Source organism: Ostrea edulis, chromosome 1, assembly GCF_947568905.1.
Source record: "Ostrea edulis chromosome 1, xbOstEdul1.1, whole genome shotgun sequence".
In the NCBI taxonomy this organism is placed as follows: Eukaryota; Metazoa; Mollusca; class Bivalvia; order Ostreida; family Ostreidae; genus Ostrea; species Ostrea edulis.
The window spans coordinates 20,435,782-20,507,346 of record NC_079164.1 but is presented as its reverse complement, the minus strand read 5'-3'; the positions used below and the strand labels follow the sequence as shown (position 1 = coordinate 20,507,346).

Genomic DNA, 71,565 nt, shown 5'->3' with positions numbered 1-71,565 from the left:
CTCTCTAAATTACCTTACTATTAGAATTAAGTGAATAGCTGACCCTGGGTCAGGAGACCAGGTTAATCAATTCAACAATTATCTGCCGTGTAACAGATGGTATTAATATTTCATTCATACGTTATGAAAACTTTGTGCAGTGTAGCGAGAAAAGTCAATAATATTGAAGGTAAAAAGGGAAGAAAGATGGTTTTTTAAATCCCCAAAGAGATTAAACAACGATGTTTTTGGTTGGTTTATCGATTTCGAGCGGATTGATCGCGTTTGTTCCCGTTTCTGCACTGTTGGTATCCTGAATAAGGACCGCTTTATGTGACTCGTGTCCACTGTTATCTTTCTCATTATCTCAGAAGGTGGGACAGATTTTATACCTGTAGTTTGTGACTTACCTGGCTGAGGTACAAGTAATATACATCTTCATCAGCCCTCAGGGAACAAACGATTTATTTGTTTTCTATTGCGTGTCTGACCCCAAAGGAGCTGGTGGTTTTATGCTGTGCGTTGGAAGAAGGAAAACAGAGAGGTGCAAATGTGCTTTCATATCTGTGCCTGTTTGATAAATTTTGCGTCGACGCCCGCGGCTATATAAGAACTAAATCATTTGTTATAAGATAAAAGGTAAATTCAGTGTGTATATCGTAAATAAAGCGCGCTCGAATGAAACTTATTTTAGCCAGAAGTAAAAAGAATTGTGCATCTCCGCTATGATCCCCGAGTCAGTGAGTGAATCTGTTACAAATGTCCCTGTGCCCAATTATCGGGAAGACTCGGACATTAGTGTGCTTTTGTTTAAAGTCATGAAAAGATTCCATGAAGAGGTCGACTTCAAACCAGTGCTGAAACCTGTCCACCACAAGGACACAATCGTGTGTTTCAAAGACTGCACAAAGAGGCGTTTTGTTAGCAAGACTTACTATGAACCAAGGGTGAAGCCAAAGGTATTTTCAGAAACCATGGTAATATATCCAAAAAGCCCCGAGCGGACGTTTGTGACATTGCTGGATTATCACATTGATGAGTGCAGAAAGTGGTTCAAAACTACCTTGGAATTCAAGGCCCGGACTTACACAAGCAGTAAAATTATGAAGGACAGTGGATATGGGTCAGATTTGGATTCGTCGAGCGAGGAAGAGGTGGAGATAAAACAAATAGAGACTGGACCAGGAGCCTCACAGGTGTACATCCCACGATTCGAAAAACAGCAAGCCAAAAGTGACGATTTCAGGGCAATAGAAGAACAGATTCTAGTCAATGGATTTATGGATTATGAATGTTAGCTTTAATTGTTGATATTGTTTTTACAACAAATGTCTTGTTTGAAATTCTGTTTGCAATAGGTGTTATTTTAGTATTCCTAATTTTTAAAAAAAGTTTTCAAGTTCGATAAAGGTTCCATGTTAGAGTAAATCATGCGTAGGTGTTAGTAAGATTAATTGAACATTAATGGGAAGTCGGATTTATTAAGTTAGACAGGAATGTATGGTATGCTATTCATAAACCTGTTACTTGTCGCATAATACACATTTTTCAGATTATTCGGAGTTCATGTCGTGTTTGTTGTTCAGTGTAGAGAAACTGATACTTTACAAGATAAATTCTTCACATACATTTCAATGCACAGATATATTTGTGGAGACTAGTATTTTCTTATCTTGACAAGTAAAATTGAATGTCTTCCTTCCTAAAGCAGCGAGTAAACTAAATTTTCTTGGTGGTTCTTTGGAACACTAAACAAGAAAATAACTAAAGATTTCTAATTCAAAATCTTCCTTCTGTTGAAGTAAAAAAATCAAATGTTTTCTTCTGTCCAAGGTAACAGGGAAATAAAATGTTTAAACTATTTTCTAAAAACGTATCACGCCTATTTATTATCCTGCTTTTGTAGTTGCATAATTTACAGGTGAAATTTACATTCAAAATCGATCTACACGCCCTCACTGCAGACAATACGTCATAATCGGTGGTGCATTTCATTATATCGTGATAAGTTGGGAACACTTCTTAAAATAAGATTGTGATCAATAGAAACTCCAAAAGTTGATTAAAAATTTGTTTTTACGTAAGTAGGAAATTGCGTGTATTAGATATCGTATACCGAAGGCCTTAATCGAGCAATAGATTTGGAATTCGTGACCTGTCTTGCATGGTGACACTATCCAGACCTTCATGCAAAAAGGATGATGTTTATAAAAAACACACAATTGCATAAAAACTATTCCCAGACAAGTGAATCCAAATGATTTAACATGATGTTAATGGTGATTAATTAAAGAATAAATTAACGTGTAATGAAATCTTGCTAATTATATAAAAGTGATATGGTTATGTTAATAATACATGAACAGGATTGATATGTGAATACGAATATGTTAGTAATATAGGTATACATTCTTTCATATCCAGGATAGCGCTTCCATATCTACATCTTGAAGGTCATCTTCTGACCATCTCTGTCCAAGTTTCAATTAATAATTAAATTATTTTATCTACAACTGTACAGTCTCTGACCTATTTGAAGTTTATGATGTCCAACTGGCATGAATAATTTAAAATTTATATTGATATATTAGACATCCATGATGAAAATCAATAAACTCTCTCTATAACTCTAATGGCATAGATTATAAGAATTGAATTCATCAGGTACATTTCAATTGAATGTGTATATATGCACTGGAATCATGTGGTAGTAAGCAATGAAGTGTGGTTTTCTCTGGATTTATCTACTTTCATTAGGTAATGAATGCCTTTTTAAAACTTTAGATTCTCACTATTCAGTTCTTTGTTGCGTTTGAATATTTGTCTACTTTCTGTCATAATTTTTCTCAAAGTCATATCTGTTTTTAAATAGTTAAAATCTTAGAAATAGAGGGTCTGGGGCCGCTTTTAGGCCTCCAGTGGGTCGGCCATGGCAAATTCATGATGGGGTCAGGGGGTCTTAGAAGTTTTGTATATGTAAAACTAATAAATGTAGTGTTTTTGTATACGCAAGTATCAATAATTGTTTTAAACTCGCCTAGTTCAAAGTACATTATATAGTCACTTGCAGTGATATATCATAAGCAAGAAAATATAACATGTACCTCTATTAAGTAATTATATAAGTCACTCGCGGAGTAAAGTGCTGTGAACAGACAGTAGATGAGTGTTTACGGAGCTGGACCACGGAGATTCCTGTTTAGGTCACTTGAGTTGCTTGGGTAACCTATTGAAATTTTTAACTTCTTGATAACTATTATTCCAATTCTTTTCAAATTTGGTATGAAGCATCTTTGTGACAAGGCTGGCATGAATTGTAGATTTCAGGTCTCCTGCACCCCTGGGACCTTTGTGGTGGGAAAACAAACTGCCAAAATTGACCAATTTTCAAAAAATCTTTTTCTTTAGAACCACATGTGTAAGAAAAACTAAATGCATGGTGATGTAGAGCAGGAAGATCTCTACCAAAATTGTTAATTTCATGATCCCCGGGGTAGAGGTTAGACCCCAGGGCGAGGTCAAACCTGGTTTATAGTGTTTGTGTAAAATACTTAAATAGCATCTTCTTTAGTGCTGTTGATACTATATTGAAACTAAATGGATAATTAGAAAGAACAGGTAATCCTTTACTTAAATTTGATGATCCCAGGGGTAGGGGTTTTGGCATCAGGGTAGGACCAAAATAGTCAGTTATCAAATGTGTGAACAATAGAACGTTTTTAACTTCTTGATAACTACTATTCCAATTCCTTTCAAATTTGGTATGAAGCATCTTTGGGACAAGAGGGATATGAATTGTAAATCTCTGGACTCCTGGGGCCTTAGGGGCAGAGCAAAAACAGCCAAAAATTTATCAATTTTCAAACATCTTCTCTACAACTGTATATCTTTAAGAAAAACTAAATGCAGAGTGATATAGATCAGGAAGACATCTACCAAAAATTGTAAATTTCATGATCCCCGGGATAGATTTTCTGACTCCATGGTGGGGTCAAACTTGGTATATATAGTGTATATGTGCAAAACATTTAAATGATATTTGCTTTAATTGATCCTAGATTGAACTAAATGAATATTTAGAAGGAGTAGGTAGTCCTTGACCAAAGTTGCAAATTTCATGGTCCTAGGTGGTAAGGGTTTGGTTTCAGGGTGGAGCCAAAATAATTATAAAGCAGAAAAGATCATGTACAAAAATGGTGAATTTCGCAACCTCGGGGTTTTCACTTTAGGGCATTGTCGCAAGCCACGCCTATTGTCTCTGTGTACACTACATCAAAAACCGTGGCTGTATGATATAAAAAAAAATCCTCGACTTCATGAATATTTATGTTCATTAATCAACCAATCGGTGGGCTTCCATAAAAAAAAATTTTTGGTGGAAAGAAAATCATTCGGAGTTTATTGCGTGCTCATACCGGAATAATCCGAGGATTGCCGATTGAGAACAAACTGGACACTTTTTTTTTTTACATGTAGCTGTTGTAACAAATGGACGCTTCTTTGTTGACTTCATCGGTGTAATAAATTTTCAGTATAATATGCGTAACCACGCCGCGCTCTCTAGATAATTGTCCGATCAACTCTAGTCTTTCAGATTTCAGCACAGTCACTTTACCCCGAATTTCCTCATAAAGTTTGCGAAAACGATTAAGTTTATTAACACAGAATTTACAAGCGTAACCACTGCTGTTCATGCGAATTTCACTTAATAAATACTTACACACTTTACTTGCTTCTTCTATAAACAGGGACCTGTAGCCTTTTTTTTTTTTTTTTTGTCCGTTATTTCTTGTAAACAATTACTGCATGTTTTAGTTGTGGGCACACCTGTTATTGTGACTGTGATTGGTCAAAAAAAATTATCATGTCATTTCATAAATATTCATGAAAATCGAGGGTTTCGCTGATCATGCAGCCATGGTTTCAGGTAGAGTAGGTACTACCGGACTATTAGAATTAGCTTATATATTCAGAACAGGATTTTTCTAGATTTTTAGCCCTTAGGACTAGTGATACTTGAACTATTACCCAGGAGACCGATAAGGCCTGTGGGCCTCTTGTTTTAAATACCAATCGACACACGAGTTTTTCTACATTTTACATATATCTATTATGCTTATCTTTCTTCAGTATTAATGTTTTCTTTTAACTTTGTGATATTTTAAGATCTTTTAAGACTGATCTGCTACATGTACATGTACTTTTTAAATATCTTTATCTTCTGCTTATCACGAAAGCCTATCCGTGTCATGTAAAAAATAAATTCCATTCCACCATCTCATAATTACGAGAAATCGTAATCAGGAGAAATTTATCTCTTTATATAAATATTAGTTACGTGTTATCTCTATATTAAACCTCTTTTTATACGCCCGTCATTAGACTGCGTTATGGGACAGCGATGTCTGCGTCTGTCCGTTCGGGGTTTTCTGTTTCTAATTTCATTTCTTTGTCACATATCAAGCTGAAATTTGCTATGTAGCTTTTTTGCTAATCACTCTAGATCATGTTGCAATTTTGATCCATTTTGACCTCTTCTAGGAGTTATACCCCTTTCTTTTAAAATTATTGTTATATGGAGGGTACATAATTTGTCCGGTTAACTCCTCCCACAATTTTCAAGTGAGGGCCATCTTGTTTTACAAAGTATTTATATGGGTATTGCAAATGTGCATGTAGCAAAGATTTTTACTTTCTTCAATTTTTGAGAAAATTAGACTAAAATATCGCTGTGTGGCTCATCTAAAGTGGAGCATAGTAAAATAGAGCATGTGTTTGATATACTGAGTTTTGACTACAGATTACTCTGTTTACTTGATCAAAATATAGATATAGGGCACACAACGGGTGTGACGGGTCAGCTGGGGACGTTTATTCTTTCTAGGCGTCTGATCCTACCTCTGTTGTATACAGGGTACAGGGGTCCGTGTGCGCTTACTCATAATTTTGTATTCATTAGAATATTTATGAGACTGATCACTGATTGTTATCTACTCTTGTTATGACTCCGTAATAGTAGACTATCAGAGGCATATAATTCTGCCTCTTTGTCCGCCAAAACTTTTACCCTGACCGTAACTTTTGAATGGATGTCGTTCATATTCCACACGTGTATTAATTTTGACAAGAACTTTTCATAGGTAGCGAACGGTTTGACTTACTTTTGAAAAACTTTAATCTTGAACATCATCAACTTTGCTGCCGTATAGCAAGTGCAGTGTTTTACAAACAGATCTTGTTCATTCATACTTGTAAACGAATTTCAGATTTATGGACAAGATTTACCTTGACGCATCAAGCGATTAAAAAATTCTATCGAAAAGATTTTTTCCGTTTGAGCATTTTGGGAATAACTGAAGTTGTTGCTCTTTAAACAAATGATTTATAAGATATTCCATGTTATATACGTGACTACGACAACAAAATCAGATTTTTGCAACCTGTTCCGTTAGATTGGTACAATTCAGTGTCCAAACGGGTAAATTTATTCAAATGTCTGAACATTTCGAAAACTGCAATGTACTACAGTGTAAGTCAGCGTTTAACGTTTTATGTTCCTCGAAAAAGGTTAGCACCTGTCCAAATTGTTGTCCCCTGATCAAAATCTTAAGAACCCTTTGCTTGACAGACCCCTATTGATTTTGATGTCACAGGGTCAATATACAGATATTGCCCGCAAAATGTCTTGAGAACCTACATTACACTTGGTTTCCCTTAAGACGTATAATATTATGTTCCCAATGATTTTCCATTCACAAGATTAAAGGTCAAACTGGACTCTGTGATGTAGTCTGCTCAATATACACATACATCAAACTTTATACTAAGAATATATGACTCTATTCATGTTGAAATCACAAGGTCAAGGGTCAAACTACTCTGGAGGTAGAGAAATTTTGTCCTTTGTCATCTTGAAAACCCATTGCTTGATATGGTATTGCGACTCCTTTTCATTTTATAATTCACAGAGTCATAACTGTTCACTCTGGGTATAAAACGAATACTTCTTTTCATCTTAAGAATCCTTTGCATGACAGATTGCAAACTTAGTATTATGGTTGACCCTGACTAGTAGATAACCATATTTTTCACTACCATTGCAGACATTCTAAACCTTTTTAATATTACTACATGAGGGGCATACATGTTTCTAACGTATTTCTTGTTTTCATGTTCACTTTATTATATAAAGATATTTGTTTCGGTGACCTGGGCGTACCAAGCTTCATCAGTGGATGGCAATCCATAACGGCGGAGGATGACAGAAATTCCGAGGTAAAATTCACATTACCAAAGCACATGCAGAGCAGTGAGTTTCCTGTCAAGGTCATTGCAGAGATCAAGATCACTGACCAGAAGAAGAGCTATATCTTCAATGCCTTTGGGTCAGGTCCGAGGGACGACGTGAGACTTATTAAGTATGGCGGGGTTGTCTGTCTATACAGCAAGACAGAAGTTCGAGTTTATGCCCCTAACAATCGACAAAATCTTCAGGAGGGTTTTGGATACGTGCTCTATCTAGGTATGGACAAAACAATTTATGAAAATGTGGTTTAAAGTCATTTTTATTTCAGTCGTCATGCGAGTAATGAGCTAGTATCATTTCTCTCTTTATTCTTCCTTCCTTTCTCCCTCTCTAACATCTATGGTCAATGAAGAGGCTATTTTGCCCATTTATTTCAAGTCGTTCAAATTATGATTAATTTTCGTTTTTATGTATTTTTGGTGAGAGATGTACAAGCTTTCGATAGTCCTTCGTCTGTTGACCTCATTAGCTTTATGACAAATGTAACATCTTTACAATAGAGTACTGTAATTTGATGGTCGTTTTTAACAGTTATACATATGATTCTAAGGCCTCATAGAAACTGCCATAAATTGTCGGGAGAATAAAGATGAAAAATGATGATTCTGGTCAATATTTAATAATTGACATTTAGCTATATGAGAAGCACAATATTTGTAACAGGGTTTCTGTCGAGTTGAACAACAAAGTCCTGTATGGGTTCTTAGATGTCGATCACCTCCATTGTATTGCCAGAATCTAAGCTTTAGATATATATGTATGACACTCTGAAACATATCAAACAAATAATTACATTTACAATCATATACATCAAAGTATTACTTATTTACACAAATTACTTCTTTAAAATATATTTTACAATGATATTATAAAAGCTTAAAACACTGATACTATATGATATTTCTATAATGACTATACAGAAATTATTCATTAATCACAGAATATATCATGAACACCATCATACCATTCTATGGGAATAAGTGATGTGGCAACAATCCCTCATTAACAATACATGTTCATGGAGATTGACTGTAAATTATGAAGTTTTACATAAATAAACTTGCATCATGTATTTAAAAATATACCAAATCTGTGAAACACATAAATTTAACTTTATTTCAAGCTAACTAATTTATGCCTCACAAAATATCATTCTCACTGTGCAAGTGCTATGGAATTAAATCTACCAAATTATTAAGTTTACTGCTAATTAGAAATAATATTAAAGTTAGAAAATAAGCTTACCTTGTTAAAGAAATGATCAGTCAACATTCAAATATTTGTCATATATTTTCACCAACTTCTCTATAAACCAACTAGACAAAGAATGACTGAACACCACCAAGAACTCTTGGAGGGAAAAAGAAGTGACCAATAAAACACCAATAGGAACTTCGAACACTTTCAAACCTATATACAAAAGTTATATTCATGACCTGAGGCAAAATTCAATAAATCAGAACAGGTACTGCCTGTTCTACTTGGATGAGCATAAAACACATCTCAATGTAGTGGTTATTCAGATAATGTTTAATTTTAAATCTATATACACATTTGTATAGATTTATTAATTTAAATCAAGTAATAAACACTATTGTACTTTGAGGGTAGCTAAAACATCGTGTTGACCGAGAAAATGTCAATAATTGTTTTATTATATGATTTAATATACAAAACATCTAAACTGGCTTCTAGTGCCTCCGAAACTTGGTCAGCCATCTTTGGATAAAGCTAGTGAGAAGACGTAGTCAAAAGTGATTAGAGTCGCGAGTAGGCCCTTGTATCAAAAAATACTTTATTCCGATTTCATCGATATTAATCTTGTTCATGATTTGTTGTTTGTTTTCCGTCTCCTCGAGAATTTTTACGCACATTAAGATGTCACTAGAGCTCTGTAGAGGGAGTACCACAAATGTTGACCTATACATAGTGCCCGGGGCGGTAGTGCCAACTGCCAGCCGTCACACGGTATCTCGGTTTTCTAGGTCTCAATCAAAAGACCTGCAACTGTTACTTTTACATACCGAGCGTTTGGCAATGGAACAATCCCTAGCTATTTTTAGGTTTGACGCGGCAAAGGCACGAACGAGGTTCGAACTCACGACATCTAGGTCACGAAGTGAACGTTCTATCCACTGGACCACCGCTACCAGTGCCTAGTTAACGACTACCATGGGAGTTATTATATGAGGAAAAATAGATATATGTGTATGTCTGTCTACAGACGGCACTGGCCATGAGAGAGAAAGATCATTCGTCCCATTTAACTAATATTGAGACAATTAAAATGAACTGAGCAACGAAATGAAAGATATCGGATTGCTTTCTCTCGTACCATTTTAAATCTGTATTGCACTAATGCAAGTAAAATGGCGTCTTCTCATTTTCAACATGATTACCCAATGATTCTACGCTGACCAATTTCTTTATACAACAGTTATTGTTCACTATTATTCAAACTTTACATGCTAATTACAAATTTTACATGCCTGTTACAAACTTCACATGCTAATTACAAACTTTGCATGCTAATTACAAACTTTACATGCTAATTAATATGTTTAAAACCGATATATTCGGGTCCAATTTACAATTGCATTTGTATGATTGACCTAGAATATAAAAGTATGATACTAGTAGTCTGGCTAATAAAATAAATATTTTCTTACCTTTAATAAAACATCAGTGGTCATAACCTTTTTTAATGTGCGAAAATATACCCCACCGAGGATAAAAAAACCCAAAGAAATGAGATATTATTTTGACGAGGACTCGATCACAACATAAATACCGTATATGCAATTTGATTTTCCCTCAATGTTTTAGGGGTAGATCAATGGATCGGTGGACCACCATTTTCAGAGCGGCTATACCGAACAGGAAATGTTAGGGTAAAAGTGTGGAGCGAAGTCGACATGAAACCCAGCATAGATACAGATTTTAGATATGAAATCAGGGCCGTAACTGCCGATGAGGCAGACGAGGCAACTGCCTCGTCTGATTTTTTGGCAAAAAAGAAAATAAAAGTCAGAGTAAAAGAGGAAATGAAGAGGGAAAATTGAGTAGGAATAGTTAAACTTATAATGACAGGTGTTTACTTCAACTTGATGTGACACTGTCTACATCAATATTGACATCGATCTTTTTGTCGGATTTTTTTCGTCAGTAAACCGGCATTAGTTCTTGAATTATTTATTTCCCGCGAAATCGTGACAGTTCACAGTCCTGAGACCGTGGCTAAATTCAACGGTAAGTGTCAAAACTATAATCATAATTTATTTTCGAGGGGTTCGTCATATCGGACTCTTTCAGTACATAGTGATGCATTAAACTACGCTCTGATAAAATTGACCAGTTACCTGCCAAAGGTCGGTGGCATGTAAAGTAAAATTGGAGTGGTACCCTCCGGGTAATCTGGCTTCCTCTACCGACTAAATGGTATGGCTGAAATACTGCTGAAAGTGACTTAAATCCCATTCAACCAGTCAAACAATCAAATACACCAACGAACGAAGTTCAGAGGTATTCAGTCACGTTGACTGCGCTGTCCGTCTTTCTGTGCTAATTCGCAATCCCCCATTGAATCATGAAAGTTCTGCTGTTATTAATTAAGCTATCGCTTTATGAAAAAAAATCATTGTTTGTATGTCTAATGGTTAGGTCGTATTCGGAAAAAAAAATTGTCGAATGTCCAGATGAAATTTACGGGTAAATGCCACATTATATACTCTTGAAAATCGGTCTGATATTAGTAGCAAATCCTCGGGACCCGATATGATAATAGTGAAATGACCAATATTGTTTTTTATTCTGGTATTGATACACAAAAAAAAGTTAATAATCTGTCGACGACGCCAATTGTTTTCTGGTCTGTTTGTCGTTATTTCATGTGTATTGAACATTTGTATAAAAAAGGAACGGATGTTGTGTTGATTGACATCTAGTAATGACTTCTGCTCAAACCGGTGCTTATTGTTGATGGGATCATTGCGACTTAAATATGAAGAACAACAATAAAAACGTTGTTCCATTGCGATTTTACCATGTATTTTATTGGGTCAGGGACTTTGTCTCATGTACATTTACCCCTTATCCTTCATGTTTTATGCTTCTGTAGTGTTTAATATTTATTTATTTACTGCAATATCGGTATTTTTTTTGGTTTTACCTATGGTTTTATCCTGGGAGAATTTCAGAAATTTCTCACTACATGTATATATAGTATTGATTTATGATTTAATTGTTTGAAAGAGCACTTTGCGAACTGATGATATTGACACTCTAACCGTTATCACGAATTGCACATATTTTGATGCAGGTTATCTGACGCCGGTAGCCATGTCGTTTAAACAGTCAAAACTGGGGGCGTATTTCAGTAAACGCACACCCGAGGAAGATCCACAGGAGCCCCATGATCCATCTAGTTCAACTGATGTTCCGTCACAAGAACCAACTTCCGATATAGATATGCAGGAGCCCTCGAGATCTAGCTCAGAGAATGTTCCATCAACCACGAAAAGTCCGTCACCATCAGATAATCCACAAATGAATTTCACTCATCATGAGGATCCAATAAAATTCATCGATAGAAATCTCACAGAATACGAACGGCAACAATTATTGGAACATAAATGGGTACCAGACAGTAAATTTAGATATCCAGTCAACGAACAAGGCAGGCGGTACAACAATAGCTGGGAAGAAAAAAGACCATGGTTACGGTATTCACTTTCAAACGAAAGTGCATTTTGTGCCTACTGTATTGCATTTCCAGTAACAGTATCAGAAACAAATCCTGAATTTGTAAAGATTGGATTCAGGGATTGGAAAAACGCCATGGGAGATAAACGAGGCGCATTAGACAAACATTCAAAATCAGAAAGACATAAATTATCCCAAGAAAAATGTGAGATGTTTTTGATGACAATTAAAGGTGAGAAGGAACAAGTTACAGAAAGTATTAGTAAAGCACACCAGGAAAAGATCAAGAGAAACAGAGCATGCTTGATATCCATAATAGACGTTATAATAAGACTTGGACATAGAAACATTGCTTTTCGGGGCAACTGGATAAAGGAGGACGGTAAAGAAGACGGCAATTTTCAATATTTTATTGACTGGAAAGCCAAGTTCGATGATGTTCTGAGTTTGCATTTATCGACAGCACAATACAAATATTTGTCGCCAAAAGTTCAAAATGAATTTATTAATTTATGTGAACTGGAAATTCGTGAAGCAATAAGAGATCGTTGTACAGAGTCCGAATTTTTCAGTGTTATGGCTGACGAGACAACAGATGTTTCAGAGAAAGCACAGCTGTCTATTTGCGTAAGATATGTTAATATGGAGGAGGACGGTTACAAAGTCAACGAAGATTTCCTTGGATTTTTAGAAGTTGACCAAACTGACGCACAGACTATTAGTGACGTAATTTTGCATAATCTTGGACAGAATTGGAGTTTCGACCTGACAAAGCTGAGAGGACAAGGCTATGACGGTTGTGCTACAATGTCCGGTGCAATATCAGGAGTCCAGAAAAGAATTCAGGAAGCACACCCGGAAGCAAAGTATTTTGTTCACTGTAATTCACATCGTCTTAATCTGGTAATAGTCAATACATGTAATAAAGTGGTGGAAGCAAGAAATGCGCTTACAATACTTGGTAAAATAACATGGTTTATTTGTGGTGTCAGTAAAAGGAAGGCCATCTTGATGAAAGAGGTACAAGAAGCAAACAAAGACCTAGACTTCGACCTACTGTATGAAAATGAAGACGCCCTTTTTGAAGCTGCAATGAGACAAACCATGATGCCTAAACTGTCTGAAACGAGGTGGACGTCAAGGGTCGACACTCTTTCTTGGCTTTTGGCTCATTATAAGTCCCTTCTGAATGTTCTTGAAACTGTACAGTCAAAATCTAAAGGTCAGGCAGCAGCCGATGCTTCATCATATCATGCTGTATTACTGAAATTTGATTTTATCGTTGTTGTAGTTATGCTACAGTACACGCTTGGCTACATTAGACCATTGTCAATACTTCTCCAGTCTGAGAGTTGTGACCTGGTGAAGGCTCATCAAGAGGCGCGTGATCTTTTGTTGATTTTTCAAGGAATAAGGTCTGATTCAGATAGAAAGTTTCATGATCTGTATGAGAGAAGCGAATCGATCGGTGATGAAAATAATGTTGTGCCAACAAAGCCACGAATCGCACAACGGCAAAGACACAGAGCAAATGCACCAGTTGAGAGTATAGAAGATCATTATCGTGTTAACTACTTTCTTCCTTTTATTGACCACATCATTTCACATTTGAATTCCCGATTTCCAGAAGAACTGAAAGCCATTTTCTATGGCAATTACCTAGTTCCAGCCCTTTTGAATAAGATCAATCCGGAAATAGTAAATGCAATGAAAACAGAGTACATGAATGACTTACCACATCCAAATGATCTACAACAAGAAATTGACAGATGGGCAGCAACATGTGTCCGCGCAAACTTGCAGTCTGTAAAGACACTTACAGACTCGATTAAGTATGCCGATGTGGAATTGTATCCAAATATTCATGTAATATTAAAACTACTTCTGACATTACCGGTCGGTTCTTGTGCGTGCGAGAGATCGTTCTCAGCTTTGCGGCGTTTAAAAACATGGTGCAGGGCAACGATGACTGAGAATCGACTGTGTGGTTTAGCCATGTTGCATGTTCACCGTAATGACAATGCAGGGAAAGTGAGTCCAGAAGCTGTGTTAAAAAGATGGGATCTCAGTGGAACTAGAAAGATCGAACTTGCATTCACAGACACTGACTAATTAATAAAAATTATCAAACAAATCAAGATGTGTTAATATTTTTAGTGAAGCTTTGACAAGAGACATTTGTTCTGCTTGCTATCAAATGGCTAATCCTTAATTTAATATAAATGTTATATTATAGGATATATGTTTAAAATGAAGACAAGCACCTTTGTCTTTGACACCATATTACGATTCTTTACATAGTACAAATGAAACACAAACATGATAAATTGGGATTTAAAAAGTGTCATTTTCAGTCGTAAAGTCAATCGGCGGCCCCCAATCCCCTGCCTCCCCTGATTTAGAACCCTACTTACGGCCCTGGAAATAAGTACTGGTAAGTCGTTGAATTATCATGGTTGCATGTAACACAGTTTATAATTGGCCTGCGATGCTCCTACGGAACTTCGCTGTAACCTTTCCGTACGGCTAGTTGTACAATAGTACGCGCGTCAATCGTGGTCAATGTTTTCCAGTAGAATTTGCTATGGTAATAAACACTCAAATGAGCTTGATTTTCTTTACTTTTTAGCTTTATCGCTTGTTTGTTTGTTGTTGTTGTTTTAACGTAAACAGCTTACGCAAATATCGAGCCCAATCAAAGCTTTTTTCAAAGACAACAAAGTAATGATATCGTTTAGCTATCGCTATTATATATTTTGCCCTAAACTATTTATATTCATATGAGAATTCACAATTTTAGGTGCTAGGATATAACATATTCTCTTTAGAGAAGTCGAGAGGCATAGCCTTCATCGACTTCTCTTCGCAAGCATTCATGCTTTGATTCTGGAAAACGTGTAAATGCCGGAGTCGGTGACGGTTTATGCTTCGATCGACGTTTCGACTCAGATGTGCCTGGATTTACGCAATAGACAACTTGTTTTCAAACATTTAACAGCAATACACAAAACTGTCACAAGGAAATCAAAATTTACTTGCTTTTAATCCATTTTCAACATGTCCCTGTCCCGGGTTTAAATCACAACTCTGTTTACGTCAGCCTGCTTTCTCTTAACTGGTCCCCTATTGTGACAGCTCCCAAGACCAGTTAACGTAAACCCGGGACAGGGGACATGTTGAAAATGGATTAAAAGCAAGTAAGAGTTGATTTCCTTGTGACAGTTTTGTGCATAACTGCTAAATGTTTGAAAAAAAAGTTGTCTATTGCGTAAATCCAGGTACATCTGAGTCGAAACGTCGGTCGAAGCATAAACCATCACCGACTCCAGCATTTACACGTTTTCCAGAATCAAAATATGAATGCTTGCGAAGAGAAGTCGATGAAGGCTATGCCTCTCGACTTCTCTAAAGAGAATAGGATATAACACACAGTGGTTTCCACTTTTATGACAAATAATTATTTACATGTACTAAATAAATAAGAGTCCCTCCCCAGTGTCTAAATTTTAATCAGCCGTCAGACTTTTATCAATTGTTATGTACATAATTCCTATTCAAATTGTTAATATCATATTTTTCAATATATTTACCTCGCCTGGGCCCATCTGAAGCCAGAGTCCCCCCCCCCCCCCCCCCCCCCCCCCCCCACAATTTCTCCTAATACCATAGTAAACCGAAACCGCGCACATATAAGACCCTAACTGGTACTTGATATATTCGGAAGGGAGTGATAAGATTTAAGATAAACTGGTCAGTACTTGCATTATTTGTGAGAGTGGATTTAGTTTCTACATTGACGCACAGTTCTTTAGAATAGATCATTGTTTAATCACAGGCCTTCGGGTATGGATTACGCACCACCACCACCCCTTATTTTTTCTGATCTGGAATCAACACTTATTTTTCTTTTTATACTTATGTTTTGTAAATATGAATATATGCAAAGATTATAGAAATTTCTGTCACGTTTTAGTAAAAAAAAAAAATCGTTATCAGTGATTCTTACAATCGCTGAAAACGTGATTTATTACATTTTTAGGTGATAGTTAATGAATTGTGTATTTTTAGTTAATGAATTGTATATTTACAATGCATAAGTTAAAAAGGTTTGTAAAGGGTTAGAAGGGAGGGGGGGGGGGGGGTCGTGTTGTATCATCCAGTGCCTGTGTATATATTAAAACTACCCCTATTGTGACCTCACCACGTGCGACTTCTGGTGAAATATCGAGCCCGAAACGTACGATTAAAATTAATCGATTTTCTTTAGAAAAATTGTGACACACAGAATACAACTAGCCTTCCGTGCGGTGACAGGAAGCATATCACGGGCGCGTGTGCTCTACAATTTTGTGCTGTTGAAAGTTATACAAAAGATCAATTCAGAGTAACAAAAGAAAAGACCTATAGGAGAGAACAATTTTCCGGAAAAGTCACAATTTTCATTGGTTTTTAAAGGGTTATATGACGCTACTTTGCTTAAACACAGTTATTCACAATTTAAATCCTACCAATACCTTGGCTCCGAGTGTCATGGTGTAAATAATTTAATCTACACTACATCGGGATGCTTGCATAATAAATAGTGCATGTAGTTGAGGGTAACATTATATGAATATTGCACGTAGTTGAGGGTAACATTGAAATTTTTCACCCCTCAAGAAACCATTGTCAACCTCCGCGTAGTTCGAAGGGTGAAAATGTTCAATGTTACCCTCAACTACATGCAATATTTCGAGTTCGCCGATCTTCGTTGTTCGTTATCTTCGCCTTTTCATGACTAAATGCGCACTATAACATAGACTACATGTTTGACTGTGAGGCCAAGGTCAACTTTGTCAAAAATCAGATGGACATTCATGAAGGTCAAATTCGCCACAAAAAGCTATTATGCTCGGGGAACGTTCAGTATACATGTGCTCATTGCTTCGGCTTTGTATACAAGGTTTCAAATCCTGTGGGATCCGGGTTAGAATAGGTCCTTAATACCCATTGCTTGTCGTAAGAGGCGCCTAAATAGAGCGGTCCTTCGGTAAAGACCGAGGCCCCGTGTCACAGCAAGTGGGGCACGATAAAGATTCCTCCCTGCTCAATGTTTGCAAGCACCAAGAATAGGCTTAAATTCGAAGCCCTTCACCGGTATTGGTAATGTCTCCATATGACTGAAAAATTCGCGAGTGGGACATTTCAATCAAGATTTCAAGGTTATACATGAAAGGTCAAGGTCTTGTATTAGAAATTGGAAGTAGATGGTGGATCTCGCAAATAATGAAGCGTGAGATGCGGTGGTAGAATTATTGTCATGGTAACAAAATAAAGATTGAACATCAAAATCAGGTTTCTTTTCAATAAAACATTCAAATGATTCAGAAAATTTACTACAAGTTTGTGAAAATAAATCGAAAATTGTTGAATTTGTAACGTCCTATCCATGTGTTAAACATGTTATATTTTCTTGCGAATCCCGGAACTAGTAATCAAAGGGTTAAATAGAGAATTTTCTGACATGATTTTCATTTTAATATCACTTGACAGGAAATCCATTTCTGGAGATATCGTTGTTCAACGGCGTGGAGCCTGACATGGTGGTTGTACAGGCGACACCCGTGCCAGCCATCATTCCACATCCGACTACTTCAACAAATTTCTACGATGAAGTCATCTCTGAAGGATTTGGTTTGTGTACATCTACAAACATGTCCTGTACAATCAACATATATGATTTGAATACCTATATTCTAAAGCTCATTGGGAGAGAGTCTGCATAGGCTTTGCTTGTTGTCCCATCCTTTTCATTTGTTTAAATTAAATTATATATATGCACATTAAAGTCAACATATACCTACAAATTTTATGGTCGTTATAAAGATCTAGTTTGCCAATACAACCTATGATTGGGTCAAATGCTGTCTGACGTTTTTCATACTGATTGTCGGACCGTTTTTGTCATATTGATTTTGACAAACAACGAATAACCCCGTTTACCTAATCAAGATATAGGGCTCACGACGGGTGTGACTGGTCGACAGGGGATGCATACTCCTCCTAGGCACCTGATCCCACCTCTGATGTGTCAAGGGGTCCGTGTTTGCCCAACTATCTATTTTGTATTGTTTGTAGGAGTTATGAGATTGATCACTGTTCGTTATCGTCACATTTCATTACATTCTAAATATATGTACATTAGGGTACACATAACTGTATATTTTAGACATTTAGTACATTTGTAAATGTACATTTTTAGTTATCCGAGCAGTCGCGGAAGCTTGGTAAGGTCGGGGCCTTCTCATACAAAGGTAGCGGTTGCTAAGAATCGCGGGTCTTTAAAGAACCCTCAATTCAGTGGCGTATATTCCATGTAGGGTATAGGCTACACATCCGAGTAAACCTACCTATAATTCAAAGGGACATGGACACGATTTGAAATTTTATTTTCTACATTTTTAATGTTTACAATGCTCAGCTGAGGTATTTCTGATGGTCAGCCAAATTTCAATGTCAGTTGTCGAGTTACAAGAGATATATTACTCACAATTCATTGTAATATAAACAAGGCTCGTGCCATGTTTTTGTTTACATATAGATTGCTTAATAAAAAATGTCACGTTTAAAACAAAATGAGATAAGACAAACACTAGAACCTGTTTAATTGTGTTCAGAATTAAATTGTAAATTCAAAAATCTACTTTAAACGAAACTTTTACTTGTATATTTAACCTATACGTATGAAAACATGACACAAACCTTGTTTACATAACAAAGAATCGTGAGCTCTGTATCTCTCTTGTAACCCAACACTTGATTTTCAAATTGTTGCTGACCATTAGAAATACTGTAGTAAAGCAATGTAAACATTAAAAATGCACACGAAAAAAAATGAAAAAGATTTTTTAGCATTTTCAGCTCACGTCGTGTCTATAGCGGATTTTATACATTCTCAAACGAAGTTTCGGGGAAAATACTAGAATCACCTTGTCCGTCTGACCGTCCGTAGACCTGATTTATAGAGTATATTACAGAGTATATCTTTAACACCGGTGAATAGATTTGATTAAAACAGAGTATATTTAAGTAATATTTAAATGAGATATCATTTTTAGTGTTATTGGGATATCACATGAAGTTAGTCACGTGATCAAATCTTATAAGGCGTTACATAGATTTGATCACCTACCAACTTCTGAAATCGGGTTGTCCGTCCGTCCTTAGATGCAATGGCTCTAAAGCGTTACCTTTTCCACCAACAGTCACCATATCATACATATAGACTACTCATGGGACGAAGATGTTCCTATCGAATTTGGGATCAAAAGGTCAGGCGCACTGGACATGAAAGTAGCAATATGGTTTATTGGCCCCAAAGCGTTATCCTTTCCACCTACAGTCACCATAACATACATATGAACTACCCATGGGACGAAGATGTTTCCTATCGAATTTGGGGTCAAAAGGTCAAATGTCAAGCGATATGGTTTCCGGATTCTAAAGCGTTATCCTTTCCACCTACAGTCACCATATCATACATATTGACTATCCATGGGACGAAGACGTTTCCTATCGAATTTGGGGTCAAATGTCAAGTGCACTGGACATCGAAGTAGCAATATGGTTTCCGGACTCTAAAGCGTTATCCTTTCCACCTAAAATCACCATATCATACATATTGACTACACATGGAACGAAGATGTTTCCTATCGAATTTGGGGTCAAAGGTCAAATGTCAAGTGCACTGGACATCGAAGTAGCAATATGGTTTCCGGACTCTAAAGCGTTATCCTTTCCACCTAAAATCACCATATCATACATATTGACTACACATGGAACGAAGATGTTCCCTATCGATTTTGGGGTCTAAAGGTCAAGCGCATTGGACATGAAAGTAGCAATATGGTTTCCTTTTCATCAGCAGCCATCCCTTGGAAGCGGTTGATGTAAATTATACTAATTTGGTATGTAATCCTTCACTGAAATAAACTTCAACAAGTTTCCTATTTGTTAGTTGCGTACAAGTGTCTTATATCTTATTAACCTGTTCGCCTGCCATCCAATGGGATGTGTTACATATTTTTCAACAAAGGTCTCCCTTCAAAGCCAAGATCATAATAAAATGCACATTTAATTTCATTTCTTATCTATTTTTCCCTAGAGAAGAGACTACCCAAGGTTTTGTCATGCCCTTTTTTACACTCAGGAAAGAGGTAATTTATACCTATCAACAACACCCTTTGGGAGATTGTGGTAAGCGTGGGGTATTCTTAGTGAGCATTGCTCACAGTGCCTCTTGTTTTGTTTCTGTTATGATTCCATTGCAATGGCGGATCCAGGATTTTCGAGAGGGGGGGGGGCATGTGAAAGTAGAGTAATTAGCCAAAATACTCAGCCATTTTGAGTGCCAATCTGGACTTTTACTCGCACTATTTTTTAAAGTTGGTGCGAAAAGGGGGAGGGCCTCTAAATCCTCCACTGCACAGCATAAGCAAGAAGCCAGTTGAAAGTACCTGCCTTTTGAAGCGGTGATTGTATTCATACGCAAGCAAAGACTGATCATGTGACCCACTTCATGTTACAGGAGATTGAATGTCAATTTCATTAGTATTGTCATATAAGGAAGTGCATTGGAAAATATAAATATATCTTATATGAATAATGAAGTTGTGCATCTGCTAGTTTGATTGAGATTTTTTAACATTCAAGGAAGTTATGGATATTTTTCCATTAGGAGGTGTGTTATGTTGTCAATGTCCAGAGTGTATCTCAAAAACCATTTACAAATTCACCAATTCCCACCATCCAATGTGCCCTGTGTGAGGATAGTTCCGTTAGGACAGTTCTAGTTTCTGCGGGTGAAAAATTTAATGATTTTCTAGCTTGTATGTATTCAAATAATTTCAGCGGAATATATTTTGGTGGACATGGTGTTCCAAAACCTAAAAATTGATAAGCAGTGTCTGTAAAACGCTTTACTGTTTTCAGAAACAAGTGACCAAAAAACATCGCAGTAGTTTCTGTAGCTTTCAATCTGACGGGTACTATACTTACCTTCGACATAAAACAACTGACTTTCAGAGTTATCGTTCTTACAGAAATAGTATTATGATTGCAGATACATGTTACCAAACCGATAAAAAAAAAGCCAAGATTATCATCCCGCGGGGAAAAACTGTTACATGGTCAAATGTGCCACTGTCCGTTACAACCGCAAAGTGTAGGTCTGAATTTGTGGTACTTCACCAGGAGTGTAACTTCGTTTGGCTCGAGTAAGCACGTGCCTACACATTTATTTTTCCATTTATCAAAACACATTTTTGTCCATAAATGTTTGCAGAATATAAGATGTTCATATATATTTCTAGTTTTTAAAATCGGATATAAAATTATCATCCGTCGGACCTTTTCTTTTTATAATGTATTCTACTTAATGGTTATATATTTTGTCTAAACTTTGGTGATCACAATGACGCGCTCTCGAACATGACGCGCTCTCGAACTTAACAGTATAAACTTTTTCAAAGGTTGTACAATATCTAATGTCTATTGCAATCATTTTGATGCTCAGAGTAGTGTAACCCTTCACCGGCAGTGGAATATTCTCGAGAGGGACGTTAAACAATATTTAATCAATCAGAGTAGTGCAAATGAGTCCCAATATTTCAATTTTTTCTCCGGGGTGACCCCGATCCCCACCCCCCTTAGCGGGAGGGGACAACCCCCTCACGCACCTACCCCCTCGGCGCTTCGCGAAACCTTCAGTTTCATCTGTCGGGCCTACACATTGAAATAGTCCTAGCTACGCCCCTGTCACCGGCATTGTACACATGGTGACGTCTCAATATTCATGAGGGAAACTTCCTCAAAACATGTCTTACAAAAACATTTTCTTCTAGCAATGATTCTAGAAAGAGTCAGATAGGTAATTACACTTTCACATGTATATATTTACATTTCCAATGATTTTGCCTTTGATATCTCTACAAATTGTGATGATAGCCATTTTCTCAGGAATGTGTTGCAGTTACAAACAGTGGGCGTATGAATATTGATAAATATAGTAGGTATACGTCTATTTTAACGACTGGGAATTCCGACAGAAATGAAAGTAGAATGTAAAGATAAGAAATAAACTTCAATTTAAAAAAAAGCATAAGGGTATGAACTGCAACACGTCACCTCAGTCTGAAGCATCGCAGTTCATTGGCTAATGTCTACACCTGGAAAATATATCGCAACACCAACTCGTTTTCTTAATATGATGCTTAATTTCACACTACAATTAAAATGAATAAGTTTCATGTTTAACATATTTTAAAAAATAGCATCACCCTAAAAACACCATCAGTAAATGTATTTATTGTCATTCTTCTTCAAAGATTAGAAGACGTGATATTATAAGGAAAATTTACAGTAAATCTATATTGATTCTAATTTTTTATTATACATGGGAATGAAATAATTGGGTCAAATGCTGTTTGACGTATTTCATACCGATTGTTAGACCGTTCTTGTCACACTGATTTTGACTACGAATTTCTCCGTTTACCTGATCAAAACATAGGGTTCACGGCGGGTGTGACCGGTCGACAGGGGATGATTACTCCTCTTAGGCACCTGCTCCCACCTCTTGTTTGTCCAGGGGTCCGTGTTTGCCTAACTCTTTATTTTGTATTGGTCGTGGGATTTCTGAGATTGATCACTGTTCGTTGTTTTTGCCTTTTATAAAATTAAATAAGATTAACATGTTATAAACTTCAAATTAAACAGATTCTTTTTCGGTAGCTAGTGTGATTTCCGTTCACACGAATGACGGACTTTAGTCGTCTTCACAGGCCTCTGACCAAACGTTGTATTTGATGTTGTGGTAGAGCTTTTCTCTCCTGAAGCAGTACCTGTGTCCATCTAATGTTTGAGTTGGAGATGTCTTAACGAACTCGGCGACCAATCAAAAAGGATCAAATCTAAACTTCAAGCAGGTCATGGTGCAATCTCAGCGAGATTCGTAGAGGCAGGACATTTTGACCGACGCCTCTCCCAAATCTCAGATCAGTATCACATGAAGTGATTCGAGGAAGTTTGCCTGGACTTTGGCCGAATGTTGCGATTAAAATACATGTGTTAAAGTGAATTTCTCGCCCGCTTCATCTTTTCGCCTTAGGCATCCTATTAACTCCCTATCACTATGAAAATTGCATTTTCTTTTACCTTTACGTAATGTTAATCCCACAGTAAATCAAGTAGGTTATTTTCAATGCCGTTGCAAATGGCCACCATTTAATTTTATACCTTCTCGACACTGAAGAGTTCCTGTCGTCTATTTCATGATAGTCTGTACTATCATTTAGTACAGAAAACTGTCTGGAGATGCAGAATTTTCTAAAGACGCCTTCAAATAGATTTGTTAACCTTAAATCAGTTTTCATTTTAGTACTTTTAATATATTACATGCTTTGTGTAAAGTATTTGTCATTTAGAAAGTTCTGTATCTATATACCCTGCTCACGTACAGTGACGGAGTATGGCAACTTTAGAAATTATTATTTCAGGCCTCCCTGGTTGTTTTGACGAATGTGGTAGTGATGGAGGGGGTCTCGTGTTTGCCTACAATTCCTCCACAGTTCGCCTTTGGGCAAATTCATACGGTAATGTGAAGTTTCGTACAGAATATATTTCATCAGATACATGTATGTCATTTAAAAGTAAATGAATTCAATTTAATATTACAGGAAAAATTATCAGCATTTTAGGATGGGGCTGGCCGTTTTCTGACTTCAACTCAACCTTGGTCCGTGTGCGTATTCTGGCTTGGTATTTCGAACCCGACCCACAAAAATGTCTACAGAATTCTACATCAAAGACCAACTTATATTCAAACACAAATATTCATACTCCAAGTTTCGAGATTCTTGGTAGCGATTTGTTCTTAGTGCTAGCAAAGGTAAATATCTTTTTTTAATGGTATATTGCTGATATTCAGTGCTATCATATTGTTATGCATGCCAGAACTCAATAACTTTGAACAGTACTGTAATACTTATAGGTAAGAATACAAGATGGTGAAAACAAAGGATTTACCTTCTATGGGAGCGGATCAGTAGTTTTGTCAGGTAGACACGGAGGTGGGATAGTGTTTGGGTACAATGAACGCGGTGAGGTGTTCACATGGCGTCGATTGAACTCAACGGGTGATTCTATGTTAAAGATGGAGTCCCCATGGGGGGATGGGCAGAGGAATCAGATTTTCAAGCATGTCGAAGTAGAACTTACCGTATTTCCTCTTAATCGTAAGTTTAAAATAGCGCATGTTGTATCGATATGACAAAATGCACGAGTATCTTATGAATTGTATAAGTTTTAGAGACATTAAGTCTTCGTGAATTATACAAGGAATAAATGACATAATTGTATGCCCCTGAGATCAAAGATCGGGGGGGGGGGGGGTTTATTGTTTTTGTCCTGTCTGCCATTCTGTATGAAACTTTAACCTTGCAAATAACTTTTGAAAATTAAGTGCTAGAGCTTTGATATTTCACATCAGTATTTCTTATGACAAGACCTTTCTGTGGGTACCAAATTTTTTTTTACCCTGTGACCTTGACCTTGGAGTTTGATTTACTTTTTGAAAACTTTAACCTTGGTAATAACTTTTGAACAGTAAGTGCTAGAGCTTTGATATTTCACATGAGTCTTCCTTGTGACAAGACCTTTCCGTGGGTACCAACATGTTTGGACCTTGACCTTGGAGTTTGACCTACGTTTTGAAAACTTTAACCTTGCTAATAACTTGTGAACAGTAAGTGCTAGAGCTTTGATATTTCACATGAGTATTCCTTGTGACAAGACCTCATTGTGGGTACTAAACATTTTGACCTTGACATTTGACCTACTTTTAATTTTTTTTTACCATTGGTCATAGCTTCTAGATAGTAGATATCAGAGCTTTCATATTGCACATGAGTATTTCTTGTGACAAGATCTTTCTACTGGTACCAAGATATTTTTCCTTGTGACCTTAGCCATCTTTGGAATTGGCCATTATCGGGGGTATTTTTGTTTCAGAAACACATACTTTTTATATTATGGGATATATAAGCAATCGAGACACGGAGGTAATTGTATATACATATATCCCTAAGAGTACCTAAACATTTATTCCTTATATTTTGTAATACATATATACAGGTCTCTATACCAAGGTGAAATGGTAATGATTTTATCTAGAAATAAAAAAAACAGCATAACGTTTATTACAGACAGGCCATTGGTAAATGTACATATAATTCATTACAGGGACAACTTGTGGAAACCCTCTCTGTGAGGAGGGTAACAGCACATTGGTATTTCAGAACTTTACCACGGCAGTATATGAATGCCGACCTGGGTATGTGAACCAAAGTGGAGATCTAGTGAAGTACTGTGATGGCACCCCAGAATGGAGAGGAGCTAAAAATCAACCCGTAAATTGCATTAGTAAGACGGAAACCAACGGGGCACTAATCATTTTGACTCTCTCTCTCTCTCTCTCTCTCTCTCTCTCTCTTTCTTATTTATAAATGGTACTCTCCTAATCATTAGAATCGAAAATAGGAGGACAAGCAGGTATCATATTGATTATTCATGTGTACATCATATGATATGCATCAGTAAATTTGACGAAGCTTGGCTGCTACGTGTATAGAGAGAAAAAGTCTAATGTATGTGCACACGGGTTTATCTTTAAAATGTTATAGCGTTTAATCAATGGGATAACTGAATAGTAGTAGTTAAAATGCATTATGAAAACTTTCCGATGAATTGCAGTGTACCTTATTAATTGCCTCTTCGTTCTTTTCCTAAAATAAATGTACAGAGGCTAGTTGGGAATCCCGGACAGCAAAGAAAGTTTAGTAAATCTTAATAAGAATTTAATTCACATGGCTAGGATTTCTGATAAGTCATTCAATTTGAAAGAAAACTCTAACAGGATATGACATCATAACGGTCAGTTTTGTTTTCTAACGGCTCTGATTAATATCGTAAGACGTCATGCCTGTCAACGATATTTAACAATGTGAAAAGTGTACCAGGATCACTCCAAAACAATGAACAGGAGCACTAAATTAACGGTGAACTCTGTTCTATAACAACACGACTTTCATGGTATGACAAACGTTGCAATATTTGATATTCTCTATTTGTGTTGTATAACTTTTCATTTGTATTGTGTATTTTTCATATGTATTGTGTAATTTTCATTTGTATTCTAAATTTTCAATTTACATTATATAATTTTTCATTTGCATTGTATAAATCTTTATTGGTAATGTATCCGAGGGATAGTATATTTGATTTGTTACAAAGAATTTCATCGGTTTAAATTATGAATCGATTATCAAGGCATGAATCGATTTTCTCTCATATCTACGTATGTAAGATACAGATATTCTATGAAAGAAAGGTATGTAAGATATTTCTATCTTTCATATCACGTGACGTTTATCTTACATATCCCGTGACGTCATAATCAATACACAACTAGCTTGCAACTTACCTCGCCTCGATTGACAAACACTAGCGTCTGCAAAGCTCTTGTACAAAAAATGACAGATTGTAATGTCCCTGATAATCTCCAGGTGTATGTGACCGGACACAAATATACATATTCCTTGAACAATTACTGCACACTCAACAACAGTCACAAATTCCTCGTCGATCTACACCTATATGTCATCCGGTGCATTATGCCAGTCCACAGAAACCCAGCCCACACGGTCTATTAGTTCTAGGCCTACCTCCACATTCACTCTGTCAACGTCTACTGTCCGTGTCTCAGGTGAAATAAGTGCCTTCAATGTCCATGAGACTCGAGTCCTTGCACGCGTGGAAAACGAAAGTCTAGCTATGCCCATATTCACCAACAAAAACCACTTGGAATCTCTCTTCACACACTCGTCATTAAATAACTGCTCAATTAATATCAATATCAATGCTCCTCTAAGAAGAAAAAACCCGTGCAGTTGTGGCTTCATATTCTGATTAGGTCTGTCAAAATGTTTCGCGCTGATGGACTGTCGAGTTACGTCACGCATCACCCTGATTATTGATTTATGCAAAGAGGAATAACTCTAATACAATTCACTTATACACTCGTCGGCTGATGAAGGTCGTAGAATTCGATTCTGGTGTTATTTTTAATGTACAGCAAAAAATTAATTAATTGGAAAATTCTCAAAATGGCGTCGCTGGGCACAAGGAAAACGGAAAACTCTAGAAATATGAGAGAAAAATACTCTCTTATGAGTTGCCATGAAATATTAAGGTGATTCCACCCTCGGGGTCGCAAAAAAGCTGTAAAACCCTCGGCAAAGCCTCGGGTTTCACAGCTTTTTTGCAACCCTCGGGTGGAATCACCTTATATTTCATGGCTACTCATAAGAGAGTCTTATAATCTTTTTCATATCTTGTATCATTTTCATAACTACTGTTTGCCTATGCATGTATGTAGATTCTACCGAACTTTCCCCCGCTTATCAATTTGTATAACTAGTCCTGCATGGAAATACGGGACCAGTTTATCTTGTGTTTTCAAAAAGCATCCGGAATATCTTGCTTGTATTCAACACGATATAGGCTAAAACTTTACCAATGGAATCCTTCATTGTGAATAAAAATAAACAACCCCTCGGATACAATACAAATGAAATATTTTTATTTCGGAAATGGAAAATTTACATTAAAAGTGATTGATGTTTTTCGCCACTCAACAATTTTTCAGTTATCTGGTGCCGCCCAGAGAATCCAGATACAATGCACCTGGGAAGAAACCACCGACTTTTCGAAAGTAAATTGCGAAACTTTCTCACTTACCGGCGCGAGCGGGATTCGAGCCCGCGCTGACAGAGGTGAGAGGCCGTGTGATTTTAAGCGCGATGCTCTAACCACTCGGCCACGGAGACCCCTTAAAATGAAATATTTTACAACACAAATGGAAAATATACAATACAAATGAAAAAGATTAAATATTGAAACGCTTGACATGTCATACGTTTTATAAATATTTTCTTTTTAGAAATTAAAAGTTGTACTGAACCTCCAGAAGAAGAGGGACACGCTACTCTGCTTCATTATGCGGATCACGTCAACGGTACAGCGGTGTATGCGTGTGTCGGTAGTTTCTCGTTACGGGAGGGAAACTTAACTAAAACCTGTACAGATGACCTTGAATGGCAAGGGATTCCAATTTTGTGTACAGAAGGTAATTTAAATCATGAAAAAATATGTAAGTTTCTATTTGCAATTGGCCATAGAATGGTAAAGTGAAGTGTCCTGAATTATATCAATGTGGAGGTCCATGGAGGGCATTTCCACAATAAACACCTTTCACCACGTCACATCAAAAAGTCACGTGTATTCCTACTACAGTGCTTGGGATGAAATCGAGTTGTCGGAGAAACCATTTTAAAAGTACAGTACGGCCATCGCGGATCCCGTATTAGACCGCGCTCCCCCCGCGGTATGTTAATCCTTCCCGCGCTAACCCTCCGCGGGATTTCATCGCGGGGCAGATTTACACCGCCGCGGTGTGAAGTACCGTTATTTACCTGTTAGGACAAACTAACTGTACGATAGCTATTTTATTCGTCGGCAGAAAATGAGTACGGCTTGCTTATGGCCAGCTATTTCGCATTACATACCGGTATATTAAATAAATCATTTTAGAAAAAGAAAAAGAAAATCAGGGACCTACTAAAACCAGATATACTTAGGATTTAGCATATCTAATACACCTCCGATTTTTTTATTCTAAAAAAACCCAAAACAAAACAAAACATGTGTCCTAATATTTTTTACAGTGAAAAAATAATACAAATAGATCTACAAATGACCGTATACGAGTGCAAGATTAATATGTTCTGCCTGTTTTAATGGCGTTTGTGTAGACTTCGAGAATTGGTTCAAAAAATTATTAATAACAAAATATTATTTTGTGTTTTATGAATAAAAAAATGTAAATTTTATATTATGCTAAAAGAAAGATTTTTGTTTTCTCATTTCAATCGAACATCGTTTATATGTACACCTGTTAGGTCCCTGCTGACCGTGTTCTTAAAACAACACACGGGGGAGAAGACCCTGTGTGTATATGTTCAACGCGTCGAATACAGGATGTCAAAATTGTAATGTCTCTACTCCAGGGCATGCGATCTACTTATCAGCTTACAATTACCTATAAGCAACAAATTTTACCAGTAATTAAACTAGGGTGTTTGTTTTTAATTCCTTCGTCATGTGCTGGTTTCCTCGCTTACAACTTACTAATTCCTTTTTCTTACGGTACATATGAATGTCAGTATCATCAAAATTACTCTCTAATTGCATGTTAAATCAAAATTTAATATACGCTGTAGAGTAAGGCCACACATATACGACAGGGGTGGTGTATATCCCAAAACTGCGTTTTACTTGTTATCTACTTTTTGGTATTATATTATATCCCTTAAAATATGCATTGCGGTTTTTTTCCTCTCTCTCTTATATTCAAAGCCCCAAAAATTTAATTAAAATTTGAGAATTTGGATCCAACTTAATTAGATTGATGCTTTATTTGTATTGATTACCAAGCGGTGTTTGTGTGGCTAGTCTAATGTTGTCTTAGCAGATTCACGGGTAGAGCGTGCGCTGATCGAGGTCTGGGGCGTTGAAGCAGACAGGAAGTGTTATGTAACAAAGATACACATACCCGAGACGTTCTCTACACAATGAAACCTATTAAGTTAGGACGTCTTCACGATGTCTAGAAGAGAATACACGCATGTTGATGTAAAGGCAAATATGTACTGTGTTTATATAGCTATAGGGACACCTATCTAATACTCTCTTTCGAATTGGAAAAAAAATGGTTTTGAGAGAATATTAATTAGAACATATCCTCACACCACTTGTCCCCTCTAATCTAACATTTTGTATCTACATCTTTCTTATGCTGCGGGTCACGTTTATGGAGACGTAATTTGGGCAGATTTTTGTCAAATCGTTAAAAATTGTCCTCACTTTACACGTTTTATCTCCCTCCTCTCAAATTTTATATCGAGTTTAATGATGCTAGGCTTTCCTTTTCCTACTTTAATATTTGCGTGATACATGTACATGTTTTTTATATTTGTACAAATACATGTATAGACTAATATTCCTGAAAAATAATTTATGAAACCACCACTCTGTTACGTTACACAGTATAAACATGTATATACATTGTGATATCTTTCTTTAACAACACTTGCTATGACCATTTTTTTTTTTTCAATAGTGATGAAAATTAAATGGGTATATTTATAATTAAAATGAATGCAATTTACCGTGTGAAATGTAATATATTCACATGCATTTCCAATCAAATCTAAAACAATTGGGTTGGTTTTATACTGTGTAATGTCCCTCTCGAGAATTTTTCACTCATATGGAGACGTCACGTCACCATTGCCGATGAAGGGCTGCAAAATTTATGCTTGGTGCTTATTTTTTTTTTTTACAATTCAATTCTTTATTGTCCTTGAGTTGTACAACTCATCGGAATACATCTAGCACATGTACATGTATATACACAATATATCTAATTGTATAAGATAAACAACAAGTTAGTGGACTGGAGAAGATAGGAGGAGAAGAAATTACAAATAAAAATAATATATATGTAATCGCATTATGAGATACACATGTTATGGTCTTTGAGCAGGAAGGGATTTTTATCGTGACACGCCTGCTGTGACACGGCCGGGGTCTTGGTTGGGGTTTTTTTGTGGGGTTTTTTTCGGTCTCATCCGAAGGACCGCTCCATTAAATCGCCTCTCACGTCCTATTCTAACCCGGATCCTCACAGGACTAAAACAGATGGGTAATAAAGTAATATTGCAACTTATACATCACAGAAAATTTACAACTCTCGTATTTTTTAAGGAATGACTTTAATTCTGGGGCAAGTTATACGAGTATAACCTGGTTTGGGTCAGTTTACGCTTTATAATCCGCGAAACTGACCCAAACCAGGTTATACTCGTATAACTTGCCCCAGAATTAAAGTCATTCCTTTTAATCTAATGCAGGATACAAAGATACTAACCTTCGTTTATCAAAATGTACATAAACTCGGAAAAATACAAGTCAACTGAGCCGTGCAATGATTCACTTAGCAACAGCGACGAAGCGTCTACATGTAGAGCTCTATAGTATGGAGCGCCAAATTAACATAAATTCAAATAATTGAAGATATCTTCAATTATTTGAAGATATCAATTCATTTGATGCGCGCAACAATTGAATTAAAGTTCTTTTCAAATAATTAATGATATCTTCAATTCTGAATTATTGTGCGCATTAGTTGAATTGATGATAGCATCAATTCTTCAGCTGAATTGATGCGCGCTTCAATTAAATTAATGATCTCTTCAAATGAATTAATGATATCAACAATTCAATTGATGCGCGCTACAATTCAATTGAAGAGAGCAATAATAGATATAATGCGTGCATTAAATCAATTGATGAGAGCAATAATTGAATTGACGCGCGCATTAATTCATTTGATGAGAGCAATAATTGATTTAATGCGCGCATTAATTCAATTATTGCTCTCTTCAATTGAATTAATGGTATCTTTAATTCATTTGAAGAGAGCAGTAATGCTTTTAGAGAGAGCAACTATCTAATTAAAGATATCTTCAATTCAACATATTATCCACAATTGAATTAATGATATCTTTAATTGAATTGTTGCTCTCTTTAAAAGAATTGATGCGCGCATTAATTCCTTATACAAAAGCATTGTAAATTATTTAAAGATATCATCAATTGAATTAAAGAGATCATCACATTATTTATACCGAGCTCTAAATTAATTATAACGAGCTATATTTCCACTAAATTGATGCTCTCATCAAATGAATTGAAGAGAGCAATAATTGAATTAATTATTAACTTCAAATAATTAAAGATATCTTCAATTATTTGAGTTTATGTTAATTTGGCGCTCCATACTATAGAAGGTCGCCATCTTAACTCTTTGTCAATTTGTCTTAGTTCAACAGAGCCTAGCCTATTTATTAAATTATTGTATCGAAGGTGAAATTTGTCATGACAGAAAATATGTTTATACATGTAATGCGTATTTCGCAGCCCTTTAGAGATCGACTTTGAAGTCGCTCATCTCCGACAGATTGAGAAAATACGGGAAATTGCCGCATTGTTTAGGCCTAGATCTACCCAAAGTAAGTCTTCAAATATCAGAAAATGCAATAATTTGCGGCTTTTAACTCTGTGAAAAATTCTACTACATGAAAACTTACCCTTGCATGCAAAGTTGTCACTAGGCCTTAATAGTAAATCCAACACAAGAAAATATGTAAGCAAGTAACAAATCGCGATCCACATGTCAATGTGATTGACGTCATGTGGTAAGATGTGACGTATGATTTTTTTTATTTTTTTTTTTGCTTTTTTGAAAGGTGAATCAGCAATAAACCCCCCCCCCCCCCCACTTTCCCCAGTGAGAAATGTAATGTATTTGAAAATGAACAGGACAATGCTTACTTGGTAAATCATTAACTCGAATATAATATCTTTGTTTTAATCTATTTTAAAATTATTCGATCATCATACAGAGAAAGATGATTTACAACAGTGATTAGCGTACAAGTAGATGTTAATATTGACAACGAGAAAACAGTATGTACATATGTATATCATACCGAAGTATCTTATTGTACACGTTGATTTTCTATTCCATAGAAGGCTGAAAACAGTGCTGCAATGTAAATTTAGAGAGAGAGAGAAAAAAAAATAGTTCCGGCTTCTGGTTGTCAAGGGGGTGTGTCCCCATACCAAACCAGGTTATACAAAAATAACCTGCGTTCCTCAATTGGAATTTGACCAATCAGAGACAAGGATACAATAAGAATTAAATCATACAGAAATATTATACATGTATTTGTTCTTATTCCATGTGTTCCAACAAAACTAAGCTAAAACACACACACATGTGTAATATTAAAATCAACAATTGATTGGTTAATAATGTTTAGATTACTCATAGCAAAAAGGTCGCGCTGACGTGACCTCGAATGGGATGTAGTTAGATATTTGAGAAGCAGTAGCGGATTCAAAACAGCTAATTTTAATTAGATTGAGATAATGACAGTATTCCTGTAAATGAATAAAATTAAATACAACTACACGAAGCGTTAAAACATCTCAATCTACTTTGCTTTATCACAGATGTAACATAAGAATTTCCTTGACCTCATTTATTATTACTAGTAATATACGATCATTCGTGTATCCTTTATTAAAAAATCATATGTAGTATACAGAACTACAAATGGAAAAATTGCGAATATGCAATGTCCACAAGCTTAAGGAAGGTACGTAATACCCGGCCAAAATGGCCAACACTACAGGTCAAGGTCAATGCTGAAATAATATCATGATGTTCAATGTTTATTGTGATGAAATGAACAAAGACGGTTAATTGAAGCATACCGACATTGTATATACAACTCAACTACATTAACCTGTTAACCATAAACAGAAGGCGTGTATGGCCATCACCTTTATCAATTCTGTGTAAGTGCCTGGCTAAGATGAATGTAATTTCATAACTCTATTTCTGTTTAGCAAAGAATCTAACACTTTATATACGTAGTAGTGAAAATACAACGCACTCATATTCTTCAGTGTTTCACTGGCAAATTATTGTGTATTTGTAAATGACAAAATATCACCAGAAATTTGCACAATCTCTTCCCTCTACAGTGTTTTGTGCAAAACGACCGCTGAAATAGCAGGTTCTATTGTTACAGACAACTGACAAATCGCTGACCATCTTCATAAGTATGATGAATATTACAATTTATTTTTACTCAGTAGAAATGCTTTTACCAAAATGCATACATAAGAAATTATGAAATAACACCCTTTAAAGTAACTTAATATCTAAATCCAATATCTTACAATAATAACCAGAAACACCGACTATCCTTTTATACACCACAGAGTAGCCAGCACTCAAGGCTGCTACCCACCAAACACAACTACACCACCCAGACCTAGTTCAAAAACTCGTAACACTTTTTACGATAGTTTTTCTCCCTTAAATTTGCACCTACAACCTGTCCTTAGGTTGATTACTGTCTGACGTGTTTCATACCAATTGTTAGACCATTCTTTACTTATTTTGACTACAGATTACCCCGTGTACCCTGTCAAAATATAGGGCTCACGGTGGGTGGGACAAGTCAACAGGGGATGTTTACCCCAACATTTTTAGGCACCTGAGCCCACATATGGTGTTTCCAAGGATCCATGTTTTCTTAACTCTGTATTCATAGGATTTATGAGATTGGTTATTCGTTTTATTTACATTTCCGTTATTTGAGTAAAGAGTCAATCGTTTTTTTATCTGTGGCAAAGGGTATCCTATGTATACAAGCCTTCTTATAAGTGACTATAAAACTATTTTAAATGTTTAAAATACCCTCACGAATCAGAGATACACCTAGAGGCTCATGGACATTAACGCTCACCTGAGTACACTACAACAAACTAAAATGTGTCACACCGGTAGCTCAATGGTTATGTGTACACTGCTCCTTCGCCAAACGTTCGGAATGTAGAGGTGAGAATCGCGGGTCTTTCATATGATACATTAAAACACTGAGAGTTCGTGTCACGATGTACGTCGCACAATATGAAAAAAAAAATTGTGCCACTTCTGCAACACTTTGTGATGTCTCCAAATGACTGAAAGATTATCGAAGGACATCAAGGAAAGAAAAAAGTGTTGTATTTACCCGCAATACGGCAAGAGCAAGAGCGTGTCTTTTGAATTCTGAGACTTTGGTGTTTTAATTTTTCTGTTAGTCATTCAGGACTGTTTAATGCGAAACTAAGGGTAAATCTATGTCATTGTGCTCGGAGGGGTGTTAATCACAAATGGACATAGATAAAAACATAAGAGTGCAGGTATCGCTATCGTAAGGTCATAGGATACCTAAGATTTGGACGCATCAAATGTAGTTGAATTTTGCTGTGTTTATGTGGGATTTTTTAATTATTTGATCAAACAACAATGTAAATCGGTCATTGATACATGAATTACACCATTAAAAAGACGTGTTGAGGGATTGTAATTTTGGGTTAATGTTTTTCCATTGAATTTTCCAGTAAATACGAGTATTCGTGAATAATGTAAGCAAAAATGCATTCGGAAAATTGAAACATTTTGTCGTAGATATGGGTATTTGGCAATATTAAAACAAAATTCTCCAACCAATGTAAATTGGTCTTCCTATATGTCTTTAATGACATCATCTACCGGTAGTTCTTCACACACTTTCAGATGTATTGTTGCTATTCATCTCCATCCATATGTCACCCCTGTTACATTTTTAAAAATAGCAAGCTTCTTTTGTGTATATGATTAGGCATATCTTGAACTAAACACAGTTTCGCATATTAGTACGTCGTCAGTTAACGATGATAAAACTGGAAATGATTGATACAGTAAAACACAGTTACAGCGAACATGCTGATAATGAATTTACGCTTACAGCAAAGTTTTCATTGGAATAAAAATACATCTATAACGAATCGAATTAGTTTGTCATCAGCACTTCGCTATACTTACTGTACAGGTAAAGAAGTGTACAACCGGAATAACCTTCACACTGATTTTGACTACGGATAACTCCGTTTACCTGAACAGGATATAGGGCTCACGGCGGGTGTGACCGGTCGACAGGGGATGCTCGTTATCTTCACCTTTCATGTGATAGTTAAAGTCTCAACTTCCATTAGGTTTGATATTTAACACCAGATTACGGATATTGTTGTTTAAACGACAGCATTTAGTGTATCTTGCGACCGCCACTTATTTATCAGGCGGTCGACAGATATTCTTCGTATGATAAATGACGGTCATTATTACATTAGATAATCACGTGACAGGCAGCTGGACAGCCCTCCCTGTTGTGAGTAACCCCGGTATTGATTGACTGATGTTTTCCGCCACACTCAACAATTTTTCAGTTATCTGGTGGCGCCCAGTTTTTATTGACGGAAGAGAGAACCCAGATACAATGTACCTGGGAAGAGACCACCGACCTTCCGAAAGTAAACTGCGAAACTTTCTCACTTACCGGCACGAGCGGGATTGGAACCCGCGCCGACAGAGGTGAGAGGCCGTGTGATTTTGAGCGCGATGCTCTCACCACTCGGCCACGGAGGTCCCGTAACCCTGGTATGTGTAGGTTTCATGAATAAGCTGTCCATGTACTTGTAGATTATGTACATATCGTTACATCTAAATCAACTACAACGTCTGTATCTAAATTAACTATTACAGCGTCTGTATGAAAGGTGAAGATAACGAACAGTGATCAATCTCATAAATCCCATACGCAATACAAAATAGAGAGTTAGGCAAACACGGACCTATAGACACACCAGAGGGTGGGATCAGGTGCCTAGGAGGAATAATCATCCCCTGTCGACCGGCCACTAAACAACTGTAACGACGTACGTATCTAAATTAACTATTATACCAACGTCTACATGTGAATTAACTACAATCGCCTCCCTATTTCAGATGATCAACAACTGTCTGTCTGAATTAACTACTGAGTCGTCAGAATCTGAATTAACTACAACAGAGTCGTCTGCATCTGAATTCAGTATAGAAGAGACGTCTGGATCTGGATTCAGTATAGAAGAGACGTCTGGATTAACCACAACAGAGTCGTCTGCATCTGAATTAAGTATAACAGAGTCGTCTGGATCTGGAGTAACTACAACAGAGTCGTCTGCATCTGAATTAAGTATAACAGAGTCGTCTGGATTAACTACAACAGAGTCGTCTGCATCTGAATTAAGTACAACAGAGTCGTCTGCATCTGGATTAAGTACAACAGAGTCGTCTGCATCTGGATTAACTACAACAGAGTCGTCTGCATCTGGATTAACTACAACAGAGTCGTCTGCATCTGGATTAAGTACAACAGAGTCGTCTGCATCTGGATTAACTACAACAGAGTCGTCTGCATCTGAATTAAGTACAATAGAGTCGTCTGCATCTGGATTAATTACAACAGAGTCGTCTGGATCTGGATTAACTACAACAGAGTCGTCTGCATCTGAATTAACTACAACAAAGTCTACAGCAGCATCTAAAACAGATGAATCATGGACATCACAGTGTGTCGTGGAGGGCGCACAAATAAATTACTCGTGTAACGCTGCCCCAAAACAAAAAATAAACATTTTCAAATCTTTGATTTGTAAATGTAATCTGGGATACCATTTAGAAGCAGGAGACTTGACGAGAACTTGTAAAGAGGAGAAAATTTTGAGCGGAAAGGAGCCCGTATGTGTTGGTATGTAAGCCAAAGAAAAAACACCGTAAAACACTTTAATCGATGTCAGTCACATAATGCCACATTAATTATTTCCTTCTCTATAAATAGGTGATTTATGGGAATTCAAGGGACCCGAAAGGCATAGTACAAATAGTAACACATGAACAATTATACATTTAATAGATTTGTATAAAAACACGCATAACAACAGAAGGTAATACCAAGAGACAATGCTTCAGGAACATTACACGAGTGTATAAAAGATGTATATCAACTTTTATAACTTTCATTATGTCTTTGCCTATACCTTTATGGAAGAAATTTATATACAAGTTAAAATTAGAATAAGAATGGGAATTTTGTAACTGAAGCTCTCGCACGTGGAGAATCTATGATTTATTCAGCATAACGAATATATTTATGTTGAAGTATGCTTGTTATACATTGTATAGGTGAAGAGTCCTTGGACAGGAATGCAACCTAGAAAATTTACATGATAAATGATAGGATTAATTATATGATAACAATTTGCCACATATTCTGTTGATATACAGCCTAGATAAGCTTCAGTACTCATTTGAAAACGTTAAAAATCGAAATTCCCGACATCTATAGAGGCTGCCATGATGTAGAACTCTTTTGTATTAAAGACCACAAAAATCAATAATTTGACGTCACACCGCCTGTTCCAGTTTTAATGTGATTCAAAGATCATCGAAGATTTTACGAATAAATAGGATGATGCCTTCCTGCCATGCTCTTAATTGCATTAATGCGTAGGGGAGATGTGAAAAAGGTTCTTTTGAAATTCCTGACCCAACCAAGTCATCTAAAAAGAAATACTATGTAAACTGTGGATCCATCATTTGCGTTCTGACAAGTTGAGGTTCGAAACATTTGCATGAAGAAACGTGTACCGTCTGCCTGGTCTTTGAATCGACTGAACGTCTTCTTTCCTCAATTTCTTCTTGCGAAAGAACGGGCTCAAATCTATATGACTCCATACTTAACTGTTCGTGACTTGTCATATTTACAGTACTGCTGATGAAATAAACCGGAAGTTACGGTGTGACGTCATAAACTAAATTTCAATAGCCGCTCTTAGCGGTGGGTAATTTCAGATATATGATAGATTGATATTGATTGAATCGTTAAGCAAGGGTTGTTGTTGTTGTTGTTAAAGACTGTCATTTAAGATATCAGTAAGTAATACTTTACTAAAAAAAAATAACAATGTGGTTAGGGTTGCCTTCCCCTTTCAGAAAGTGGTACCATTTCTAATATTTTTGCCGTTATCTTTACAAATTGTAATGACAACCATTTTCTCATGAATAGCACTGCAGTTGTGAACAATGTGCGTATGAATCTTGATAAACATAGTACGTCTATTTTAACTGTTGGGGATTCCAACATAAATGAAAGTAGAATGTAAATACAAAAAATTAATTTCAATTTTGAAAATATGTTCATACCCTCATGTCTTATCAAAAATGAATTTGCTTCTTTTAAAAGTGACAAAGTACGTTATTTTAGAAAGACGTTTTGAAAAATGTCATGAAGGCACAATAGAAATTAGTACAGAACCCTGACTAACAGTGGTTGATGCTGCGGTCGACTTAACAGTACATATACCTTTGTATACATGCCATATACACGTATATAAGTAATATAAAATTTAATGTTTTATCGTTTGCAGCGTCTGGAAGCTGTATGTGTCCATGTAATAAAGTGACCAACCCAAAATACACAACACCTACAGATGAGGCCCTGATTGCAGAAATTAAGAAAATGAGACAGGAACTAATTGTTTTAAAAAACACGACAAGCAAAGCTTTACGAAAAAAGATCAGTGCTCCCGACTTCCGGCCAAGTGTAACTGTGTCTGGAACTCCGTGGGTGGCGCTTCTGGTTGCCATGGGTTTATGGATCGTTGTACCAGATATGTGGACAGTGATGCAGCAATTTAGATTTTCCGTATTTGATAGATTTCATTAAGATGATTAACATTGTCTGTTACCTACATATATGTAGTTTGAATAACGTTTGCCATCAATATGGCGTGTATAGTCAACGCAAGTTAATGTTTCTTCTGTTATCTCAAGTATATTATCTTTTTATACTTCATTATAGATAGATACACAAAGTGGATCAATATTTCATCATTACGCCACTACTGTAAACAGACTATGATATACAGGTGCTCTTGTCGCGTTTGAAATGACGCGGATATGGTCATTTAGCTTTGTGATCGGGACACTAAGCATTTAGCCTTTTTAATGTCCATACGTTGTTATCATCTTTGTTGTAATTCTTGGTCTAGTTCACAGAGCTGTTTCAGGAATCCGTCATTTGGGAAGATCTCTCGTTTATCTCGGACTAGTTTTACAGCGTCCAATACAGACATATCCTGCTTTATCATTAGATAGGCCAGTACAATAGATCCGGAACGACTCATTCCACTCTGACAATGAACGTACACAGTTCCTGTAACATAAATACATTAACAGATAACCGTGAATGTGTTGATGTCTTGAATATAAATCGTAAACAACACGTAAAATAACAAAATGGAAATTCATGAAACTTCGCGGGCTAATGCGTTCACCAGAGGAATCACAATTCTCTTATTCCTAAGTAAAACTACATGCATCCTTGAGTAGTTCACCCCCTCTCCCACGCTGTTCAAAACCCATTAAAACCTTAAAATGATTTAAGATTGTTCGAACAAACGTAAATATGTTTTTATTCAAGTCTTAAGATTTCTATTGCAGCGATTTCAAATCTGGTCTCAGTCGCCACACTTTATTTTCAACACTTCCCTGCGCGGTAGGGAATTTTTGTCCCTGTTCACAGGTTACTTTGTGCCATTTTCTGTTTGAAATTGGTCCCTTGGCTGTAAGTCTTGAATGTACTCCAGCAGACACTTTCAAGTACGTAAATATAGATATCATAGACCTGTAAGTTATTTAAACGTAACAGCAGAAAGTCGCCTCTCCTTGACCTTTGTCCATATTTGGTCATGATTTGCTTATTTGAACGATGGGAAAGGGTAATAGTCCAAGAAAGGCAAATTCTAAACTCATAACAAACATCGTACAGAAATACATATTGTAAATTCAAATAAAATGTGAAAAATAAACCAGAAAACGTATTTTTCAACAATGCCGCGAGATATATAGGTCATGGAATTCGTGTTTGTATATTCACACGCTGAAAGGCGGCAATGAAAATCCGCATCCAACTATATTGTCAGTATTCAAAGTTACAAATGACAAGCAATGGATTTCAACAGAAATAAAGCAGAATACACGCCCTAAATGTATATACATGAACGTAGGGTTCTTTCCCCCGGCGGATCAAAACACAGATATATTGTCCATCTTACCTTTCTCCTTGAGAGCTTCCTCTATGAAGTCAGCGGCAGTTTGGAAGTATTGTTTGATGGGGAACCGTGCGGTGTCCAGGGCCTGAATACCCAGGAACTTGATGTCTGATCCTGAGAAATATTCCTCGTCTGTGTTTATCTGGTTAAACTTGGTCCCCTGAGCACAGTTCACAACATGAGTCACTCGCTTCCGTTTTAATTCCTCTTTGTCTTTGGCTATGTAACTAAAATCAGACACAAAACTTATCTCCCATTGTTTATTGATTGATTGATTAATGTTTTCCGCCACACTCAACAATTTTTCAGTTATCTGGTGGCGCCCAGTTTTTTTATTGGTGGAAGAGAGAACCCAGATACAATGTACCTGGGAAGAGACCACCGACCTTCCGAAAGTAAACTGGGAAACTTTCTCACGTACCGGCGCGAGCGGGATTCGAACTCGTTGTTTAACATATCTAAAATGTAATTAGAACATCAAATGTCTCTACAACCTGTATGCCCTTTCCCCAAAAGTAGGAGTGTGGTTACCTTAACCTTTTTACCTGGAAATCAATTAAGGACATCAACAGTATACTAATCACTCTGTTTTGATTTGATAGAAGAAAACCTTTGACCTTGAATTAATGGATAAGGGTCATTTATTTAGAGAAACGCTCTTGTAGTAATTTTGAAATAAGAAATTCGAATTTTTAAACTTCTAATAAAACAATGAAAATCCAGGGGAAAAAAATGTTATTAATATTTGTAAATATGGAAATAAAATTCTAAAATCGGAAAACTAACACGGCGCCACATACCCACATGTGTACTTGTCGTTATCAACCTGCCTAATGAAGTCGGTGAATATCAGGTAAAGAACAATGGCGAATCAGAAATCCTTGGCTATAGAGAAGATGGTACATCTCGGGTACCGACCTTTTCATCTCTAAATGAGAGCCCAGCAAGTTGGGTTTTTTTTTTGTTCATTCGTGCTCGTGTAAGATATCCTGGATCCACCACAGCACACAGTGTAAAAAAATATTTAAGATGCATTTTATATATTTTTTTTTCATATGTTAATATTGAGTATATTAAGTTAAAAAAAGGTTTGGTTAATGCACTTCATAATGTCATAGTTTAGAAATATATGTAATCAGGTCATTATGCACTATCCGGACATTATACCCTCCCGGGAACCATACAATGTAGAAATCGTGGACAAATCAAATGACATACCATATTATATTTGTTTCAGAGGACTTATGGCACTTACACATCAGATCCCTAAATTACTATTGTAGATAGAACAACAGTTTTGAGAAAGTATGATAGAAATTCTCTTGTCCTTTAGTCTGAAATTCGTGCTATTTGAATTTACGAGTTCTGACCAATCTATTCCATGGCTATTTATCGAGACTGGTAGTTAATTCAAAGTACGTCTACTTACTAATTCCCTAACAGAATCCCCGGGTAAACCTCGTTGAAATTATCCTTCGGTACTGGAGGAAGAAATGCCCAGGGTGACGGTTGGGCGCCCGCTAGAGCTGGCTTTTTCGTGGATCCGCCCTTTTCTTTCTGACTGTTCAGGTAATTCTTGATCTCGTCATACATCTTGAAGACAAACCGACAAAACTAACGTTTGAAATAATTAGTTTATGATATATAGACACTCATACTTCCATATCATGTCTATAAATAAACAATTACTATGTTCACTGAACGTGTTGCACCATATATGGTTGTAGGGCTGTTTACCTAGCGAGCTGTAAACAAAACCCAAGAAACAAGAAAGATAACTCTATCTAAAATTTAAGCAGGATTGACCAGAATGATTTAAGGTTGCTCATCACACCAACACTTTATTGAATGACTCGTTAAAGCACATCGTCTTCACGTGCAGTATGATTTCACCATTAAAAGAGTGATACAAGCTCTCAATTATTTTATATGTTTTTTGTGTGTTTTTCCGAAATGAAAAAGATTTTAAAAGATTTTTTGTTTGCAGATAAGAAATTTTAAAATCTAAAATCACTTTGATTTGATGCATGCATAAATATTTAATAAAACATGCCAAGAAGACTCATGTAGACGTTCTAATTTTTTTTTAATAAAAAATATCTATGTAAATTTTAACGGTTATATGTTAATGTTTTCATAATCTACGGCTAAACTCTTTAAGAAACACGACATTCGAAAAAAATATATATATACATGTATTAAACAAATATACTCTAAAAATAAATTGAGATACATTTTGCGTTTCGTGATTTGATGATCCGTGCCTGTCAACTCGACGTGATCCAACTCTTCGGATCACGTTACTGTAGTAATAACATATCTATGTATCAAATCACAGCGAAATTTGGACTCATGAAATTTCTTATATGCAAACACAAACTACCTTTTTATCATTCCGGGGGGAAACACAGACACTTCATATAAAATAATTGAGACTTTGTATCACTCGTTCAATATTGAAATCATACTTCATATAAGATGCTTTAACGCGCCATTAAATAAAATTTTGGTATAATGAGCCATCCTTATTATTATGGGGACATGATAAAAAAAAAAAAGGGGGTTGTTTAGAACTAGTAAGAAGAATAAATATCTTATTGCTAGTTATTAGATCATATTGAAATTTTTTATTTAATCTCTGAATTGGGAATACATGTATGCTCCATTGGCGGATTTGGAGCGCGCGCGGGGTTCGTGTGTAAAATATCCAAGAATATTTAAAAGTATACCTAAAATGAAGTGACCTTCCTTGAAATGAACTATGATTACATATACATGTGTATATTGTGAATATTCTCCCGCTCACTCTATAATTCTTTATTGCGAAAGACGTACATCTTATAACATTATAACAAAATTGAACATGGATAATAATTACAAAGCTGAAAATAAACTCATGTCAGTATGTATTATGTTTAGAAAAAAGAGATCAGAAACTTTGAAAAAAAACAACAACAAAAACTTAAAGTAACAAAAGGTGAGTAAATTAGAGATATACCTGGCAAAAACGCCTCCAAATAAACGTCCCACCGTGAATTTAGATAGCCACACGGCCTGAACTTCCACGCCGAAGTATCTCGGAATTGTACGTAGTATTTAACAATTAAGCAAAACAGATAAAATAAATATACTATAAATGAAAAGTAAATCCTTATGGTGGCATATGTCCATTGATTTCACTTGTCCGATTCCTTCATGCTTTTTGTCAACGTGTCAATCAAACGAGAGTATGAAGTTTTTTATAAACATAAATAAGACCAATTTATATCATCCTGTTAGCATAATAATTTTCCGGGAAGTCGACGAATGATCTGACATAATTATCTGACAAGTCAACATATTTATCCGACAAGACGACACAATTTCTTGTCAGAAAATAATGTTGACTTGTTAAACAATATCAAAAGTATATAATCATATTCACAAGTGTGTGACAATTGATTTCGTAGGCATGCATTTTTGGCAAGATAATAGATCTTGAATCAATCTTTCTCCATTATTCTGCTAATTACAATGTATTTCATTCGTTAATTACAAAAGTTGTTGCTATATATCTGTAAGTGTTACTAAAATCGGCACACATTTACCGTTCTTCAAAACATTTAAGAACTCATCGAAATCCTTGCATTTAAAAAATCGGATAAAAACAATCGATCTTGGAAGGTTTTTGTGGATGAAAAGATGATTCTCAATTGAATACGTGGATTAAGAGACTTGTGATTATATCTTGTCAGTTTTGATACACCGCATAATTCATTAAGATCTAAATAATTCTATACTCATGCAACTTCACTGACCAACGGATCCAAGTGTAGTACGTAGATCGGATCGAACCAAATTCACTAGCCAAGGGATCCGATCCGCTACCCTTTTTAAAGATAAAAGTATCGAACCAGAACAAGATCACTAGCCAAAGATACACGTAACATGGGCTTCACCCTCCCTGGGGAGGGCAAAGTCCATGCTAGAATGTAGTTTTGGAACCAGTACTATGATTTTTAAAATATTGAACTGTAAGGAACATAACACTACATGTAAGATATTTCTTCACGGAAAAGGAAAGAAGAATTTTCTTCATAATCATAAATGCTTCAAAGTGAGAATACGAACATAATATATGCTAAAAATAAATCTGAACACGAAACATGAAAATTATACATTTTATGACATAAATTGCTTTCCCCTGACTACACTGGTGGCCACCTCCAGATTCACAACTTTTCATTATAACTGGGTTGTTCTAACGTAAATGCAGGTGGTTTACGCTTATAGGATTTTCTTTTCAACTTTAAAAAAAAATAATTCAATCTTGGTAGAATATTTCAGATTTATCAGCCTAGAATTGTACTTTCCTTCGTAGTGCCCCGTATCCACTTTATACTATCTACACCATAAGATCCGGGATCTTGCTACTTGGTACATTTCATCACCATAATGAGAAGATTGATTGATTGTATATTGTTTAAAGTTCCACTTGAAATCTTTCACTCATAAGGAGACGTCACCACTGCCGGTAAGGGGATACAAAATTTAGGTCTATGCTCGGCGCTTACGGGTATTGCGTAGAGAGGATCTTTCTCGTGCCACACCTGCTGTTACACTGGACCTTGGTTTTAGCGATCTCATCCGAAAGACCGCCCCATTTAGTCGCCTCTTACAACAAGCAAGGGATACTGAGGACCAAATTTGACCCGGAGATACCTATCGTTTTTCAAGGTCAAAGGTAAAGGTCGCAGTATCAGTTAATAGGAAAACGTTGTAGGCAGAATACAGACCGAACTATTCGGACTAAGACCGTTAACCTTGGTACACATACTCCTCATGTCACGTGGATGACGTATTTTGTTCTTCAAGGTCAACAGTCAAGGTTGTAGTAAATATCACTTAGTATGAAAACCTTGTAGGCAGGATGCAGACCGAACCGTCTGGGCTGGAACCGACAAACTTGATGCAATTACACCTTGTGCCAAGCGGAGAATGCCTATTGTTTCTCATGGTCAAAGTCGTAGTGTTACTTAGTAGAAAAAACTTGTTTTCGTTATGGATACAGATGTTGCCCTGAAATTTAATAACAAACTTCCTCTTGGAGGAATATAGGCCCTAACTTCAGTTTGCATTTCAACTTGATTGGTGCACCGTGACCTACTTCTCACCATGGATACAGATCTTGCACTGAAGGTCTAACGGGCGTATGTTGTACCGTTTGCAGTACTCTTGTTAGACCAGACCGGGGCAGGCTACCGACAAATAAGTAGATGTTACAGGGGTTTCAACAGTCCCGTTTAAAGTCAACATTTCGCAAATTCTATGGTTGTTATAACGATCTAATTTACCAATACAACCTGCCATTGGGTGAAATACTGTCTGACGTGTTTAATACCAATTGTTAGGAAATTATTTTCACACTGATTTTGACTATGGATAACTCTGTTTACCTGCTCAATATACATGTATAGGGTTCATGACGGGTGTGACCGGTCCACAGAGGATGCTTACTCCTCCTACGCACCCGATCCCACCTCTGGTGTGTCCAGGGTCCGTGTTTGCCCTACTTTTAATTTTGTATTCTATATATGAATTATGTGATTGACCACAGTTCTTCATAGTATACATTGTTGATTGATTGAATGTTTATTGAGAATATTTCACTCATATGGAGACGTCACCAATGTCGGTGAAGGGCTGCAAAATGTAGGCCTATGCTCGGCGCTCGCAGCCTTTGAGCAGGGAGGGATCTTTATCGTGCCACACCTGCTGTGACACGGGGCGTCGGTTTTTTACGGTCTCATCCGAATGACCGCCCCAGTTAGTCGCCTCTTACGACAAGCAAGGGGTACTGAGGACCTATTCTAACCCGGATCCCCACGGGAATATAAACTTTTAGGTTTTCCTACGTGTTAGCTTTGATTTACACGTGTCCTACGTATGTCTTAACAAGCTTTCCGATATTTATATTGAAATGGAGCAACAAGGAATTTTAACTATCGTTGCTCTTTTCTAGAGTTATCTTTCTTTAGTCGTAATACGAAAAGGATCCTGACTTGGGGAGGGTCAATAGAGAGCAAATGATGCAATTACACAATTGAGAAAGGACAGAGAAAATATGCGTAGGCATTTGAAATAAAGATCCTCCTTTGACCCTCTACATGTTTGTAGCTTCCGTTGAACTTTCTACTTCAGAAAGTGGATGTGTTACTAAAATAGTTAGAGGTTCGAAGGTTTGTATAGGAGATCCGATTCTTCTCATGTGCCATTGGCTGGCCTGTTAAATCACAATATTGTAAATATCATTTATACACAGTTTATAAAATCACATGTACAATATTGCAGATATCATCCATAGACAATTTATCAAATCACAATATTAAAGATATCTTCCGGAGACAATTTATTAAATCACGATAATGAAGATATCATTCATACACAATTTATTAAGTCACAATATTGAAAATATCATCATACACAATTTATTAAGTCACAATATTGAAAATATCATCATACACAATTTATTAAGTCACAATATTAAAAATATCATCATACACAATTTATTTTAAAAATCACAATATTAAGGATATCATCATACACAATTTATTAAGTCACAATATTGAATATACATTCATGGACAATTTATTAAGTCATAATATTGAAATATCATCCATAGACAATTTGTTAAATCACAATATTGAATATATCGTTCACACACAATATTATTAAATCACAATACATGTATTGAAGATATCACCTATAGACAATATTTGCAACCAAGTCTGAGCTGGGACTTTTGATATCGAAAGTGATGGATGTCATACTGTTGTGATAGAGACACTTATTAAGAAATTTGATTGCAGAACATTGAACAGTATTGACACATCATCAACAATTCATTGCTTGTGAAGTATTTACCTTAACCTGTTGGCCTAAATCCAATACAGGTCACCTTTAAGTCATGGAATCTCTTCATGCGAAGTTTTATTGCACAAATTCACACAAATTCCAAGATATCTTCGAAAAACTATATCTTACGATAAGTGACATTGATCTTTGATTTTTTGACCTGAAACCAAACCAGGTCATTCTCAACCCATAGAGATTTTATGTGAAGCTTCATTGCTAAAGCTCAACCATTTTTTTAAATACCCAGAAACCATTTCTCTCAATGTCTGGTTACCTGGGCTCTACTTTAGTCATAGACTATTTATACAAAGCTGAACAATGTGTGTATTTGAAAAATAATCCGGAAACAAATGTCTTACAGACACATACATAGAGATAAACAAATTATATCCCTCGCTACCCATTTACCTCTTACTGACGAATTACTCTCGTTGGTTTTTTTTTTTATTTCTCCTAGAAAAGCGAGTTTGATGTTTAAGGTTATTTTCTTTTCAATGTAGATGTACATCCCTCGATCTTGTGCATGTCTTTGTATGTGACTAATTCCCATGTATTTACATTTCCAATGCTTTTGCGTTTGACATCTCTACAAATTGTAATGAGAGTCGTTTCCTCATGAATGCATTGAAGTTGTGAACAATTCGCGTATGAATACAGACAGATATAGCACTTAAATATCGATTTTAACGGTTGGGAATTCTGACAGACATGAAAGTAGAATTATTATTTTTGAAACTACATGATGGTACATGTATATCATCTGCAACGCTTCATGCCAGCATACTTAAGTTTTTACAAAACGCTATGCGCTTCATGAAGTATACTGGCGTGAAACATGGCGGTTTATACCCCTATGTATTTTCAAAAACGAAATCTATTTCTTAAATGTGCGGTGGTTATATGCACTGTATTGGTTAGTTAAGTTTATTTATCGAGGAACCCCAGGTGGACCAGTCATGCTACATGTAATTATGTCCATGTAGATACAATGCTATATTTTTTATAAACCCAGTATTACAATGTACTTTGTCGTATGTCCTAGCTCATATGTGTCATGATAATTGTTATAAAAAGAACTCCATATTCCCTGATGGGTTGTCTAAACCATTGCATGATTGTAGTGTAGATCTGCTAAATTCTATCAGTATCAGAGAGCGGAAGGAATAGCTTGTCGATTGGGTTTATTTTAACTCATTCGAATTTCAACGCTGAACATGGTTAAATGTACCTAAAGCATTTTTTCTCTTCTATTCGTTTTATCATTTTCTTCCATCACAGTGTTCATGGATAACGTTACTTTAATCAGCGCAATGTCCTGGGACATAAAATGGAACTATTGGATTAAAGACCGATGATTTTCATCGGGAAGTTAGCGAATCATATTATGTGTACGTCACAAGAATGGCCCATAAACCTACTCATAAACCTCCCAGGTATAATGGAATCGCCATGCCCGTCTTCTGTTCTGAGATTTCGAGTATCTAACAGCAACGTATTACGTAGACTGTGAGGGTGTGTTTTACAGTAAGTAGTTCATTCCAATCAAGGACCCACGAAGGACAGTTTCATTACTCAATGATTCAGTAATCTAAGAAGTCAATTTCATTTTTGAAAATACATGAGGGTACGGACTTCGATGCTTCACGCCAGCATACTTCATGAAGCGGAACAAGAGGGGGGTAGCTGCAGAACGGTAGCTCTCTGAGAAAATATTGGGACAGATCAGAGATATACAGATCTACCCCTTATGAAAATACCTTCGATTTACGGCGAACAAAAAAATGCGCACGGTTAATTAAGGCCTTATATCGCTAGAATTTTGTATTGCCGTCTCATAATTTCAATATTTAAAAAATCCCTAACATATTTTCCTACTTTACGTGTGTCCAAACATACCTTCATATATTCATTAAAGCCCCATACGACCCGAAAACTCACTAGAGCTATAGTTCTGCAGCTAGAGGGGAGGGGGCATATCCAAATAAAAAATTACAATTGACATGCAAAGTGAAACAAATTATAGAAAAATAAAACAATGGTGACGGGGATTAGGGGGAAAGGGGCTTATCTTATATACACACAACACACGCATGAACAGGAATCGAGGACTCCAGAAGAGAGGGGGGGGGGGTGCTTTGCATTCGAGCAATTTGAAGAATCCAATATGCATTTACAAAGTTATTACATGTCTAAAAGACAGGCAATTATATCAATTGCCTGTGGTGTAAAATAAGAATGAATAATACGTGTAGGGGGCCAGGTTGTGCCCAAAAAGGGGATATACCAGTAAAATTGATTGATTGTGTATTGTTTAACGTCCCTCTAGAGAATCTTTCACTCATATGGAGGCGTCACCACTGCCGATAAAGGGCTAAAAAATTTAGGTCTATGCTCGGCGCTTAGGGCCTTTGAACAGGGAGGGATCTTTATCGTGCCACACCTGCTTTGACACAGGGCCTCGGTTTTGGCGGTCACATCCGAAGGACCGCCCCATTTAGTAACCTCTTACGACAAGCAAGGGGTTCTGAGGACCTACTCTAACCCCGATCCCCCACGAGACTATAAAAGGAATTTTGTTAGTTGCCACATTACTGCAGTATTTGACATCAGAGAGAGGACATTAATTAAATCTCGCACATACCACTTGTTTCAGTGATACATGTACCATTTATGATGTTCCAGCTGAAAAATTCAGAAGTTCTAGGTACTGTGGTATAAAAGAACCCGCGGTACAATGAGAACGGAAGATATATTCCTTTCCAGTAGCGGATTTAGAGGGGGCGCAGCCGGCTCCACCCCCCCCCCCCACCCCCCTAAAATTTTCAAATTTAAGGTTTATCGCGGTATCTTGTTTCGGAAAATGTACCAAAGGATAAAAGAAGCAATACTTTCTTCCACTCTCGGAGAAATAAATGACAAAATCTTTTGATTTCTTGAATTACTTTATTGGGAGAACTTAATTTTTTCCAAAAAACCCTTAAAATTTGGGTCATTTTATTAATTTCACCTTATTAAAATGATAGAAAATAGTACAAATGACTAAATAGGAGAAATATTTCAAGCCCCATAACATCTGTAAAATCCAGGAGCTTCCGGGGGTTCACCCCCCTGGACCCCCACCAGGGTCCACTGCCTCATAAAGTGGCGCCCTCCGTGATCGCAATTCCTGGGTCCGCCCCAGCTTTCGATTGAAATTAAAGTGAATTACCCCTCCCCCCCCACCCCCACCCCCCCAGCAACTATGATTTTATTGTGGTTTGAAGTGTAGCGTTATTTCAGAGAAACACACGTATTCTTGAAATAGGTACATTTGTATTTCAAAATGACAAACGATATAATATTGCGACGCTTCACGCCTGCATACTTCATGAAGCGCTGATGCCGACACGAAGCGTTTTCTAACCTAATGTGTATTTATCTTTTACATTCACATTCTACTTTCATTCTGTCAGAATTCCCTGCCGTTAAAATAAACGTACTATACTTATCAAGATTCATACCCACATTGTACACACTGCTACGCATTCATGAGGAAATGGTTATCGTCACAATTTAAATGTTAATTGATAAACATGCGACTGAAAATAGAACAGATTTCAACAATAACAATAGGCGGGTAATAAATACCCGCGCGCGTATCAAACGAAGATGCAGTTGTGGGTAACATTGAAAAATTCCAATGTTGCCCTTAACTGCATGCAATGTTTGATTTTATCAATCGGCGTGTCAATGGGTGTATATTTGCCTGTCGTATCGCACATGTGATATATGATATGTAATATTTCTGTCTATCGTATTGCACGTATGATATTTTTGCCTGACGTATCGCACATGACTGTGATAATATTCTTGCCTGTCGTGTCGCACATGTGATAATATTCTTGCCTGTCGTGTCGCACATGTGATAATATTCTTGCCTGTCGTGTCGCACATGTGATAATATTTCCCATGTTTTCAGTCGTCCTTTGCATATTATGTCACATAGGACGTTATCTTGATTAACAATTTGTTAAATGTTTTCTCAGCCATTCAGATTTGAAAATTGTATAAGAAAGTACATTTATTGTAACTTCCAGTAAATTTCTGAACACAATATAATGCGACATTTACATTCGCAGGTCGATATTTGCCATGCGATAAGGTTGACTCGTAATCATATATACTCGTATTGCCCAATTTGCTACGTGAAGTTTGCTTTCGTATGTATACCGTAATAGGTTGTGAATATGTGCATTTATACGAAAATAGGTTGGTGGGAGATTATCTCTGGGGGAAAACGTGTTTATTTTCATATACTTTCAAATATAAACCTCATTTGCAGGTCAGAACCATTTACAAAAATAACGACACAGTAAATTCAATTACTTTATCAAAGGGCAGTGCTATTTATAATCAACGGATTTCAAATTCTAATTTAATTGATTTAGATCATTTTATTGTCATTTGGTGAAAGGTAATGGAATGAAATTAATCTAGTAAAAGGTGGAAAGACCTTATTGCAAGCAAAATAATGCACATAGCAGAAAACTGTGCGCCTTTCATTTTCTCTTATCCTTTGACTCGGTGGAATCTTATCAACTATCTATGCTCATGACGTGATGCAAACACATATTTCATATAATTTTGATTATTAGGTGCAGCAGATCAAAAGCGTATCATCGGATACATAACGCCAAACTCGCTATAATGTGCAAAAACCGTCTTATCTCTGCGATTTGCAGTCCTACAAGCCTAATTATACTATAATTACTTCAAACGTAATTCCTTTTTTATACTTTTTACAATTGGGAAATCAAAATTTATAAATTCGTTCCATAAGATCTTAATCTGTGTTTTTTGATCTATTATGTTTACATCAGCGACAACGATTTAATCAACAGATGAGTATAATTTGAAAATGGAATCCACTGGAATTCTGCAAATTAATCGAATAAATTATTAGTGTTTTTATGGCCTGCAATTTTTATTATCTCTGTAAGAATGTAATTACAGCTTTCATTTTCATCTTTTATTGTGTCATGTAGAACGTCATGCAATGTAGGTTAAGTAATTATTTTTTATTGGCAGAATGTTTTTCAGCATATTTTAGAAATGATTTCCCGTGTACATGTTTCCATTTCTTTGATATGATAGAACAATCAACCTGAAGATGAAAGTAACACCACAGAAAGTATTCGAAAAAACAAGAAGCTAATGGTAACCTTTACTTGGGGCTATAGTATAACAACTCTGATTCGACACCCCACCCCCTTAAAAATTGGTTTCTTCAATATTCAGCTACATACACATACTTTGTATCTTATAAATTTACTCTTCACTTTCTAAGAAACTGCAGAAGTGCATTCTAGTTAACGATGTTGTTGAAGCCACGGAAAACACTATCCCGCGAAGCTATTGAACTCCATTGCAGATATGTCCTATGAAGAGCGTTATGTACAAATTGAATTTTCATAGACCGAGAAACGTGTTGTATTAACCTCTTCTTCATTGAATTTTCCGTTTTATCCGAGAGTATCGATATGAAGCTAATTTGGAGAGGTCAACTGCACAGGTCAGGGATGGCTGACAATTCCAATATGGCCGATTGGTCTCAGTTCTCGCTAACTCCTATCGATCTCTCGCGTTATTTGTGAAAAAGAGAAGGTTCGGTTATAAACTGACAAGAGAAATTTTTGTGCCCACTGAAGACCAAACCATCAATATCAATATTAATTTGTAACAATGTGAGATATTGGTTACGTGCAAAAGTCGCGAAGGCGATCTTGGGTTAATTCTATCAATAACGAGCAATTACGAACCCGTATGAAGAAAATGCAATCGGCAACGATTTATCAAAATACAATTGTCAATAACAGATTTATTAATGACTGTTTGTGACATTTATGAAAAAAGAATGATAGAATATTTCAGCTTCCTCGGCCCTGGCAGATGTTAAAATGCAAAATCAATGCATTTTTCTATCAATTTCGGAAGTCATCACTGATCAGGCAAGAGGGATAAAAAATGAACCCTGTCGATGATAAGGCGTGCTGATGATGGCCAACATTTATAATTTATCACTTCTTTTACATGAAGACATGTTTTTGTCGATTACTAATTGGGTGTAACAATGTATTAAATCTTCGATAATATTTCCTTGACACCGATTTCGTACCATCAGATTTTTTACGAATGTATTTGAATGTAGTATAAAAAATGATTATTCATAGTGAAATGGAAACATAACTTCTTCTTTTCTTTTTTCTTTCTTTTTTTTTTTTTTTTTTTTTTTACATAAATAGCAAAAATACCTCAAAATTAAGACTGGGCTAAACAAACTGGAAAGAATTTGCGCTTTGGTCCACGAGTTGGGCCATGGAAAACAAGATCGCACTGCTGTTATGTTAATGGTATATTTTGTGGCCATTGATGATTTTGTACAATGATGCTGCAAATTCAAGAAGCGGGTGAAAACGGTGAATGAAGACTCGATCATTCATGAATTTCAAAGACAATGCGGGTGGCAGGTCGAGCGGTTAAATATTCATCAATCGAGAACTAGCAACTCGCGTAATCCGAAAAGACCCCCTTTGTGTGAGTATCAAGAATTTAATATTATCTTTCCATCCCCTCACAAAATATTACTCACATTGTAGGAGAGACATGAAACGCGAATCCATGAATAATCTAGGTGATATTGTCTGCAAAAACCCCTTTTATTACCCCGGAGATGCAACTCTCAGTGAAATATTTATGATGATCACTCTGTATGATATTTCTGTAGAAATATTTACCGAGCGATATTGTACCTCACTACACGTGTTTTTTTTTTTATCTCGCGTACAATTAATAGAACAAAATTATTACATAAGAATAATTAGAGACATTTTATAAGGCGATGGATATTGGATTATATTTACATTGATAGTCATTTCCTCATGAATGTGAACAATGTGCGTATGAATGTTGATAAATATACATGACTATTTTAATGGTTGGAAATTCCAACAGAAAAGAAAGTAAAATGTAAATGTTAAAAAAATATATTTCATTCTTGAGAAATACACGAGGGTATGAACCGCAACGCCTCACACCAGTGTACTTTAAGGTGCTTCGTGAAGAATGCTGGCGTAAAGCATCTTAATTCATGCCCTCATGTATTTCCAAAACTGAACTTTATTTCTTAATTACCTGTATGGTTGAAATATTCATCTACTGTTTCAGACTGACACACCTGTAAGATGGACCGATGGTATAATTTGAATAAGAATGTATATCACTTTGAAGCAGAGTGTTCTCCCTTTATTAGACAGGTTGTACGTTATGATACTTAAGTTAAACAATCTGTCACAGCAGATGTGGTAAAATAATTAGCTAGAATCACCTAATCCCTGTCCTGATCCGATTGTACGATAAACGATATGCGTAATGATCTCATTTCAGTTGTTAATGAATAAACAAAGAAAAGTCAATATATGATTTTATCACAGCAGTTATGAAAATTGAATATATTAAACGATCTGAACTACGGTCGTCGTCATCTTTTATGTTATTTACCACCCACCCACCCACCCCACACCCCCTCAACAAATGCATTGAAGAAGGAATATGAGAAAAAGCGGCTATTGAGAATGCATTGTTGTCATAATTAAGAAAACTTAGAAGATATGCATCATATGTGCTTGTATTTTCTTCCGTTATGAAATATATTGGTCAAGAGACCACATTATATTTTTACTTGCTTACCGTTGTAAAATTTAACATTAAACTGGGATTTGGGGAGCTGAAATTTACGGAGAATTATGTTTTCGATGGAATCAACGGCGTGTTAAGCAACAAAAATGGAAAACGCAAATATTCCTATCTAGTGATCAGTCATCCAAAAAATTACTCTGTTAAACGCCACTCTGATTCCACGCACAAGTACTCTGAAGTTTAAATAAAAACTATTCTGTCCCAGAGTTCCTCATTGACAATATCTTCGTGGTCTTTGGTGATCAGGTCTTCCAACAGTCTGTTGGAATCCCCATTGGTACGGATTGTGTTCCTTTGTTAGCTGACCTGTTTTTATATTCCTATGAAGCAGAATTTATTATTAAACTTCTTCGTGAGAAGAAAAAATATCTTGCTGTGGCCTTCAATTCGACATTTAGATATATCGACGACGTATTATCTATTATCAATAATAATTTTCATTCAAATGTTACCCCGTGGGGATCCGGGTTAGAATAGGTCCTCAGTACCCCTTGCTTATCGTAAGAGGCGACTAAATGGGGAGGTCCTTCGGATGAGATCGTAAAAACCGAGGCCCGTTTTACGGGTGTTGCTAAACGCGGAACGGAAAACGGAACGGAAAAGGGATCAGAATTTAAGAATTAGAATGATTAATGTAGCTACAATAACAACAAAAATCGGAAGAAAATACTTTGTTATCATTAAAATCAAAATTTTTGAAATTTGTTTACAAGAGGTAAAACCATTTTATCTTAAAATTCTGCATCTTAAATTGATTAAGCGAAGTTGAAACGTTTGTATAAGAATTTTTGAAATGTTGGCATTGACAAATGTGTTAGCGATCAGCGTACTTTATACAACCCCCCCCCCCCCCGGTGGCAAGTCGTCATTAACGCACATTTACATGAAAATTTACACATGATACCGTGCATCTGTATGCTTACCACAAGGAGTCACAGTGGTATGTATATAGCAACGACAATTCATGATCTTATCAAGTCAGCAAGTTAAAACATCTTGTGTTTGATATATTATATTTTAACTAACAGACACTTTGTGACCGCAGCTCTCCAATCCTAAATAGGCCGGACTTCTAGCAGTTTATTTCCAAGGTAAATACTTGAATCTTAATATCTAGATTAATAATGGGACAACCTTTTAATTCCACTCAAGCATAAATTGTCTGTTAGTCTTTTACCTATTTCATATCTGTTAATTTCTCATACTATGGATCGTAAACTTCACCTTAATTTTCATTGGTTCTGTTTCTATCTTTCTTTCCAGCTGTATCTCTTCGGGTTTAACACTAATCCGCAGAATATCGGTAGGCTAAATGTACGAACTCTCACATAAATTCATTCCAAATGAGGCAAACTTGTTATACACACCGGAATCGTTCGCTTTAAAATTTGATGGGATACATAAATACATGCATGTATTATAACAGGTGTACAACTAAATTACGAATATAAGCAAGTTTGATTTAAGAAGGTTATGTTTGGGGGAAATTGTTGAAAAAGATATTTTATCTTTTACAGTGTTGTTTGCTTGGGGAGGGGGGGGGGGGGGGGGGGGGGGGGGGAGGGGGCTTTTATTCATTGGATATAAAAATTTGAAAAATTCAAGTCTTTTTCAGTATGATAATTTTTTGGGTTTTTTTCTTTATTAATATCTTTCATGGTAACTAAGTTAACGATATTAAAATACATATATGCATTAGTATGAGGTCTATGATACGGTGGATTTTGTGGATGACTTCCCGCTCTCTGTGTAATTTCTGCTTCCCTTGTTCAATATAAACCATTTATTTTGCAAAATGCTGACCTCCTCATAACATTATTGCATACAATATTTTCCGTTCCGTCTTCCGTTTCGTTTTCCGTTCCGCGTTTTAGCAACACCCCAGTGATACAGCAGATGTGGTACGATAAAGATCCCTCCCTGCTCAAAAGTCGTAAGCACCGAGCATAGGCCTAAATTTTGCAGCACTTCACAGGTAATGGTGACTTCTCCATATGAGTGAAATATTCTCGAGAGGGACGTTAAACAATATACAATCAATCAATCATTCATATGTCGATTCGATATATCCCTATGAGTTCGAAATAAAAGACACCACAGAGTCGTCCCCTTCTGCTTCATACTTAGATATTTTATTGAAAGTAGATATTAAAGGGAAACTAACAACTCAACTTTATGACAAACGGGATGATTTCAGCTTCTTCACCGTCAACTTCCTATATTTATGTAGAAATATTCCAATATCACCTGCATATGGTGTTTATATCTCTCAACTGATTCGATACTCAAGAGCTTGTTCTGCGTATGGTCAGTTTTTATATCGAGGCAAGCTACTGACAAACAAGTTGATGGTGCAGGGATTTCAACAGTCTCGTTTAAAGTAAGCATTTCGCATATTTTATGGTCGTTATAACGATCTAGTTTGCCAATACAACCTATCATTGGGTCAAATGCTGTCTGACGCGTTTCATACCGATTGTTAGGCCGTTCTTGGCACACTGATTTTGATCACGGATAACTCCGTTTACCCGATCAAGATATAGGGCTCACGGCGGGTGTGACCAGTCGACAGGGAATGCTTACTCCTCCTAGGCACCTGATCCCACCTCTGGTATACCCAGGGGTCCGTGTTTGCCCAACTCTTTATTTTGTATTGCTTATAGGTTTTGTAAGATTGATCACTGTTCGTTGTCTTCACCTTCCATCTATTGAAAAATTTAAAAGAAATGTAGAATATTTTGCAATCTAATTAAAATCAGATCTTCTCTAACCTTTACATTGAAGAAGGACCTGACATTATTGTATTTGAGGTCATGTCATTGACACCAGCCTCATGAATAATTCAATAAATATTCGACCAATAACAGTAGCTTGACAAAGAATCAAGGACCAATCAGAAGTGTATTCGGATTGTAAGTTCACGCAAAATGGCGTCGATCCATGATTGATTGATTGATTGTATATTGCTATTTTTCACTCATATGGAGAAGTCACCATTACCGGTGAAGAGCTGCAAAATTTAGGCCTATGCTCGGCACTTACGGCTTTGAGCAGGGAGGGGTCTTTATCGTACCACATCTGCTGTGACATGGGACCTCGGTTTTTGTGGTCTTATCCGAAAGATTGCCCTCATTTAGTCACCTCTTACGACAAGGAAGGGGTACTGAGGACCTATTCTAACCCAGATCCCTAGGGGATCCGCGAAAAGTTTAAACGAATTCTAAATGTCAGCGTTAAAGGGTGATCTTAGACATTATACATCCATTATCGTTAAAATATATTTTATCCTGCGTTCTAACATTCCTCATAGTCGCCGCCATCTTCGATTATTCTCCCGTGCTTCACGGTAATTAACTGATATACGTATGATAAATACCAAGTATGTTCTGATATAACAGCAAAACTTTCATGTTAGCGAAAGCCTTCATTTGATTGGTCGAGTATGAAAGGTGAAATAATATGACCCCAAAGTCTTCTCCGTTGTAAAGATTAGAGAAGACCTGATTTTAATTAGATTGAATATTTTGTATCCAGTAGAACAAAATCAAGGGAAGAAAAGTTTTTCCCCAGAATTATGGAAATGAGTAATAGAAAATTTGCCTGATATTTTGAACTTGCTTACCCTCCTGAGACCGTTTTAGAATCCACGCACATAATATGAAAGGAAAGAATTGAGAAAATAATTTTCCTTTCTCTATATGATCTGATACCTCTCTTTCACTTGATGTCATGTGTGTACCTTATTACATCAGTTTTATTATACATGTGTGTATCTTATTACATCAGTTTTATTATACATGTGTGTATCTTATTACATCAGTTTTATTATACATGTGTGTATCTTATTACATCAGTTTTATTATACATGTGTGTACCTTATTACATCAGTTTTATTATACATGTGTGTATCTTATTACATCAGTTTTATTATACATGTGTGTACCTTATTACATCAGTTTTATTATACATGTGTGTACCTTATTACACCAGTTTTATTATACATAGGTCCCCCAAAATATAAGCTCTTCAAGTATTAAAGTGTGCAAAAATTGAAAATTATCAGAGGAAATCTGGAACTTATTATACCCATTGATTTACCAGTGTTTATCAATCTCCCTTAACAAAAAAAAAAGACAGAAACTGTTCATGTTTTTGTTGTAAGTTAAGGTAAAAGTTGTAGAAATCCATTGGTAGTACTACAGATTCAACTGATGTCAGTTTGTTTGAACTGTTAAACCAGAGATATATTTATGTCTGTAAAAAATTATGACCGTGAATGAACCTTCAAAATAACAAGAAACCGCGCGCGATACCCAGGTTTTAGAATGTATACATGTTGTAAAGTTTCACGCAAAATACCACATCCGAAATGTGTCCAATATATAAGTGAAGAATTCAAAGATCTCAATTTTGAATTGAAGATATTCGCTACTGTTCAACAATTATTTTAGATAAAAAAAAGTCTGACACTGCAAATTCTAACTCGGCGTGAAAATATGTGTCAACTACGGTAAAGTTATAAATGGCTGGTGTGGTTACGTAATAACCCTTTTATGTACTATTGTCTTGTGATTTTTCTAAGTTTACACCATGTATTTTGGATGAAATTAGAAAGAAGACTACGCATTGTCTATTTTTATGAGACTTTTGCGCTGATACCTTTTAAACAGGAAGATACTAAGTATCCAATTCACATTATATTCCATGGGGAAACATGTGACATCATGTTTTTATGGTATCGATATCTCTGAATCATATATACCATTTGTTACGTTAATATGAGTAGAGAGCAAAAAAAGAAATAAATTGTAATGATATACCTCCCGTTACATACACTGTAGCACATTTCAATATGACATATATCTCTCTTTCTTTCTCTCTCTCTTCTCTCTCTCTATTTCGGCACATACGGACTACCTTAAAAGGCTTCTACATTTCTTCAATTATTGCAAATCAAATCCTTGGATCTTGATGAAAAATCGATGCTGGCGATGACAGTTTCTGGAGAGGAACTATAACGAGATTTTGACAAATAAGACGCCCGACACAAACAACGGATTAATATGCATATTAAGTGAGGGGCGATGGACTGTATTTTTTGATTGCCTTTATTTGATGGAAAAGGAATCGTCATAATTGAACACAAATCCGCGGGAGATGACCCGGTGTCGCTAAAATCAGCAGAAGAAAACGGGAAAAGTTCAAAGGCCCGTTAATATCGGATTGCACGTATTGGTAGGGGGCAAAGGGCAGGGAAGATATGGTATATCCGATTACACAATGACAGAACATTGGAGAATACAAAAAAAAAAAAGACACATGAACATTATCCAGGCATATTTGATAATTACCTCCCTTTGGCCATACTTTACTTATAAATGCTAGTTGGCAATATTAGGCGTTTTATGTTTTATTTTTCGTTATATACTGTTGTAAATATACCTGCATGGAAAGTGTAAGAAATATGTGGGGGGCCTGCTAAAATAATGCAAATTTAAAATCCCAAAGTACGCCGAACAATCTCCAGCAGCATCAACATTTGAAATATGCGATTGATCTAGTCTACTGAGGGCTTGACATTAGCTGTTACGTCATTCAACTTGGTCATTGTCATTAAGGCTCTTGGCATACTCCATCTGAAGAAATTTATGAACTATGGACGAGATATTATATCAAAGGAAACGGTTGTTATTCCAATTGAAATCATCAAAATAATTACACCAGGACGTACATCTCCAGCAGTCATAGATCACCACGGAATCATAACGCCATATTCAAAATAGCTACCTTAAGTGATGTGTTGACTTGATGGCAGGAAGGAAACGACTTTGAAAGAGCGAAGTATAACTATTTCTTGCCATAAGTCACATTCCCGTATTATTTGTCTTTTGTGAGAATTTTGTCATTTACTATTCTGAAATATGGCGCACTAAATGGTATAAGGTTTGTTTCATTTGAATAAAAATGTCGTCTGTTGTATTTCAAAGTTAATCTCTGTAGAAGAACGAAAAGTTACAAAAGACAGATAATGGATTTTCGATGTTCATTTTTTATAGAAAGGGTCATCTTTATATGATTGCATTGCACATTATTGTTGGAGATCAACAATTATTTTAATTTGATTTTTCCTGGGTGATTAATTCGCTATTTTTCAAGGGGCAGAGATGTCGAATTCGTTTTGATGGAAGTTCAATATGGCTATCCGATCGTAAAAAATATTGGTAATGTGGCACTGAGAGTCTGATCGCTGGAGATTTGAATTTTTTTGTGAAGGATATTAAAACCATTGACGGTGCTGCATGATAAGGGTGATTACATTCACAAAGGGCCTCGCGACGTAAAATTAGTATGAACAATTGCGCATTGAAACAAATTCGACTTTTCATTAAGAAACATCCGCGGTAGATGAATGCGAGATCGATAGGGTTTTTAATATTATCACGGATTTCATATATACATAAATGCATCGTTTTTTAATAAACCTTTAACCTACTCAACACAGAGTGATTATCCTCATAAAAATGAAAAAGGGGAATAAAAAACGGGAAATACTTTGATGGCTAAATCTGGTTTTTGAACATATTAATTAAAATCATATCAAGCATTCAAATGAACCAAATCAACCCATCCTGCTGGAGTATTGAAAGGGAATTCGTACATCTCTATCAGTGATTTCATTCGTGCGCTTCATCGGTACATACACACACACTCAATATATATATACTTACAAACACTATATATATATATATATATATATATATATATATATATATATTTGTATGTATGTGTGCGGGTTCCGTAGGTCATGAGTCATGAGTTCAACCCCTGTAGGGGCCGTTGTGAGTATCTAGATATAGTGAATTACAGTAATTTTTAAACAGTCATTGTACACAGGTAAACTACGATTCCCAAGTAAAATACGGGATATCTACGACACCAGCTTAAATTCTTCCCAGATTATTCAACTTTGAAAACTTGTTAAAATGCTGTAAGGAAAAAATATATGAGGTAATTTTGGCGCGCTGAAATTTTTGGCTTTTTTATTTTGGCGGAGGGAGAAGCGCCAAAATTCACATTAATATGAATTATATTTGACTGATTGATTGTATATTGTTTAATGTCCGCTCGAGAATTTTTCACTCATATGGAGACGTGACCATTGCCGGTGAAGGGCTGCAAAATTTAGGCCTATGTTCGGCGCTTATGGCCATTGAGCAGGGAGGGATCTTTATCAATCCACACCTGCTGTGACACGGGGCCTCGGTTTTTGTGGTATCAACCAAAGTATAGCCCCATTTAATCGCCTCTTACGACAAACAAGGGGTACTAAGGACCTATTCTAACCCGGTTCCACACGGGATGAATTATATTTGAGTTGAATGAAAAATCCGTCAAAAATTGAAAAAAGAAATAAGCAAATAGTAATGTTCTAGTGGTTACCTGATATTATGTAATATGACCATTTTAAAGACACCCCCGGTACTCAAAAGGTTGTGTCGATGCACCAAAAACCACCAAACCTCAATTTTACGAACTGATTCATATACACGTGTAGATATTGTATTGTATTGAATCCCCACAATGAATAAAAGTTTTGTTTGTTTGTGTTTTGCTGTTTTCCGCCACACTCACAATTTTTCAGTTATCTGGTGGCACCCAGTTTTTATTGGTGGAAGAGAGAACCCCGATACAATGTACCTGGGAAGAGACCACCGACCTTCCGAAAGTAAACTGGGGGACTTTCTCACTTACCGGCGCGAGCGGGATTCGAACCCGCGCCAACCAGAGGTGAGAGGCCGTGTGATTTTGAGCGCGATGCTCTAACTACTTGGCCACGGATTGAATCCCCACAGTGATTTGAACACTAAACAGGTAAACTGTAACTGCGTCTCTTCATATATAATTAGGAATTATTTAGATTTAGCGTGTTATTTTCAATTCATCCACGGAGATATTAAACTGCTTGTGGCATGTCATTATACCTTAATATTTGCAGATCATCTTTGGGGAGGGACATTGCAGAATATTTCAAATATCTATTAAAAAGCTAAAAAAAAAATTATACTTTGTTTTTCATCATTATATCAAAGATATTACAGGCATGAAAATGCTTCTAATATTGAATAGAATAACTGCAACGGTATTCTTTTTGGAAGTTTGTGTCCTGGAAGACATTATATTCATTCATGTGTTGTACGGCTGTACTTTTAGAATATTAGAAGGCATTGACGGGGATTATATTCAGTTTAAACAAGAGTTTACTGCAGATTACCACATGTGGCCAGATAAAAAAATAACCTTCAATTTTTACGCTGAAAATGAGGTCCAACTTTTTTGGCAGGTGAAGACTGTCAGTTCTTATAGAAATAACCCTGTTAACTCAACGTATGGCGAACCCGTTTGAAGTTGTATGTATGTATGAAAAACCAACAGGCAGGCCTGGGGAGTCTCACCTCATTGTTCCAGCAAAAATTTGATATGAATGTTTATACTCAAAATTTCTTTATTTTCCATTTCATTTACCCTTTCGCACATATTGTGCCGCACGGAGTGATCAAGATTTACATAAAGTTTCGTCTTATAAACAACATATTTTTCTTTTCATATCGTACACGATATGATCTTAGAGAAATGTTTTAATTTAGAAATAACTAAACTGCCCGTCCCTGGCAAGGTTCTAAGTTTCAGCAACACAGGTGTATAGAGGCGTAAATGTTATTGGAAAATCTGGTGAAAGTGAAGTTACGTACAGCCTCCATATTAATGTACCTGGTCAACTATTTTCTAGATTTCGTGGCTTAACTAAAAGTCTCGTAATACTATTCTCGAACTACATGGAATTACGAGATCGTGATTTACACCACCTAACGACCATAATCGTGACTATTCTTTTCTAGGAAAATATAATATTAGATGAACGATATTATTTCTCTCTGTAAGATTTTGTATTTTGATATGCCCGTGAGCCAGATTTTAGAATTTTATTGCTCGAAAATAATTTATATGGCTCACGATCCTAAAACACAAAATTAATCTGTGTATTCACTTATTTGAAAGATAGTTTATGAAATAAATATATCATGACAAACAATACATTGGGGGGGAAAGCCTGAATTCATATGCACTCTTTGTATACATGCACTTATGTGTCTTATTTTATTGGTCCATAAGAGTTTTGTGAAGAATAGTAATACCTGTATCTTTTAATACACGTATCTGTAAATTATTTCATTTTCTAAAATAGTTTAGTGTCTGCCACTTGGTTTTGCAAAGACAATTCTCTAGCTGTAGTGAGTATTTTCAATTTATTTCCATTTTGTAGTGTTGAAAATAAAGTAGACATTAGATAATTATTAAAAGAGAGTAAACTGAACATAGCCTTCTAAAAACAAATACATATTCGAACAAGAAGTGTCTCAGTCAAAATGAAAGCGATTTAAGTATATGTCAACCTGCAGACGCAGACTCCCATGTGTTTCATTTAACTCTTAAAGAGATGTAATAAAGGGTGTAATATTTGTTAACTCTTCAAAATATTGAGGAAGAAACTGCTATCTTGCTCCGGTGCTAAAATATTGTCTCCTCTTTTAGATTCACAATTGGTCATGTGACACCAGGAAGACGTCTTCAGAGACTGCGAAGTTTCAGCAAAAGAAAGCTTGTTAAAAATATACCCAGGCATTGATTCTGACGTCCACAAGTAAAAATTGATATCCAATATAGAACTACAGTGTATGAAAAAAGGAAAGGAAGGGGTGTCTAATATCTAGGAGTCAACGCCCGCTAGACTCAATTTCATGAACATATATGCATAACCGCGGTGATAATATTGCATTTTGATTTCTCCGGGTAAGGCTAAATATCTCATAACTGAGATGTGATATAATAAAGAATTGCTTTTGATGGACCATATGATATTGGATGGAAATGAACGCGGCATGGCGGTCAACTTTGTTTCCAAACCTTTGATGTTACTTAATACCTGCAATATATGACTATAGAAGTCAATTCCAACGTTCGATCTTTTTGTCAGAATTGCTTTTGATGGCTTTATTCATCATAAACTCGCACATATTTATTATTCAGAATCATCGTAAAATTATTCACTTCCCGATGAAAAGTATCGATTCATATTATTCCTTGGAATGCTTGATGTAGCAAATTTTAAATTGTTTTTCTTTCACACACATACAGAGAGAGAGAAAGAGGTACATGTATTTCAAAACGTGGTGAATTTAGGTGAGTCATGACGTCATGCACCCAATACGTAATATATGGCGGAATATTAATTTATTAATTAACCGCGCAACACAGTCAGTACTTTGATTTTTCTATCACGGGATGATATAAACACGATCGTCCTCTCTCTCACACACACACACTCAAATAGAGATAACGAAGGACAATCGTGTAAATACATGTCTTTGGCCCTTTTCCCACAATAGAAATGCCAAAGTACTAGCTAAAGTGCGCGGCAAATCAATATTTCGCCATCGTTTACGTATTTTGTGTACATGACGTCATAACTCAGCGGGATTCACACACTTTTGAAAGAAATGCAAAAACATCAATTTCAGTCGAAAGTTAGGATGAGTACATTTGTTGAGCAACGCTAAGCGGCAGTATGTTGTGTATTTAATAAAAATGTTCAAATTGTGCAAGATATTTTTTGCCCCACGCCTTTGCATCACATTCTTTTTTTTTTTTTTTTTTTTGGACATAGATATTAATGGCAACTCAACTTTATGACAAACGAGATGAGTTCAGCTTCTCCATCGTCATCATTCCATTATTACACAGGGTACCTACATATGGTGTTTATGTCTCGCAACTGATTCGATACGCGGAATCATGTTCTGCGTATGATCAATTTTTTAATCGAGGCAAGCTACTGACAAATTAGTTGATGAAACAGTGATTTCAAAAATATACAGTGAAAGTATATCATTGAAGGAGTCGGCAAGATTCCAGTTCCCCTTAAGCAAGCCCATATTCCTCGGCTTCGCATCGGGAATTATAAGCTTGCTCTCGCGAAACTGGAATTTTGCTGACTCCCTCATTGATGAAAGGTGAAGATAACGAACAGTGATCAATCTCTTAACTTCTATAAGCAATACAAAATAGATAGTTGGGCAAAAACGGACCCCTGGACACACCATGGGATCAGGTGCCTAAGAGGACTAAGCATCCCCTGTCGACCGGTCACACCCGCCGTGAGCCCTATATCTTGATCAAGTAAACGGAGTTATCCGTAGTCAAAATTAATGTGCCAAGGACGGTTTAACAATCGGTATGAAACAGTCAGACAGCATTTGACCCAATGATAGGTTGTATTGGCAAACTAGATCGTTATAACGACTATAGAATTTGCGAAATGCTGACTTTAAACGAGACTGTTGAAACCCTTGCACTATCAACTTGTTTGTCAGTAGCTTGCCTCGATATAAAAACTTACCATACGCAGTACAAGCTCTTGGGTATCGAATCGATTGAGAGATATAAACACCATATGCAAGTGATAATGGAATATTGCTAAATAAATGTGAGAAGTTAACGATGGAGAAGCTGAAATCATCCCGTTTGTCATAAAATTTGAGTTGTTAGTTGGCTACTTTCAATAAAATATCTAAGTATGAAGCAGAAGTGGACGACTTTGTGGTGTCTTTTATTTCGAGCTCACAGGGATATATCGAATCGACATATAAAACGTCGATATATCTAAATGTCGAATTGAAGGCCACAGCAAGAGATTTTTTCTTCTCATGTAGAAGTTTTTGAATAAATTCTGCTTCAAATGACTTTAAAAACAGGTCAGCTAACAAAAGAGCACAATTCGTGTCCATGGGAATTCCAATATACTTTAACTGTTTTATCATACCGATACAAAATTAAAATCAGAATAAACATAATTCAGTGTTTTTTAAAAAAAAAATCTGGATCCGCGGGACCTACTGGCGATGTTCTTTCACCAGAGTGTGCGTCACACAAGCTTTACTTACATCTCCGTCAAAGCTTGGAATCACGTCACAATATAATCACATGATATAAACAGTCTTTCCTTTTAAAAGTTTTGGCAACAGATAATGCATCAGGTTCTTTTCATAGCCCACTGGCACTTTGTTAAGTACATATTTACCATTAAGCTGTTTGTCTCATATTTTACACGTTTTATCGTATTTTTACAACCTTTCTTACTTTTGATTCCATGTTTAAATTAAATCTCCACCACGTGAATGCATTACATTTGTACGCATATTACGAAGTAGTTCCAAATTTAGGATCAGAAAACAGCGATTTTAAACAATTCACAATAAGCATCAATTTAGTTGCACCAAAAGCATTTCATAATATGACTAAATATTTAGTCCAAAGCATAAATGTTGGAAATTGGAAACTTTTACAAGATTTCTGTAAAAATCCGTTGACAGAGGTGTAGTGTCGTCGTTCGCTATCGTAAACTGGTTCTTATACGGGGTTCTATTAACGCGTGGTGTAATTTCATTTTATAATGAATATTCATGATTCCATTCGGAACTTATCAGTACTTTCAATAAGATAACAGGTCGCGGTGGCTCAGTGGTAGAGCGGTAACCGGGAGTAGTGATTGTTCCTTCGCATTGAACGCTCGGCATTTAGAAGCGAGAATCACGGGTCTTTCGGATATGACCTTAAAAACGGAAGTTCCGTGTCGCGGAAGGCGTTGGCACGTTAAAGTACCCTCAATGAATGCTAAGCATAGGTCCAAGTTTGTGATACCTACAGCTGGTGACGTCTCAATATGAGAGAAAACTTCTCGACGGGACGTAAAACAAATAAATAAACAATCAATCTATAAGATAAAAAGAAACTGCAAAGTGTTCTGAATAAGTGTGCACCAGTTCATCGACCTGACGCACCTTTTTGCGGGGAATCTATCATTTTACGGCAATTTACAGGGAATCGGCAAAATATGCCGATTTTCATTTATATAGTAAAAAATATCAGAATAGAGGTATAATGATCTCGTATAAAGTAAGCATTTCACAGATTCTTAATTTTGTATTCTTTGTGGAATTTATGAGATTGATCACTTCGTTATCTTCACTTTTTCATTCTACAAACGAAAACAGTCCCGTGGGGTTAGAATAGGTCCTCATTTCCTCTTGCTTGTCGTAAGTGGCGACTAAATGGGGCAGTCATTCGGATGAGACTGCAAAATCTGAGGTTCCGTGTCACAGCAGGTGTGGCATGATAAATATCCCTCCTTATTCAAAGGCCGTAAGCGCCGGGCATAGGCCTAAATTTTGCAGCCCTTCACCAACAATGGTGACGTCTCCATATGAGTGAAAATTCTCGAGTGGGACGTTAAACAAAATAAAATCAATCAATCAAACGAAAACAATCTATGGTGTATATTTTTTTTTCGTTATGAAGTGTAATTGATGTCATATTCGAAAAATGGACAGATTTCAACTCGTGGTTTTAGTATTTGGTATCCAGTTAAAGGCAGTTCAACCATTTTTTCGATGATTTTGCGCAGTACTATTCATACCTACGTCTTTGACCTTGATATATATATAGACATGACCTCTATCAGGTACATCATCAAGCCTCTTTCTTGTATGTATGGACACACAAAGAAAGACAGACAAAAAGACAACATTCACGCACTTCGATCTCATAGACACAAAATACAATGGTCAATGTATAGACCGTTCTTAAAGTATATACCCGTAAATTCCCACAGGATCAGACTGGTGGTTTTTAAGCAGTGAGCTATGATCCTTCATTATCTGTTTTGTACATCAGTTTTAAGGTTTGGTACTCATGGAGGAGATTTTCGTTTTCGAATATGCATTTGTTTTGGTCTCGGGTTAAAGAAGAATTACTCTACAGCACATTTTGCCTGTCAGCAATAAAAAGCACGAAAATTGACGATGCCGCGGCTTATGTCAGACGGTGTTTTGTGACTACCGTTTGTTTTCTGCCTGATCTCCAAATCTGTCCAGAAACATGTCATGTGCCATGTAGTTTTGTTACTAATGGCTTCAATATTTCGCCTTTGCTGTTTCTACACGGTCGGGTCTAAAACGTTTCGGATCCAGTCGCATTGTTTTGAAGCAGATAAGCATCATCGTAGCCTTTCATGTTTAAAACGTGGCAATAATATCCTCTTGTAATCTTATCAAAATGAGAGATGCGTGTTTTAATTTGTTTCATCAGCCTTTTAATTAATTTCAAAATAGATGTTCAGGCCCATTAGCTGATGCTAAAATGTTGTAGATTTATATAAAAAAGGCTACATATTCATAAACTAAATGATGTGATGAAATTGTTGTGACGATTCGAGAGCTTGCGTTTGTTAATGTGGGATGGAAGATTATGGCGGTGATTTGATTTCGGATTAATTCACTTCACTTTATCACAATATTGTGTTTGAAAGCAAATATCAAAAAGATATGGTAATGGCACTTAGCATAAAATCAAATGATACATCTCTTCAAAGTTTTCATTCCAAGATTTAATGCCAAATTTGTGTAAATTTACCAATATCAGAAAATGGTATCGGAAATCACCTTTGCTATGTGCCAGAAAGGATCTTGAGATTATTCATACTAATGCCTGCAGCATGATTTGCTAATTCTGGAGATTATTTCATTGGTATTTTAAGGTTGAAGATCAAAAAACGAGTTTTCCAATTACCATGTATAAATGTAATTGAAAAAATTATAAAACTTCCTTTAATTTGCTACCGCCGAATAACAGTACATTGAAGATATTTGACATCAAGGTATCCAAGCTGTCCAAATCCACGAAAATTGCCAAGACGACTAAGCAAACATTTACAAAGATATTGAGAGGGAACCACATTAAGCAAATGGGAAAAAGTGACTAGGTTCTTGACGTAGTTCATTTCAACATAGAACCAAATTCATATCAGTTGAATAATATAGTATACAACTGTACATATCAATGAATCTGGCCTACTGAATAAATAATAAAATATATCTTAGGAATCCCCGCTGGCGAAAGCAGATAGATGTAAACCTCGACAACGTACAAGCGTCTGATTGACAAAGATCATCCATCTGACATATTGCATTATCAAATAGAGATTAGGGACTGGAAATATTAAGTCTTGGTGTTATCGCAGCCTCGTATCGACCGCAAATGGAAAGGGAATATGTAAAAATATACGTAGAAATAGGATATAACGTTTGTGATGAAACTTTGAACAAGATCAATGTCGAAAAAACACGACTTTGATAAGGAACCCAGATATAGGTGCTGTGTTAAGTTCAAAATGCTTTCATAAATTTCATGTTTAATTTTCGAAAGCGGCAACAAAATATACATAAACACGGGATTCCTGATATAAAGAATGCTTTATTTATCGAATAAGGTAAACACAATTTAAAAGTACAGTACCCCGAGAAAAATTACTTGATATTCAAAAGACATGCAGTACAAGTTCAAATGTTACGCTCAAGATATAACAAGTGCAAACTCTTTGGAGGAAAAATATAAAAGTTTTGTTGTGTGGCATGTTCAATTGTAAATAAGGTAAATTTCAAAAAACGTGAAAAAAGAAAATATGTATGAGAAGGGCCTTTTTTAAAGAAATTGACAACTTGTTTCACAATTTCAGACAGAACATTTCTTATGATGTTAACAAGCTATTTCAATGTTGAATTTTCTTTATCGGTATGAAAGAATGTGACGTGCGTGTCAATCCTTGTGTTGTATATATTTAAAGTACAGTTCCGTCCCAAGATAACAATAAAAATATGTTAAAACTAGTCCCATTTCTTTGATCTTCTCCGTGTTTTCATTAGTTCGTAAATTAAGAATTTCCGGTGTAATTTCATTTCAATTGATTTATTTTAATCGAACAGATGTGTTTGGAATACGAAAACTGAAAAATTAACAAGTATCCCTCGACTATTAATTCAAGAAAGAATCATATAATCACCGCGATTCACCCCTATCATTCTGTAACTTATGCCCTTTGTGTTTTAAATAAATTTATGTCGTCCTTTTAAGTTGGTCATTGAGGGAGGTGAAACCCTGCGGTACTCTTTCATTTTCTAACATTTGATATGCGCAAGCAACAGAAATATAGTTAAATTATCTTTTGACCTTTGTCCCTACATTAAGAAATACAGTCATTCACATACGTATACCCGACTCTGGGTTGTTGATTCAAAGATGAGCAATAT

General features: G+C 36.1%; 4 protein-coding genes across 5 annotated transcripts; 3 read left to right on the top strand and 1 right to left on the bottom strand.

The window, feature by feature from the left end:
• The first annotated feature begins 143 nt into the window (after positions 1–143).
• Positions 144–1,535, top strand: LOC125663631 (refilin-B-like). The gene has a single exon (XM_048895925.2). The coding sequence runs from the start codon at positions 705–707 to the stop codon at positions 1,275–1,277; it is 573 nt and encodes a 190-aa protein (XP_048751882.2). The 5' UTR covers positions 144–704; the 3' UTR covers positions 1,278–1,535.
• A 10,088-nt stretch (positions 1,536–11,623) lies between these two features.
• LOC130047459 (zinc finger MYM-type protein 1-like) lies at positions 11,624–14,098 on the top strand. Its single transcript, XM_056142604.1, has one exon. The coding sequence runs from the start codon at positions 11,624–11,626 to the stop codon at positions 14,096–14,098; it is 2,475 nt and encodes an 824-aa protein (XP_055998579.1).
• Positions 14,099–17,504: 3,406 nt separating this feature from the next.
• Positions 17,505–37,374, top strand: LOC125663761 (uncharacterized). 2 transcript variants are annotated; one of them, XM_056153009.1, is made up of 7 exons: positions 17,505–17,659; positions 23,521–23,616; positions 23,701–23,912; positions 24,015–24,258; positions 25,265–25,444; positions 28,023–28,208; positions 36,591–37,374. In XM_056153009.1, exons 1-7 carry the CDS (start codon positions 17,566–17,568, stop codon positions 36,611–36,613), a joined length of 1,035 nt encoding a protein of 344 aa, XP_056008984.1. In that variant the 5' UTR covers positions 17,505–17,565; the 3' UTR covers positions 36,614–37,374. The 2 variants fall into 2 exon arrangements, with proteins under 2 accessions (XP_056008984.1, XP_056008983.1); XM_056153008.1 differs by lacking the exon at positions 36,591–37,374 and having other exon boundaries at positions 28,023–28,305.
• A 145-nt stretch (positions 37,375–37,519) lies between these two features.
• On the bottom strand, positions 37,520–42,508 carry LOC125663630 (dual specificity protein phosphatase 3-like). Its single transcript, XM_048895924.2, has 3 exons — positions 42,168–42,508; positions 40,742–40,965; positions 37,520–39,840 (listed from the first exon to the last, which is right to left on the bottom strand). The coding sequence occupies exons 1-3, from the start codon at positions 42,329–42,331 to the stop codon at positions 39,650–39,652; spliced, it is 579 nt and encodes a 192-aa protein (XP_048751881.2). The 5' UTR covers positions 42,332–42,508; the 3' UTR covers positions 37,520–39,649.
• Between the last annotated feature and the right edge of the window lie 29,057 nt (positions 42,509–71,565).

Bases quoted from the DNA above. Each gene is read 5' to 3' on its own strand.
- LOC125663761 (XM_056153008.1), top strand. From the start codon at position 17,566: ATGGTGGTTGTACAGGCGACACCCGTGCCAGCCATCATTCCACATCCG. The intron at 17,660-23,520 runs GTTTGTGTACAT...TTATTATTTCAG, and splicing joins AGTCATCTCTGAAGGATTTG to GCCTCCCTGGTTGTTTTGAC. The intron at 23,617-23,700 runs GTAATGTGAAGT...TTAATATTACAG, and splicing joins CCTTTGGGCAAATTCATACG to GAAAAATTATCAGCATTTTA.
- LOC125663630 (XM_048895924.2), bottom strand. From the start codon at position 42,331: ATGTATGACGAGATCAAGAATTACCTGAACAGTCAGAAAGAAAAGGGC. The intron at 40,966-42,167 runs GTAAGTAGACGT...GTCTGATTTTAG, and splicing joins GGGATTCTGTTAGGGAATTA to TTACATAGCCAAAGACAAAG. The intron at 39,841-40,741 runs GTAAGATGGACA...TTTATGTTACAG, and splicing joins GGAAGCTCTCAAGGAGAAAG to GAACTGTGTACGTTCATTGT.
- LOC125663631 (XM_048895925.2), top strand. From the start codon at position 705: ATGATCCCCGAGTCAGTGAGTGAATCTGTTACAAATGTCCCTGTGCCC.
- LOC130047459 (XM_056142604.1), top strand. From the start codon at position 11,624: ATGTCGTTTAAACAGTCAAAACTGGGGGCGTATTTCAGTAAACGCACA.